The sequence below is a fragment of the Echiichthys vipera genome (genome assembly GCF_963691815.1).
Source record: "Echiichthys vipera genome assembly, chromosome: 11".
NCBI lineage: Eukaryota > Metazoa > Chordata > Actinopteri > Perciformes > Trachinidae > Echiichthys > Echiichthys vipera.
In genome coordinates this window covers 11,136,596-11,208,684 of record NC_139836.1, presented here as the reverse complement: position 1 = coordinate 11,208,684, position 72,089 = coordinate 11,136,596, and the positions used below count along the sequence as shown (strand labels likewise).

General features: G+C 43.5%; 1 protein-coding gene across 2 annotated transcripts; it reads left to right on the top strand.

Annotated features, from left to right (window-relative positions):
• The first annotated feature begins 21,529 nt into the window (after nt 1–21,529).
• Nucleotides 21,530–61,288, top strand: fgfr2 (fibroblast growth factor receptor 2). 2 transcript variants are annotated; one of them, XM_083923003.1, is made up of 18 exons: nt 21,530–22,192; nt 24,247–24,502; nt 31,560–31,817; nt 32,161–32,235; nt 37,141–37,310; nt 39,185–39,308; nt 43,758–43,948; nt 45,152–45,296; nt 47,070–47,263; nt 48,044–48,183; nt 50,778–50,899; nt 51,702–51,812; nt 52,582–52,772; nt 53,447–53,569; nt 54,731–54,801; nt 57,365–57,502; nt 58,131–58,236; nt 59,607–61,288. In XM_083923003.1, exons 2-18 carry the CDS (start codon nt 24,322–24,324, stop codon nt 59,769–59,771), a joined length of 2,505 nt encoding a protein of 834 aa, XP_083779129.1. In that variant the 5' UTR covers nt 21,530–22,192; nt 24,247–24,321; the 3' UTR covers nt 59,772–61,288. The 2 variants fall into 2 exon arrangements, with proteins under 2 accessions (XP_083779129.1, XP_083779130.1); XM_083923004.1 differs by lacking the exon at nt 45,152–45,296 and adding an exon at nt 44,250–44,388.
• Nucleotides 61,289–72,089: the final 10,801 nt, after the last annotated feature.

The following is a 72,089-nucleotide window of genomic DNA, read 5'->3' as shown; positions in this document are numbered from 1 at the left end:
ACTACAGTATATACAGTGTATATATATATAAAGTAGTTTGCCATATAATACCATATCATTTTCTGTACTTCTGATACTTAAAGTACATTTTGCTGATAATATTTCTGCACTTTTACTCAAATAGGATTAATGCAGGATCTTTGCTTGTGAGGGAGTGTTTTTACTCAGAGGTATTTGTACTGTGGATGTGAGCATGTGAGGTTAAACTATAACTGAAAACAAGCTTTGTAGAACAAAAGCTGTATGCTAATTCATCATTATCAATTCATTGTGTGCCTGTAAAGGTGAACCAGGGTGCACAGGCATGAGAAGAGAGCCCCTCTGCTCTGAAAAGCGCTGCTGTGTCGGCATGGAGGCACAGACAATGACTTCAGGGAGATAAATGTTCTTGTCATATAAAACTCCCTCTGTGGTGTTAATGCTTCTCTCCCTACAGGTCTTTACCACATTAATGTCTCTCTTCTGTTTACACCCTCCATTGTCTTTACTCCTGCTCCTCTGGCACAGTCTTGTGCATCTCTTTTTCTCGGAGGCAGTCACACATATTCCCACTGGCATTAGAATACTAATGTGTCAGGGTGAATAGAGTAGTGCTTTCGGGCGGCGGTGGGAGTCAACCCACCTCTCAATATGTGCGCTGTCTCTTCTGGGGAATCTAAATCTTCTTTTGATAACTCTCACCCTGCTGCTCCTTCTGCCTCAATCTTATTTAACTCCACCACGGAAACGTCCTTCTCCCTGTCGCCTGCCCCCTCTAGTTTCTATTGGGTATGGAAAATATATTTCCAGAATTTTAGAAAAAGGTAAAGGTGAGAGTCGGGATCAACGTCAACCCCCTTCCTAAACTTCTCTGCCTCTCATTCTTGGCACATCAGAGCCAGTGCAGCCAATATTTGCACAGCTTTAAATCTTTGCCTGTTGAATGCTGCTGTTGTTGCTCGTGGAGGGGAGCGCTTGGCATCGTCACGGCAACCTGCTGGGTCTGAGGGGGAGCTGGCCCGTGGACGAGAACAGAAAAATGTCTGTATAATTAAGATTATAAATATGCTTACATTTATGGCCTACGCAGGCTAAATAACTCCAGCGGGGTGAGTGAAGTCGTAGCAGCTTAATATATCCTTTTTTGACACTGTTTTTCTTTTCTTTGTCGTTAATTGGGCTTTTCTTGATGGAGGTGTCACGGTAGACAGCATGCCAGTATGCATTTGCTGTGGAAATTGCATGTACATTCCTATGAAATTGCTATGATTACCTTAAACGCAAGAGGCTAAAATTCCACCAAAAGATGCACCTCAGCATTTCACTTTCCCCCTTTACTCACACCTCGTTTCATGCTCTAAATGCAGCTTGTCCTCAAATCTAACCAATAAAGAGTACAATCTTTACCCCTAATACTCCATAATATCTTAATAGGCCATTTCCCACTAGTAACAATTATTTTAATGATTAGGTTTCAGCCAAGGACCTGTGATTTGTCCAAATTTCACAATTACAAATGTGAAAGTGGCTGCAGAGGTTTTTGTTTTACATAATTCATCCGCAAATCATGGCCCATATACTAATATTTTAGTTATATTGATGTGAACAGCCTCTAAACCTACAAAAATATCTAAATCCCCAGCAGATCATTTGCAGAACTGTATGTTCAACCCCCGAAGTGTTATACAGCTGTACAGCATCACCCCCCTTTTCTCCTCATCTCCCCCAGTTAGAGAATCCTCCACACATGAGCAGCCATTCCTGATTAGCCACACATTCAAGAAATGTCAGAAATGTTTCATGCGCCTTGTCTCGCTTCAACTGGTGCAGTCAGATGTCTGTACAGGACTGATAAAGGCTGTGGACCGGGAGCTAAGGGTTCAGAGGGGAGGTGCTGCGTGCCATGGGGCCACTATTTGGTTTAGAAGATGAACCCTCAGCCTGCGTATACTCCCCTCTATGTTTCCAGGATTATGTGGAAAGAGAAACTAATGTCTTTCTCTGGGAAATGTGATGACAGAACTCTCAGCCTGTGGGACCAAAAACGCTTAAGTGAACAAATTTAAATTTTCTGCCAAAAAGTGGGCACATGCCAACAAAATGTCTGGCTGGAGACAACAGTGGGAGAAGGTGTGGCTGCTGGTGGAGCTGCCATGTGTGGATGGATGGATGAGGAAAGGGGGATGGATGGGGCAGTGGAGCACAATGCATTTCCAAAAAGGTGTAGAAGCATTTTGGACTGTATATGACTATCTTTATGATATCATTTGGTATAAGTGGTGTGTGTTCATAGCTGCAACTGTAATATGACACCACCATTATGAGTACATTTTAATATTATTATTCCAAGTTGCTCCAAAATAAATGCATTCAGGGATTTTGTAAGTCTAAGTGTACCCTCAAATACACTCCAGAGAATGATGTGAAACTATGCAAATCTATTTAAAATGCCAAGTGCTCTGAGTTCAGGTAACAGCCAATGCATCAATATAAACCACAATTGTATTACATACTTTGGTTGATGTGGCTTGCTTGGACAGTGTACGCAGAGAGAGATGTCTGGGTTTTGAGTTTGTGGTCCCTACATGGCGCCCGTAAATCGAACCAAATAAGGACCCTGGCCAGATATCATGCTCACTGCAAATGCTGGAGCCTCTGAGCCATACAACGGAGATAGAAGGAGAGATTCACTGATCCCAGAAATCCCCTGTGGCATGCAGCCTGGCCTGCTCTCATTCAGCCGCTGTGGCCGCTGGATTGGGGCCCATCAGTGGCTCGCAGAGCTGATCAGTCTCACAGAACTACAAACTGTTCCACACTACTGGCGTTGTTGAATGTGCGTGAGTGTGCAGGCTTAAAGTGCTCTATGCAGGTTTATTGCTGACTTTGCTGTTGCATGAACAGGGATTCTCCGACTATTCCTTCATACCAACGCTCATCCATGTCAAAAACAGTTGGGATTTCTATGTCTTTTTTTTTAAGAACGATTTTTTTTTTTAATTTCATGCATTCTACCATGAGGTTTGCTTCCAATCTCTTCCAACATAACTTATATAATACCTAGTATACTATCCTTATACTTAACCGCCATGAAACTGTTTTATTCTGGGGAGGAGAAGGAGGGGCCAACTCTGGATGCTCTGAAAAGAGAAAGGTGCTAAAACAAAGCGTTTTAGACAAAGGGTGTATACAGGTACAGACAATAAGAAAAATAATGTGTTTTTTGAACATTAAAGCATGTAAACATGTTCTAGTAGAAAACCAAAATACAAGTATGAGCATAATATGTCCCCTTTAGATAAAAATATTTCACCTCTCTTTTCTTTGACTATAACTTAGGTGTCCATGTTTAATAGGTCACTGCTTAACAAAGACAGCATGGACCAAAGTCTCTTTCAGCAGTGACTCAAAGGATGCTTGCTCGGGTCAGCATATGAGGCCACGGCGAAGAAAGTTGTTGGCAGAGGGGATTTCTCAGAAAATATCCCCTCCGCTGGTTAGCAAGCCACAAATCCCTGCTTTTGCCAGAGGACTCTGCTGAATGTGCAAGAAAAAACATGGGGTAGCAGATGAGAAAAGGGGAAGAAAACAGTGGGCTGCTTTACAAATTAAATTCAGATTCTGTATATATGATTTTTATGTCTGAAATGAAAAAAAGGAAAAGATGAAAAATGGAGAGAAATAAACATCATCGGGCTGGCCGGGCCTCTTGTTTCATTTGGCGAATTGAGGCACAGTACCATTACAGCCCAGTCATTACCCAGGAATCCAGAGTTAGGGAACAGAAAATCAGGCCTCTCCTGCCTCTTTCTCTTCCTCTCTTCATATCGTTCACTCAATTTCTCTCACCCTATACATCCTATACCTTTTTGTCTTTTCTGTCTCTCATTGTCTGCTTTCGTTGTCATCTTACTCATTTCTCTCTGGTTTGCTCCTCTATCCTCTGTTCCCCCGAGGGCATTTTCAAGGCAGTTCTAATTCACTAACAAGCATCTGAAAAAACCCCAACATGCTGCATAGAGGGACTACTTCAGCCTGTTTGGGGCTTAGAATAAGACTGCTGTTGGCTTGAGCTAAGTGCACCACTTTAAAAAAAACACCACATAATTTGGGTTTAGTGTTTACGAGGCATTCCGGCAGCCAATACGTTAATATGAATAATAATATATAACAAAAACCTGATCTGCAAAGCTGCGGGAAAGGAAGTGTTTTGGGCTTTGGTCACGCTAGTAGTGTTATTCTTCATGAAATGGGTTATTTTCTGGTGGGAATGAGGAGCCTCAGTGTGAGCCCACGTCGGTCTGTGGCCTCTAGGTTTTACTGTTCAGTAAACAGAGCAGGGAAGAAGATGGTCTACGCCACACATGTAGGGAACCCAAGAAACTTCAGCGCTGGAATCAAAAACGTCTGTGCAGGAAAGCTTTCGAAGCCTGGTGCCAGCTTCACCACACAGGATACAGCAGCTAGAAGAGAGGAGGGAGGGAGGGAGGGAGGGAGGAGAGGAGAGGAACGTCGGGTAAGGAAACAAAGTTGAGAAGTGGGTGAAAGTAAATGGGTCTTTTGTGCTGTAAAGACGTACAAAAAAAAACAGGAAGATTTTGTGTTTTAAATCTGTTTTTTTTTATCAAGACAAAAATAATGATGAAAACAATTGGTGTCACTGGTTATACAGACAGATGGAGTGAGATGCACAGAGACAAAGACAGAAACAGTCATGCATGACCTGCATTATCTCTGGTCAACACTGTGGAACCAGGTTGTCGTCTCTGTGGAAATTACCATCACAAACTAGACACTTAAACACGCTCTCATTCGCAGGGAAAGACATATTCATTATCCTTTTAAGATAACACCCCATGATACCCCAAAATAAGTTTTTTCTTGCCATGGTGTGCGTGTGTGTTTTCGAGGCTGCCCTCTCAGATTATCTCATCTTCTGACAGAAGTCCCTCCCATTAGTTTCCTCTTAATTCTTCTTCATTTCTTTAGAGCATCTGACTCCAGACAGGGTGAGCTGAGTTTTTGGCCTGCTAAGGCGACTTTCCATCACAGTGATGTGTGTCTGGAGACAAGACAAGGCCTCTGCTGGCTGGGATACCACCCCCAGCTCTCAATGTTGGAGAGAGATCTGCAGCCGGGGTACCTGCATGGTGTAGGGTGCAAACCTGGACAGATGGAGAGAAATAGAGCATTTTAGTAACTGTATATTTTTGGGAACAAGGTAAGATTGAAAAAGCAGCAGGCACACAGTTCTCAATAAAACAGTGGACACACTCTTCCCTGGACCTGGAAATTATACTTTTGTAACCTAACCATGACATCAACAAAAGTGTGAGCTGCAGCTGTCACAAACTTTTTTTTGTCTTCACTGTTACAGGAAGACATTACCAGCCCAATCAAAACTACACACAGTATTGAAAACGTTATTTTTTATTGGGGTTTAAAAGTCCCATATTGTAAAAAGTTTTTTGATTATAAAGCAGATCGAGGTGCTATTTAAATACACTTAAAGAGACAACGTTTCAGACAGGGGGTGAATACAGGCATATTCAGAAAGAGAAAAAAAAATTGTTTTTTAAACATTAAAGCATGTGTTCTAGAAACCCAAAAATGCCCGCAAGAACCTGAAAATGAGCATAATATGGGACTTTTAATACAGCTCAGTTGGATGCAAATCGACAGCCTATAGTTGCATAGAGCCAAGTTGCATGAAAATGTTCCCTACAGTCTGATGAAAACTTTCTTTACAGCTGAATTTTTGAATCAATTGTCCACTTTATCCTTGAATAAGGTGATGAGTTAAAATTAAGTTAAAATGTAATATGGATGGAGAAAAATGGTAAGTTAAAGGGTTGAGAAGTGGCCCTCAGGCAGATAAAAAATATAAAATATAGAAAGGAAGGATAAAAGACAAAGATGGGTAATTAAAGTCAATAATTTGCTCAATTCCTGAACTGGACCTCTCAAATCACCAAAACTCCTGAAGAGTTTGGTCAATAGCATATGAATGGGGATTAATCTTTCCTTTGAGTCATTACTGAAAATGAGAAAACTTTTTCATCCAACTTACTGAAAAGTAAAATAAAATGAAAACACATCAGAGCCTCATACTCAGGAGCTAAATTGTTACCAAACACTAAATATCCTGTGATGTTGCAGGACACGGGGCTGTGCTCCGAGCCTCCTGCCAGGAGCATCTGTGTCATTGTGCCAGGGGGGAGGGTGGCATCAGTGTCAGTCTTTTCACACCACCCAACATCCCTTGTTGGCAGATTTAGCATGGTGCATTCTTCCTTTTCAAAGAGTCTGGAGGGCCATAGGAAAAGACAGAAAGAGACCCTGTTCATGACGGGACGAGGTGGAGTCACTGGGCACTGTGCCTACTATCTCCTCCCCCACTGGTGGACTGACAACGGGCAAAAGTGTGAGGCTGAAGCTTTTATTGGTCATATTAGTGAGTGGCAGGCCCAGACTGAATGATATTTAATGTGTGTGGGATTTTGCGGGGGGAGGATGTAGTTGGGGTGGGCGTTGAGCGTGTGGGGTGACAGGGCTTGTCAGTCAGAGGGGCTGACAGACAGGCAGGAGGGCTATGGGAATGGGTGACAGAGGCCATTCGAGGCCTTCATGGGCTAACTTGGGGCCCTTTTATGGGTTTATCAAACCGCTGACCCCCCATCACCCTGTGCACAGGAAACGCTCTGGCAGATGAATGGAGAGATCATGTCAATGACGAGGATGGGGGCCTGGGACAAGAGACTGGACCAGGGGGTGGGGGTGGGGCGACTACGACGAGTCATGTGGCGATGATGATGAGCAAGGGGGTATTGTGGGTGAACTTGGTTGGTGGGGATTGAGATTCAGAGAGAAGGATAATGCTCATCCCTCTCTCACTTAACCTCTAAAATGTGACTTGGATAGAGAGGGGGATCAATACCCCTCTTATGTCTTGTTAGCTTAGCTTAGCTTAGCACAAAGAGTGGAAACAGAGGAAACAACGAGCCAGGCTCTGTCCAAAGATAACAAAATCTTCTCCTCTAGGTTGGAAAACAAATAAGTCTATTTCTCAGCATGTCAAGCTATTATTTCAAACTCCTCTTGGAGATTAAATGACACAAAAAAATAAATGTTCCTTCTCCTGAGACAATCGAGTCACTTTTGCATTGCAGTCAGATTCTGAGCTTAAGGTAAACTGTGTTAGTCTATTGTGATCCCCTTGAAACAGTCTTTTGTCGTTTCTCTCTCTCTGCCCCAGTATTGATAAACAGATCATGTAGCATTGCAGCAGTGAAGCGAGCAGTCGCAGACGGATCAGCTCGATGATAGAGAAGGATGGCAAAAAGTTAGCAAGAGGGAGGGGGAGATATGACAAAACAAGTGGAGCGAATAAGAGCATTTTGAAGAGTATCAGAAAAGTATGTGATACAAAAATAACACATAACCTCAAATGTGGGTCTGTGCTTGTCAGATGAAATCATCAGCAATACTGGGCAAAGAGCCTAATCTGAATCTGCCTTAATGGTTCAGCCCTCCAAAGATCTGTATACTGTCAATCCACTTTTTACATACGCTTTTATGCTGCTTTTTATCAACCTTTCATGTGGGAATTATTCAAAACATATCTCACCCTGAGACAGATATGTGAAAGAATACCATTAGGAGTGGAGCTGAACATCAATCTCCCGTTCAAAGCGTGTGGAGCCGAACACATTTATATGAATCTGACCTGTGACCTCTGTAACTGAGTTTAAGGGCAGTGAAAGTGAGCCGCCCTGGCTCTCCCTGTGTGTGTGTGTGTGTGTGTGTGTGTGTGTGTGTGTGTGTGTGTGTGTGTGTGTGTGTGTGTGTGTGTGTGTGTGTGTGTGTGCACGTGTGTGTGTGTGTGTGTGTGTGTGTGTGTGTGTCTGGGTTGGTTTGGTTCAAGCTGGGCTGTCTGGATTTAAGGCCAGGGCCCCTGTACGCTGCGTCTGTGTGTCTGGGTTCGGGTGTCCTCCTCTATCCAGGCTGGCTTATTTATGACTTGAGCCGGGCCCGGTCCAACAGCCAGAGACAGAGAGGAGAGGAGGGCTCAAGTGGCACATAACCACGGTGCATTCCTATGCGCACAAAACCTGACTGAAACACATTTGCATAACACATACACAGACACACTCCAGATAAGGAGATCATATCAGAAACTTTGAGTGCTAGGCTGTAGAGTGGGCCACTTTCCCTTCATCTACATATTAAATTCTGCAAAATAAATATTATATGTATTTAATTTATATATATATGTAGCACCACGGCCTACTTTATAATAAAAAAATACAGTACCTTTAAGACAATAACAAAATTGATACAACGTTTTGAACCAACTAGATCATTAAAGCCTACCTGGGGCTTGAGGTTTTCACTCATGTAAGCAGGCCTACTGACTACAAAACACATTTTTATTTACCACCAGTGCCTGATGAAGGAGAGGGAGTGTTGCACAATATCTGCTGTATATCATACTCTTACAGTGTGCTTTAATTTTTTTTGATCAATCATAGCAGAGAGAATCAATTATGTGACGTCTGGTCCAAACTGCATGACGCCCGACATTGCTTCCATTTCCTGCCCCATTTCAGTTGACCTTTGAAAGGTTGATATGGAACATTTTAAGCTTTAGTGCTTTATATTAGACTGTAGATGCTCAATCTCAGTTTGACTGTGTGTTCTTGCTTATACATCAAAGTCCTGCTTCTTTTCTTACCTTTAAGGTACTGAGGCCTCTCTATAGTCAGCTTGGATTAGAGAGGATAAGTTCAAAATCTGTGGATCCACATGAAGGCCCTAACTGCTCTTATGCATTTTTTTTTCTTTCTTCCTTCCCTGCTGTCTTTTCACCTTTTCCCTCCATATGTAAAAGCTCAGCCATATCTTACATCACTGCTCAGTAATCTCTGTGTCAGTGAACTCTTACATACCATAGGGGTTGTATGTGGTTGGACATCTCAGCAACAAAACTGAAGCTGTCGCTGCTGACTTTACTGTGGTGGATATGTGAAACAGAAGGGACGGGCGAGAGTGTGCTTCACTGCACCTCCCTGTTTTGTTTTTTTCAAATTCGCTTCCTTTTTTGTGGTTAAATGCCGCGGAAAATCTGGCAAAGCAGAGGTGGATGTTTTCCCCGAAGCAGAGTGCGGATGGAGAACATTCCAGGGGAAAGCTGTGTAAATCCCTCCATTGATTTGGTGCGAAACCCTCCTGACCTCTGGAATACATTAGCAGATTAGCCATGGAGGCCATGTGCACACAGCTCTCTTAGCTCAGCCGCCAGCCTATTCAGACTTCATGCCAGCAGCACTCTGCCCATGGCCCCCCAAACACACAGCCTGGATACCAGGGGCAGATGGGCCCACACCAGCTCTTATATTCTCAAAGCCTAAATTACAACTCTGTGTGTATGTCCATAATGTATTCACTTGGAGTTACGGGCATTTTTGCTGTATATATGTCTGGAGAGATGCAGTATGCTGCTGGCATTATCACTGAATTTGAAGTGGAAAGCTTTTAAACTTCTTTATTAACTTCAAATACTCTGTAACCTTTAATTTCTTGTGTCAGGTTCCCTTTTATAATGATTTACAAATTGATTGCTGCTGCATTACATTTTACAGTCTGGCTTAACAACAAAAAGACACAGGGAAACTGTCTGAGATCAATTTCATGAAAATGTAGAGAGAACACTGACTGTGTTCTTAATGAGATTACTGGTGCAAAAAAGTGGATCTTTACACTAAAATACAGTATGTCTTTTTGTCTTAGCTGATTTATCTTGTTTATACTTCTTAACTGCTTCAATTTACAGTGTGTGTGTGTGTGTGTGTGTGTGTGTGTGTGTGTGTGTGTGTGTGTGTGTGTGTGTGTGTGCGTGTGTGTGTGTGTGGGATGGGACATCTGTGGTGTTTTGGGGCTGTCTTTAGTAGCACCTCGTAGCTTGCAATAACAAATTCCAAATAAATGCTTCATCCCATCCAGCTTGAAACACCAGTGTGTTTCTGTGTTTGAAGGTGAGACACATGTGCTTGTATGCATGTAGGAAAGATTATGTTTTAATGCAGATTTTTAGGATTCTTAAAGCTGAAAACATACAAAGAAGGCTTTAAATTAATGAGCAGAGAGAAAAGTGCTTCTTCTGTCCTGTTGTCCTGAACAATACACTGGTCATATTAACTTAACCAGGCCTTGATTGTGAATCTGGCGGCCAACATTTCCATTGTATTACAACCTTCGGACATGTGCTTTTCATAACATTGTACGCTCATATAAAAGCTAACAGAGTGTTAATGGATTGAGCAAGTGGCCATTGACCTGGTATTGTGCATATGTGTGTTTGGTTGCATGCGTCTTGTTTGGGGTGAGGGGTGGTGCTCTAGGTCAGGGGAACAGGCATCATGGTCACAGGCTACAAGGCCCATCAGGACCCCTGTGCCCCCCTCAGAGGGGACACATGGCCCGACACCCCCTGACAGACCCCAACAACATAGACAGGCAGTTTACCCACCAGCCAAGCAGCCTGACGCCCAGATGGTGGCTCCATCTTCTAGCGTGAGGCAGAAGAAATGAAATCAACTCATCTGTCATCAGTGTGTTCTCTGTTTGTTTTCTCTGAAGACGGAGTGATTTACTGATCTCTGGGAATAATTAAGATTTTAATAAAGATATGGCCCGTTCTACTGCACTCAACTCAGCTCTACTCTACTGCCCCCTTCATTCACACCAGCCTCTTTGACTATTCTTTCTAACACTACTCTACTCTACTCTACTCTACTCTACTCTGCTCTACTCTACTCTACTCTACTCTACTCTACTCTGCTCTACTCTACTCTACTCTACTCTGCTCTGCTCTGCTCTACTCTACTCTACTCTACTCTACTCTACTCTACTCTGCTCTACTCTACTCTACTCTACTCTACTCTACTCTACTCTACTCTGCTCTACTCTACTCTGCTCTGCTCTGCTCTACTCTACTCTACTCTACTCTACTCTACTCTACTCTACTCTGCTCTACTCTACTCTACCTTACTCTACTCTACTCTACTCTACTCTACTCTACTCTACTTTACTCTACTCTACTCTACTCTACTTTACTCTACTCTACTCTACTCTACCCTACTCTACTCTACTCTACTCTACTCTACTCTACTCTACTCTACACTACTCTACTCTACTCTGCTCTACTCTACTCTATTCTACTCTACTCTGCTCTACTCTACTCTACCTTACTCTACTCTACTCTACTCTACTCTACTCTACTCTACTCTACTCTATTCTGCTCTACTCTACTCTACTCTACTCTACTCTACTCTGCTCTACTCTGCTCTACTCTGCTCTACTGTACTATACGCTCCTGCTCTCTACCCTGCCCTGAACATACACAACACACACACATACAAACGGGCACACAGATGCTGGTTTACATGTCTGACGGGCCACATAACAAGAACAGTAACCACAAAGCTAAACATCCTCTCTGTTCGATATCATTGTGTTCAGCTGACAGTCACTAACTGACCACAAGGAAAATGTTACAGATGGGATAATTTGCTCGTATGAATTTCTGTGCTTTTGCAATGGAGTAAACAAGTTCCCCGTCTAGACTGGCTGGGGGCTGTGATGGTCGAACACAGAGGACATCCAATGAAATGCACATGGCACACATGCCACCACCATGGGGACGATGTTAACCATTGAATGAGTTATCACTTCTAAACATAATTTCTGTCACATTGTTGGTGAACAACATTTTGAAATTTACAAAGAATCCAATAAAAAAATCAAAGAGCTTTAAAATGCATCTTAAAAACATGTTTTTTAAAATTCAAAGGTTGAGGACTTCTCCACTCTCTATTTGCACTTCTAGACATAGCCTGGTTTGTCATGCCGTGTGTGAATGAATTCCTTCTGTTTCCCTGAAAGAGTTTCCCGCCCTCGAGCTCTCTACACCCTGGTTAATGTTCACACAGTGATTGATTTGGCTCTTCGGAGTAATGCTAGATAAACAACAAGTGATCAGTACTATTAGCACATCAAGCCTCAGAAGTTGCTGCACTCTGCGAGAGAACAATTTGGCTCCCCCGTTGGAAAGCAAAACAGAAAGCCCAAAGGTGCCATGTTTTCACGCCATCTTTGATTTATGCCTTGTCTTCAGCTGAACCTAGGGTTATGTTCCTTTCTTCACTTTCTCGCTCTCTTTTCTCCCAGCCTTCCCTCCTCCCTCCTATTCCCATTTCATTCCTATTTCTCTACTTATTTGTATTCTTCCCTTTGCTCCTATTTCCCTCAATTTCCCTCCCTGGCTTTTGTGCCTACCTTTTAAGTACTTAGGGTCTCTCAGGGAAAGAAAATGCTCTTCAAACTTGTACGAAACCTCAAACTATGCGCTACATTTGAGAAGGGGTGTGAAACTTAAACTCCCCCCTCTCACACTACCTCTGTCTTTTTTCTATGCTTCACGGTCAGAGGTCATCAGCCTACTATTCCTCACACTATCAACCCCTCTGACAGAACCATATTGATTGTCAGCCTCATGTGCCTTTTGGAAAAGCAATATATGAGTTGTGTTTATTTACCCCCAGCAGCACCGCAGCAGGTCGTCAGAATGTGGAAGGAAATATGAAAATAGTTATGAACAAATGACATGATAATGGGTTTATATACACAACAATACCTTCCCCTTTGGTCCTTTCCTTCTAGTCTTTCTATTTTATGCCTTCTTTCTATTCTTTTTGTCCCCTCGGAAATGTCCCCGTCTGCCTCCACTCTTCCTCCAACTCTCTAACCCCCCCAGTTTTCTGTGCGGGATCATGGGTAGCGTGTAGCATGGCCAGTTGTTTGTTGTCACTGTGAATTACGGTGACATACTAAAGGAGTGACAGTTCGTGCTGGGTAGGGAGAGAGAGGCTGGGCCGAGGTTGAGATGGGTGTTTGTGTGTGTTTTGGAGCGGGGGAGCTTTCTCCTGCAGCTTTACCCAAGCTTAGCTGTGCAGCCAGGGGAAGAGACAGGGGAGTGGTGTTCAGTGTGAACATCAGGATTCTCAGGGATCACTTTACAAAGGTGTGTCTCCTTGACTTTCACTCTTACAGTAATTACAAGCTGAGGTTTTCCCACACTGTTGTGCTGCACTGGTTGTAGACTTAAATACAGCAAACACTCCAATTCCACATGATGATAGATTACGTGTGCCTTTTCCAGGCAGTTACAAGAATACATCCATTCTGTTGCAGGTTGTTTATATTTACCTTTAAACATACAGTAGGTAATACCAACCAGTTAATTATTAATGTACCAGGAGATTATTGTTTAAAACCCCTTGATTTAGATCATATTAAGTCTGATCAAATCTGGGTACATCATTATAGTTATATGTTATATATTTTCACATGTGTGTGCTATTAAAGAGACTAAAATCCTAACTCAATGTTACCACTTCCTACTGACACATTCTTTGTTTTCTGTGTGTTATCTATAAGTTGTAGATAAGTTGTAACTAATGCGGCTTAATTAATAATCCTGAAATTGTTTAATTTCATTTCAACAGTATAATTCCAGAATCTATGGCTAATTAGAAAGTGTCATTAATAAATGTTTATTCCAAAGCTATAGTCAGCCAAATGTACAGTTGTAAACTCTAACTTTCAACTGTAGTTATTATTTAAGTAAATTATTTCTTCAGTTATAACTGCAGCTAGAAATTATTTTCCAGAGGCTAAGTGGTGCAGGAGGGATCTTCCTGATTAATTAAGCTAAAAAGATAATGGAAATTATAATGAAAGAGCATATACAATAGCTAAAGTTTATTTATTTATTTTTCAATCTTGCAACCCAAAAGTTGTCTTTGAAATGTTAATCTTATTGTTAATCTATACGGCATTATTGACCATTAAAGCTGGTGGAGGCACTTTATTTTTGGAATTATTGGGAAATAAATCTACAAGAATCTTTCATCATCATTTTAATTCAAGTGTTCTGAGAGATAACTAGACTGCTGCTTCTTTTGGCTCTGTTTTCAAGGCTTAGAAAATCTAACCTGTGACGGGAGACAATCACAGGTAATTTCAGAGAGAGAGGGAGCATTCCTTTTGGGTCAGGAACAAGACAGAGTAAACCCCTTATACAGAATACCTCATTAGAAAGTGGAAAAACAAAAATAAATCAAATCGTTTACTGAGGAACATTTTATTACATCTCAACTCCCAGATGGATTTCTGTGCTTCTCTGTACTTTTCAACACAAACCACATTAAGAATTCCATCCTTCTCTGCTAAAATGCTGCACTGTTGGAACAGTTCTGCATGTTGGCCATGTCCCATTTTTCCAGAGTGATTTGATCTTGATTGATGGAATATGCACTACCAGGGCACCCGAAGTGCTTTGAAAGGAAGTGTAGCATTCAGCTTGATTAATTTATTTGTACGTTGCACTTTTTCCAACGAGAATGAGTGAAGAGTGCATTAGTTGACACATGTTCAGGCAGACACGTCTGTTTACATGAAGAGAGCAGTCTTTTCCTGGCAAGTCTCCAAGGTTGGCGTAGGTATAATCCTTTATATAAATGAATTAGTCAATAGGTCTCTTGTCTTGGGGGACATTTAGTTCTGCAGAGGAGTCGAGGTATATCTAGGTGCCTTCATAAGTACTTGGTTATTTTATAGGAGTTTCTAATCTGCCCTGCTTAACACTGCTCAGAGTTTCTGCCATTGCCGTGAGCAAGAGAGCGGAAGAAATAGAAATGGGTTGATGCTGAGAGAAGGGTTCTTCAAGGGATGCCGTTGCTCAACAGCGTGATTAGGACTTGCAACTGCAGAACAATGTGCTAGACAACAATGTAAATCTGTCAGTCTGCTGCGGAGGTGGGCATGCTGCAACCTGAAGCCTTGATTCAAGCCAGCTTGCTCACAGTCGCTCCTCTGTTGCTGAGTACGGGAAACTGTGTAAACAGTGGGGAAAATAGTGTGCACAAATGCATGGTTTGGTAGTGCACTATTTTTGAGTGTTGTGGAACTGTTGAGTTATTTGTCAGGATGTAGGGTGTAGAGATGTTTAAGACATATACTGTATATATATGTCACTTTACTTGTCTTTGTCTATCTATCTCTCTGGATGTACTGCAGAAGCAGCTTGAGGGGGTCAAAGGTCAGGGCCCTGGTGAGGAGGTGGCTCCCCAGGAGACCGCTCAGCTCAAATTAGGCCTCAGATTGGCGTTCACGGTCAAAATAGTTAACCTCAGCTCACCTCATCGTCTCTTAAGAAAACATATGCTTTGCCTCAATGCCTTAGTTGCATTTCAACAAACTGTGTCAACCATGCATGGGCATACATGCTTTACCATGAAGGACCACTGACATATATATATATATATATATATATATATATATATATATATATATATATATATATATATATTTATATATATAAAGCTCCTGGATGAACAGTTTCTTTCGAATATTACCACAGAGTAGGACGAGAATAATTAGGAACTCGGAAGTTGTAAGATGTGACTAAAAGGACAGAATAAAACATGAATAAGCAATATTGTTTACTGCACCCATAACTTACTATTTCTCGTGCTCTTGCCCCTGGTCAGAGCAGTAAGTAGGGACACAGAAAAACAATAAACAGTGTTAAATGTGGGAGCGGGGAATAGAAAACAGTACCAAGTCAAGGTCAAGTCTATAACTGCCGCCCTGCAGAGTGATTTAAATGCTGTGGCCAGGGGGCTTGTCCAATAGCAGCTCAGCATTTGTGACTTAGGGTGGGATGGTAGAGGTGTTGAGAGCCTTGGTGGTAATGACTTGCTGATGACATCATGACATAGAGCAGAGTCTTTTCTCTACCCCGGGGTTAAAGGTCAGACAGCCCATTCACTGACCCTGTGATTTATTCCCTGGGCCTCAGTCACAATGAAAGCTATGTGTATGCTGGGAATGCATGGCTTTCTCTGAGGTGGGCACTGCAGAGAGACACTAAACACTCTTGGTTTGTTTCTTCAGCCCTCTTTAGTCCCCGCTTTATCACTGCCTGCGACAAAGAATGTTCTCTAAAGATCAGCCAGATGACAGGCTGTGCTCATCTTCAAATGGCGTGAAGACTCTCAATAGAAAACACCTGCTCTCAAAATGCAGTGAAAGTCTTTCAGAGACCCCACTGCCTTAAAAGAGGATTCATGAGGACATCCTCAGAGATAGCATCAGTTCTCTTCATAGCAGGGGATAGTGTTGCTGGGAAGAGAGAGATTATAGGTACTATGAAGCACACATTCTGTGAGTTGTCACTCAGAGCTACTGCTGGTTCTTGGGAACAGTTTGGCTCTGAACACCATGTAATGTTTAACCTGACTTCCTGCTACTCCGGGCAGAGGAACTGCAGGGATCACTGCAGTCAGGGCTAATGTCTAACTCTATCAGACAACAGGGAAGGAGGCTGCAAATTATATATATTTAAACAAGTTCATAAAATGTATTTAATTTGTGAGAGTAAGTCTCACTTCTTGCTAACTGAGATGAGAGATGAGAAGATCAATACCTCTTTCCTATTTGTACGTTCAATATGAAGCTAAATTCAGCAACTGGTTAGCTTAGCACAAAGACAGCAAGGAAACACTTAGCTGTCCAGTGATAGCAAAATATGCCTACCTGCATGCAAATGTACATTTCCTAGTATGGTGAAGGCATGACACGCCCTAATCTGATTTACTGTTTACTAACTTGATATCTTGTTTTATCTACTGGCACGCTTATGCTAGGTTTTAGGATTTTCATTATTACATAATTGTCACGTGAGACCACCATGTTTGCTCAGAAAAAGTGACAAAGGTTAATTTGAGGACATTTCATGGTTATTGTTACTCGATAACAGCTAAGAAAAGAACAAACAGCACAAGGAGCATATCTAGGAAGAAAGCTATTTGTTAAATTAAAAAAAATACTACCAAAGACTTGATAGCAACACAAGGACTAACTCAATATCTTTTCTGTCTGTCTGAACTAATGAATCTCTGGCTTTGCGAGGATGTCAGCTTTTTTTTAATTAGGAGTATTAGTGCCAGTCAGGTGGGAGGGGAAGCAGAAGTTTTGATCAGGTGTTACTGCAACACTGCAGCACACCCCATGTTTCTGCTTCTTGTGCTGCTGTTTCCCATTGTAGCTTGAGAGAGCTGAAGCTACCAAACTCCCTATTTCAAGCTGAAAACATCAACTTCACCCATTCCTTCTTTCGCTCCCCAGGCTTTCAGCTTAGCTCCACTGCAAGCTCAATCTGCAGGCATCCCAGCTATTTCAAACACTCTGGAGTACTGAGGTGGAAACATGCAAGGAATCTGCATGATTGACCCTCCACTCCCCCTCCATCCACTCCCTCTATCCCTGCCCTCTGTTACCTGCTGAGGGGGAGGAGAGGACGGCAGAGGAACAGGTTATTACGGCGTATCAGTGACAGTGAGGAGGAAGACCCGCTGACTTATGGAGTGATGCCTCCTGAGCTAAAAGCCAAGGGACTCTGCTGTGTGGGATGGTTTATGTTGCGCAGAGTAGGGGGGTTCAGCAGTAAGAGCTGGCCTCCTAGATGGAGGAGATACCCAGAGTGCCTACATGATGAGGATAAGAGGTTTCTCTCAGAATACTTTGCCATGCCTGCCCCCACCTCTCTAACCGAACACCTCCTTTGGCACTTTTTGTCAGGGTCCGCTTACATCGCCACATGGCTACAGAGAAGCTACAGTATATGGTTCAAATTAGACCCAGAGGCGTGCTTCTACTTCCTCCTTCTCTCTCCAATCTTCCCCATCCCCCCACCACACACAGCTCTATGCATTTGTTTCATATTTTGCACAGGATATGACTCAACCACGTTTGTTGTTTTAATTATATAGTGTCAGTGATATATTGGGAAAAAAGGAGGAGTCTCTCTAGGATTTGGCATCGTGAAGTTACAATAACATATCACTGCCATTCATGATTAACAGCAGCACCCTCAAGGAAGAAGAAAGAAAGCTCTTCCAAAGGAGAACAAGTTGGGTTTGTCCTCCCCTTACAGTGAATGGATTGTCTATGTGTCACTGCAGTAAAAAAACACACTTTATAATGGTCGATTGCCTCCAATAGAGGCGTACACCACAATCATTGTGTGTTATCACTAATATTGCACTGTTGGGATTTGAGAAGACATGTTGTGATGACTGCAGCTGCTTAAAATAGACTTGTCTGAGACATGACCCACAATAGAAGAGTAGCTGAAAAAGTTAGAAACACCATCATGACACCAAAATAAGGAACAACACCACGAGTCTACAGCCATTCTTGTGGCTCTGTGAGGACGTCATTAAGATGCATCATCTGGGCACCACCATTGTCTTTACAAAAGTTCATGGCAATTCATCCAATAGTTGATGAGATATTTTGGTCCAGACCACCGGTTGGTATGTCGACCAACAAACCTTTCCATCCACAGAGAACTTTAAACGAGCTGTCAGGACTTCTGTACAGTTGTGATGTCACAACTTCACTATATAGAGGTGGAAAGTGCCACAACAGTGTCGTTGCGGTCATTCCACAGCTGCAATGACGATGCAGAGACGCTGAGAGCACAGATGCAGAATACCCGGAAACGGTGACCCATCAAAGCAGACTGGGCTTTTTCAGTCTCGGGGCTTAAAGAGACAGGTGCTTAAGCGTTTCAGAGAACTACAAGCCTCTGAGGCAACGTGAGGGCCAGCGGCTAGCTGTCACTCAAGAGGCCACGCCCCTAATTATTCATAAACTTTAACCTCCAATAAAATAAAAACTAGCCTGTACACAAAAATTCACCAAGTGTTGTCATGGTGATTTGACCTAAACATACAGAGTAGAATGTTTTTTTGTACCAGGCCTTAAAGAGGTTTAATTATGCTCTGAAAACTGCCTATTTAACATGGGGGTCAATGAGAAAATGCTCTATTGTGAAGCCACTCGACAAAATGCAATTTTCGGCACTTCCGTATTGGATCGAACAGGAAGTCGCTGTGGTGGGGGCTTGGTTATAACTCCGTGGCTGTGGGTTTTGACCTGGAAATAGAATAAACCAGGAAGCATCAGTGCCGAAAACAATGTGAAAAAAACAACAACAATAGAGCATTACCTTTAAACCGAGGGAGGCAAGTAACATCACTACCAAGAACCCCCGGTTTCTGTAATAATTCTGTCCAAAAGTCGGCTGCTCGGGATTTGGACAAAGGCGAACCGGAAAAAAATCTATATTCCGACCAGCTGTATGTTGGCAGAGAGCCACCTACTGTAGAGGTAGAGTTACTCCCGTTATTTCCCCATTCAACCCCCTGTCATGTATACGTGAAGAAATTCAATAATCTGATTATTCCCTTAACCGGGGTAAGACCATTTTCGGGTTACTGATGTGCATGTAAACGCACTGACTTAAATGAGTCGCACTAGAGCATGATTGGCTTCCAAACTTGTTGTGATGTCACAAAATCATCAGATGAGCTCAGAGAAACTTTCTATCCTTAGCAGATGAATGTCAAAACAACCTTCCAGTGCCTGCATCATTCTGCACGGTGAAGCACAGACATCCAAGTGAAGTAACAATAAGCAAAACACATTTAGGAGTGTAGGGGGACTTTAATGTGACCCAATTAGCCCATCCATGGACAAAGGGAGGTAACGGCAAGTTGTTAATTAGCTCTCTTCAACAGCATCTCAGATTTGCATAGCAGCAGGAGGCACGCTTAATGACCACTGAGTAGCTCAGCCATCACTCACAGCTCCAATGGTCACAGCAATAAGAGGTATTCCCACCATTTACACAATGTTATTGGAGGACTTCTCCAATAAGCTGCCCTCCTGATGATTTCTATCAACAATGACAATTAATCAATATGTTCATCTAAGATGCTGATGGTAAGCTATTAGTTTGTCACTTTCTTTTCCTCTCACTCTGCTTCGTAATTCCAAACACTGTGGCTGCTGGTGCAGGAGGGATTAAGGAAGAAAGAGGACTGAAGAAAAGATTGGAGATGAAGAGGAACAATGACAGGTTGACGGATACCACAGCGCAAGGGCATTGAGTCCATCCAGTTCTCAGTCAAAAGGCCCATGAGACTGCTTGATGAGGTTCCTTTCAAATGTGGGATGCCTGAGCACTGGAAAATAAATTGGGCAATTGTAAATAGACTTATGTAGTAGGAGGAAAGAGACACACGGAGAGGGAGAAACAGTAGGGGGTATTTTGTGCCACTCTTGAAAAATGAGTCAAATTCTCCTTCCTCACCTCTTTATTTCTGCCCAACCTGTCAGCTCCACTGTTAACTGATGGCTTTACTGGTGGAGGCAGAGATGGGTGAGGAGAGAAAAACTGATGTAGAACTCTCCATTCACAGGTCAAACCTTTGCCTCAGATAAAAAAAAAGCCTTGTTAGTGCCTATTTTCAAAATGAAAGGAAGAGTTTCCCCGCCCTTGTTTAAAAAAAGATGGCTTCAGCAGTGGAAGTGAGACAGAAATAAAAAATAAAGAACGTCTGTGGAGATTAGAGTCTTCCACCCTCCCCTGTGTCTCTTTCAGAGCACTTGAATGCCTGAACCAATGCAGGAGACAGCATGAAGCAGTGGGGGGCGAGCTGCAGGGGGCCAGCCTTCAGTCTCTCTCTTGGTACAGATCTGTTCATATGAAGAAAAGTTATGAACTTTAATTATTCCAAATTCTGCAATAATGCACAGTACCATAGGAAAACAACATTCTATCTGCCTCTTTACTTCTTTTTTCTTTTCCTTGTTGTTTGCTTGTGATCACGTGTGTAAAACGAACCTGCAGAGAACCTTTAACCTGTAGAAAAAGTGTATTCCATCAATGTGTGTAAGTCACTCTTTATCAAAACATTTATGCTCCCTAATGCCAAGGCATTATCCTGTATTAAATACAAATAATAAACTGTTGCCATTTTTATGCCATTGTGACTCAAATCATGACATTTTCTCAGACCCAGATATGCTTCTAATGCATTTCCACATGCATATTTTATATATAAGAAAGACACATTTCCCTTTACATCTACCCTTCTTGTAAAAGTGAGTGGCAGGTGACAAATACAGCCACCAGTTATAGGGCTTGTCCAAGTGTCCTTGAGCAAGACAGGAGCCCAGCTCATACAGCATCTCTGTGGTAGAAAGTAACAAAGTAGTTCCTCAAGTTGGATCACTTGGGTATTGTCATTTTATGCAGCTTTATGATTTAACATAAAAAAAATGGTAATACAAGCAGGCTACCGCAAAAATGTAGGCTACTTGAATAAGTTTCTTTCCACCACTGAACACTTCTTCCACTGTATGGAGGCTTTGTGCGCCTGTGTGTTTCATGCGCGTCTCCTCCCGCACATGTCATACCACAGCCACTGAGGGGCGTTGTTACTGCGGTCTGACAGCTCCTCGCATTGGACCCAGTCTGAGCAAGTTGAGCGCAGGGCAGGCAGGCAGGCAGGCAGCGCTGCAGTTTGATGGGCGGAGGAAGGCAGGGCCCAAAGGCACTGCGGCCAGGAAGCGACTCGAATTACACTGGGGGTGCTTGGGGGGGATGACACCCACTGGAGTGAAGGAGGAGGGCAGTGTGTGGAGACGTAAGGAGGAGAAAAAAACCTAGTAAACCTGACAAAGCGTCTGAGAAACAGTGCGAGGACTGTCGGACGGAAGAAGAGAAAGAGACCCCAAAGACGCTCCTTACAGCAGGGGGAACGCACACTGATGGATTTTATGACATTTTGCATCGGACACCTATCCTCTTGTACCGTTTAATGCCCGTTCCACCTCCTTAGTAGCTGCAAACTTTCTATTTAGTTGACAAGTGCGCTGCTCGGGAACACTGGACATGTTTTGCGCCCTAGAAGAAACTTGGTGACGGGGAGGAAAGTTTCGGAGGGACAGCGGTGTGGTTTTGCCAAGCTGTTTATGAAGGATAATGCGCGTTAACTCGGATTTCTTTGCATGGCATTGGACTACGCTGCCAGTCGGGTGTGGAATATATCCTCTGATCTGAGTTGATGCCGGTTGATTGTGGAATAGTAAGCTGAAAAAAAAGGCAGCGCCTCGCAGATTCTTTTTGGTGCATTGTGGAGTTGGAGACATTCCTCCCTCTGGATTCAGCTCATGCTCTCTCCTCCCTTATCTGTGCATGCCAAAACAGAGATCTCCACGATTTTATTCCTCCCTGGTAAGTATTTGCTGTTTATGTCCAAAGCTTTCTCACAATCTCATCCGTCAAGATTTCCACTGTCACGAGAAATAGACCGTGGTTGCACGTATGCTTTGCTTTTTGTCTCGGGTTTGCACTCATTTTTTTTCTAGACGGCTGAATGAAAAAAGTCTTTGAAAGTTGAATTTACAGTTTTCTAAACAAGAATTCATGTTTGAGACTTTTCTGTAAATGATGCAAAGTTTGACATCTTCTTAAATCCAACAAAAACAATACAAATACTACTATATGTATATGTTATTGTCTACCACCCGTCGTCAAAGTGAAGTCACTGAAATACATTCTTGTTTATTTCAGAAGACGAGCACCTTGCATCATCACGTCAGGGCCCATTAACAAGTGTCCTGGTTATTTATTACTTTGCTTAATTTTCTACATTGCATTTATGGTGCCAATTATCCCGTGACCGCAGTTGTTTTTTCACTGCTTGGTGCCGGAGCCCTAAATCACTGAGCAGCTCCAAATGAGCCCCCATTGTGGAAAAAGCCAACTGATTTGAATTTCAATAGGAATTCAGTCATTGCCAAGAAATGTCATTCAAAGCCCGGTATAAATGAAGACTGTGGTCATGTATGGAGCAAAGTCCCTCATGGGTCCAAATGTCATCTCGTCAGCAACATGCTAAAAAAGGTTTTTTTTTAATGAGCAGCACATTATATCATTCCTACAAAGCATTTTGTCTTTAGTTGTGTGTCTTTTTAGATTTGTTTTGATCAGATTTTGTCTTTTTACCCATTCAGTTCTTCGAGTGTGGTTCTATTTGATAGCTGCAGAATAAGCCAGTGTTTCGTTTTTGTTGGTTATTTATTTCGTTTTTATTGTACTCTACACACTTTTAAATGATTTAAAGGAATGGAGTTTTCTGGGTAATTCTGTTCAAGACAGCGGTCAGCTCAGTGGTCGATTGCTGCACTGACCATTAGTAATTCATACCTCTAAGCTGTATCTATGCAGAATGATTCGCCTTGATTGTAAAATCAAAGCTTTGCTCATCTCTAATAAAGATAGATAAATCAAGATGAACGTTTTCATGGCTGCCCCTCTAAAAGTAGAACTACTTGTGTCTTTTCGGGTAAAAACCAATCGATACATCCAGCTGGGACAGAAGGAGCGCATGGAAGCGTGACTTCTGCAAACCTCCAGAGACACTTCAGCATGGTTGGACCGCATATGTCTGGCTAAACCGATCGGTGTGTCTGTGTGTGTGTCTGTGTGTGTGTCTGTCTGTGTGTGTGTGTGTCCAATATTGCCATTTTGCATTTCATTTAAAGCCTTGCTCGTTTCATAATCAATTCACTCAAATGCAATAAGAGTCTTGATACAATTAACACCCGGGCAACAGGTTTAGCGCATCTGTTGCATACTATGTCCAACAAAATGAAATCGGTGCCACAATGCCTGATAACGCTGTCCACCCTGTGGCCAGGGATATTTTCAAACCATAGAACAGATCTTATTCATAATTAAGTGGTAAAAAAATAGAAGCAGTGTGGTAAAATTTTTTTGTGTGAAATTGCATTTTAATAACCTTGTTAAAAGGCTGATCTTTGAGCTGTATTGCTGTAGTGTGACTCAGGGAGACATCAAACTGGTTTGACTGGGCACTTTACAGAGCTCTTAATTGGTTACTCTAATACATATTTCAATGCTATAATTATAGATGAGAGGTAAAGATGGATGCAGGTTGGTTGTGTGTTGACTGCTGGTGCCTCACAGCTCTGGTATGTCTGTGGCATGGCTTGTTTGACAGCATTTTGAAACACCGTGTCTCTATTGCTTTCTCTCTCCTCATTGTTCAGTCGCACTTTGTTAAAAATAAAAGTAAGGAGGAAAAATGGTGCAGAAACAAGCTCTTTGAAATAATTCCACAATAACAAAATTAAATTGTTTCCCCCCTTCTCTCCGCCTTTGTGTTCACTCTTCTTCTACCCCTTCAATCATCACTCCGCCACCACCTTCCCCTGAACCTTCTCTCTCCATCTCTCTGTATTTTTCTCTCATTCTCCTCTCAGCCCAGGTGATTGGTTAAATTCCACTGAGTGACAGACCGACCCGGCAGCAGTTGATGGTTGGGCGGACCCCCTCAGATGGGATCAGTGTCCAGGGGGAGGTGGAGAAGGGGGGTATGGGGAGCGCTTGCCCCCACTAACGGGATGGCCTCTTGGACCTGGCTGATGGCCGCTGTCCTGCTGTCCCTACTGACCGTCAGCGTGGCCCGGCCGCCCCTCACCGCCACCAAGGAGGAGGAGGCCACTCTGGAACCTGAAGGTAAGCAGCGGGGTTGGGCTGGAACAGAAAAGAAGACTGTTTGTTTGCTTTGTTTTTAGAGGGCAGGTGTAGATCTGTCAAGTTTGACTTGACTCAGTGTTTTGGTTGTTTCCTATCCTTTCCTCAGAATTCCTCTCCTCGTTTCGCTTAAACGTTAATGGATTAGAATCCACGATTGGCCTCCAGGTTAATTGTTTCATCCATTTGAAGTAGTTAGATGTTTCCTTTGACACTTACAAGTTAGGATTAGAAATTTCTTGCAGGGGAAATGTTTTTTGGCTGCAGTATTATCGTCATTAATGTCTAACAAGTATTACGAACGGAGTTCATGTAAGATTTTTGGGGGAGTAAAATAAGTGAAAGGGAAACAACTCACCTTAGCATGGCGAGCCTGTTGTTTTCCTCACTGTGAGGCATGTGATTCACACTTTTTTGTATTATTTCCCTTGCCGATGTCTGTGGTAGTTCAGGGTATACTCAAGTGTTAAAGGCAGGTTTCAGACCCTGTGTGGGAGGAGGGGGGAAGGCTATGAAGGAGGGTGGGTCAGTGTTTATGCTGGCATTTCTCTCCTGCCCTACTTGCCTGGAAAGAAGCACAAAGTTTCTCTGAATCACGATTGCCCACGCTCCGTTTTCTGTAAACGTTTGTGAATTAAAATGTTTTTCATTGGCAAAAAAAGAACTTCTGAGGAATCTTTTGTTAGGCCTTTTTTTGTGTGGTCTTTTTTATTTTTTATTTTCCTTTGAGGCTTCTCTATTTTCTGTCTCCAGTCTGGTCAGAGACTAGCTAATTAGAGTTGTTGTGATGGATGGCAACTCACATTCCAAAGCCTTTTGTTCCAGGGCTTTAATCAGCATGCTAATTGTAAGTTGGGCCAACAACAGAGCATCACTTTTTTTAAGCCACCTCCCCCATTTCTCTCTCTCCCTCTCTCGCTCTACTACACACACACACACACACACACCCACACCCACACCCACACCCAAACACACACACACACACACACACACACACACACACACACACACACACACACACACACACACACACACACACACACACACACACACACACACACACACATACACATACACATACACACACACACACACACACACTCTATACCTTGCTTTGCCCTTTTCCCCAGAGGTCAGGTATCTACCTAGATGAGAGGCTGCCGGAGCTCTCCTCTCCTACAGTCTCATGTTTTTGTTGTTCTGTCACAGACTGTTTGGCTCCAAGCCTGTGGGTTCAGAGCCCCACATGGCCCGGATGCTACGCTACATGGCCACAGAGAGGACAGAGAGAGTTCTTCAGAGTTATACAATCCTCCGGGAAAGGTCTAAGAGGATTTGTGCATATTTGACTTCTCCTTTAGATGGAGAGATTACAGAGCACCGGGCTGCGGTGAAGTCATGTGACTGGAGATTAAGTGGCTAGACCTGGAGGTCACATGATGAGGGGATCAACGGGGAACAGAGAACCTGGCCTCTTTATCTGATCCCAAGTCAGTTTCCCTGCTGCACATGGCAAACTTTGATTGTAGAACCCCAGCTGTGTGTGATTGAACCTGTGCGTTCACTGCTCCTGATGGGCTGCGCTGGTGTCACCTGTAGGGCGTAGATGTCAGGGAGACAGATTGGCTGGTCTCGTCTTCTACACCCACCCCTCTTTCTGCCCTGCAGCCTGGGTCACACCGCTGCCTGTGTGTGGGAGCAGTAATTGCTGTAGATTCATCAGATTGCATATCAATGTTGTCTCTATAGAGCCCACGCCTGCACCTTTGGTGGCCTTGCTAGTTTGTTTACCTGTGGCTGCTGTAACAGTAGAAGTAGAGTGAGCGCGCTTGTTAAGGCCTCCACAACAGACCTATTGTTATCCCTGTAACCACTTCAGTATCTATGGGAGTGTTTACCATGTCCAGGTCCTCTCTGCTTGCACAGTGATTAAAATACTCTGACTGAGCTGAATAAAAATGGTACCACACAAGGTATGTGTGTTTAACATTCTCTGCTCTCTGGTCTGTTCAGGCCCCTCTTTGCATGTAACATGAAATAAATGTGGCACCAGGCGCATTTGAACAAAGGCTTAATGTGAGTGCAGCTGACAAAAGTCAGCTCTGAAATGCTCCGAGCAGCAAGGAGGCAAACCTTTAAAAGAGTTATGTGGTTAAATAAATAAAGGCTACATTATGTCTGAAGTCATAAAAGAAAGGATGCATGCTTGTCAAGTTTTATTTCTTGAAGGATGTCTTGGCTCAGTGGGAACATAATTGCTCTTTTGGTACATTTCTGTATGTATTTGCTGCCTGATTTTCTACTCTTAATCAAGTTTTCACCGACACGCTGTGCCTTATTTAATAAGATACACATACAGATACAGTATTTAACACAACAACAGCCATGATAATTATAGAATGCTAATTAAGATCATAGTTTTCAGTGGACTGCTGGTAGTTTTATGTGAAGGTGAGAGATGTAAAGAAGTCGCAGGCGTATCTGTAACACTGTGCTATCTCCACAGTAGGAGCAGGGTGGTAAAAGTATAAAAGAGTCAGCTGGTGTGTGTGTGTGTGTGACTTTGGAGATGGCAATGGAACTGAACTCTAAACAAACGTGTGTCGGGCAGTGGTGTGACCGGGAGGAGCGAATATACAGCCTTCACACAATGACTTTTATTAGCCTGCCGTTGGCCGGTGTTAATCTTGAAGGTTTGAGTGTGTTGGTGGTTGTATTTTTTGTGTGTGTGTGTGTGTGTGTGTGTGTGTGTGTTGTATTTACCTGATGTGCCAGAAAATACCTGCCACTCCAGCGCTCGATCTCACACCTGTGTGATAAGAGGCTGGGAAGAGCTGCTACCTGTGCCTCAGGTCTCAGTAGACTGTCCGGTGTACGGCAGGAGGCAGAGAGGAAAGTGAGCCAGCATGGATAGAGTGTATGATGAGAGGAGGAAAAACACTGACAAACACTGATTAAAATATAATATACAGTATGTAGTTTAAAAAACTAGACTCTGGCACAAAAATAATGATGCAATTTCCTAAATAGTTGTGGTGCTTAGGATGATGAATTCTTTTTTTGATGTTGTACACGGCTCTGAACCTCCTGTGAACTCACTTTTTGCCCCTTATAATGCAAATGTGTACATTAGAGCTAAAACAATAATAATCTGTTCTATTTTTCAAGTAAGGAATAGTTTTAAAAAATGATTCCAGCTTCTTCAATGTGAGAATTTGCTGCTGTTTTTTTTTTTTTATTGTTAATCCCTGGAAGTCGTGTAGGAAGTAGAGGGGAAACTCTTCTCTGAGGGTCACCAGAGCTTCAACCTCAGAAGATTTTTAGATAAGGGTAGCCAGTGGGTTAAAAGGGGTCGGATGGGGTTCGGGGTATGCCTTGATGAGGGGTGAAGGGGTGAACCAACTGGAGGGGCTGTTACCATGGACGCCAGCAGGAGCCAGTTCATTGAGCTGCCTCCTTTGTCATAATAAAAAAAAGCTAAGGAGGGATTTAAATGTGAAAAGACACTGACATCAGAAAAGAGGGAGACACAAAAAAGGGGAGAAAAGTCCTGGGATTTGACTGCGTGAGGAGGATACAGAGGCAAGAGGAGAGGAAGAAAGGAGGGATAAGAAGGGCAGCAGAGATAATGTGATTTGGTTGTGTGTGTGTGTGTGTGTATGTGTGTGTGTGTGTGTGTGCGTGCATGTCTGCATCCATGCTGCGTATGTGCCTTTGAGATGGCAGTCATTACATTTAGTTCGCCTGTCCTGATGTGTAGAACACAACAGGGAGGAGAAGTGAGGACAGATATGCAGCTGAATCTCCCTCTCTGCAGAGGTATATTCATCAGATCATATACCTATCTTAAACTCCGCCACACCACTTTGCCAACATCCCAGAAAGAAAGACATATGGGCAAGTAGACGTCAAGGAGACGTTGTCGGTGGGAATTGCTTGCTGCATTTTGTCGCAGACATTGAGGCTGCAAGACTAATTATTGTCAGCCAAGACGGTGCGAATGAGGATGAAGTGATGGCGAGGAGTGGTCAGCCCGATTCTGTCACACCTGTAATAGCTGTCAGAGAAAGAGAGAAATGTGTTTACAAATGGAGGTGTGCTTCAGGAGAGAAGAGGCAAAATGATAGTGATGATGGAGGGAGGGGAGGGGAGGGGAACGCAGGGAAAAAAGCTGTTTTATAGAAATCGAGCAAAAGTGTGAGTGGGTGTGTGTGTGTGTGTGTGAGCTACAGATAGGCTCCCGCCCCCTCCTGTGGTGCAGAGGAGGACGAAACTTTGCAGAGATGAAAAATCTGCAGTGAAGTGTTTCAACTCCTCAACTCAGCATGCATCCCTGGACCCTTGTAAACTCATCAAGTGGAGCAAGGTGTGTGTGTGTGTGAGTGTGTCTCTGGGCCTGTATCTCCTGGTGTGCCTGATGCATGCATTTAATAAAGTGCAAACCATGGTGCAAGCTCTGTATCATCATTTTCTCAGCGTGTACAAGGGTTCTTTAGGTAGTTGCTGCATTCACTGTGTGTGTGTGTGTCTGTGTGTGTCTGTGTGTGTCTGTGTGTGTGTGTGTGTGTGTGTATGTGTGTGTGTGTGTGTTTTATGTGACACAGGTTCCCATGAACAATCGGGCATGCTGGAGGTGTCAACAGGTTTGGGAAGGGTCAGGGTTAGGTCAGCAGGGTCAGCGAGGTAGGAGCAGGGAGTGGAGACGTGTGTGTGTGTGTGTGTGGGGGGGGGGGGGGGTGCAAGGCTGAAAGGAAGGTAAAAGAGGGAAAATTAAGGAGCAGGAGCAGCAGGGGGAGGAGCTGATGGAGGGGGACAGATGGAGATAAGAAAATGATGAAGGCAGAAGTAACACGTGCATGCTTACTTTAGTCAGATGCACCATTTGGAGAGATTCCTTGTAACCCCCCCCCCCCCCCCACGTCTCCATCTTCCACAGACTCTGCGTTGTAGTTTAAGACAAGATTTATGAGTATGATCTTTTTATGAAGCATCTCAATGACCTCCCTTTCTCTTCAATGTGCTGACAAACAGTGCAGTCGGTGTGTGTGTGTGTGTGTGTGTGTGTGTGTGTGTGTAAGCTCCAGGTGTTGTGTTGCTACGTCAGCCTCATTGCGGGGCCTACCATCTTGAAACTGTCCATACTCGCTTCCCAGCAGATATTTTGTTACCTTGTAGTAACGAGTTACGACATCTCTAAGCCTCTAAAATCCTAAATTGAACAGTACAGAAAAAAACTGAAGCCAGTAATAATATCAAAGTAACGGCAGTGGCTCCCAGTGTGGAAAACCATGTCGTAAAAGGTAGTGAAGACAGCTCCCATCAATCAGTGCAGGAGCTCCACCTCTTATCAGACCACACACTTAGTCCTGGGTGGGGAAGGAGGGGTTAATTATTATTATCTCCGGATCGAAGGAAATGGGGAGAGAAAAAAAAGACAATACAGGAACTGTACCTGTGTGTGTGTCTACTTGCCCAGGGGGAATGTTTAGAGCCTTGCACACATACCTTAACTGCTGACTTGTGGCGGAGTGACTTTCCCTTCCTGTCGAGGCTAGAGTGTGTGTGTATGCATTTCATTTAACACACACGTAGGGCACATAAAGGGCGTGGAATGTTGTTGAAAAGGTGTATTGAGGTACAGGAAAGGCTGGGAGTGCCACTGGCTCTATAATTACACCTATCAGCCTTCAGTCATATGAAATATACCTCCATCGCTGACTTTTTAGTATGCCCCCCCCCCCAGTCTCTTTTAAATCCCTCTTTTATGCCCTTTTCCTTCAGTTCCCTCTGAAGAAAAAACACAAACACACAGTTCTGGACATTTTTGCACTGCAATAAAAACAACTTGGAATTTCCTCCAGTTTTTTTCTCATTGTGGATGGTTGCAAAGATACAGGCGTTTGAGCTGAGCGAGTGAGCCAACGAATGCATGAATGCGTGTGTGTGTTAAAATGGTGACTGAATCGGCTTCAGTATATACTGTATGGCAGAAGCCGGGATGGATTTCAGGCAGGTTTCCCCTCTTTTGCTCAACATTCAGTCACAGTCTAGAGTTAATGCATAAAATCCGTCCTGATGTGGAAGTGCAGTCGAAGCTACGGACTCACCGAATTCCCTTTTATATACCGGACATTCACCTCGTTCTCCCCGTGATGTTGTACAAGTCAGAGGACACGATGTACACACATGCACTCACAGGCAGACTTGGATTTAGTCCCAGAAGTGAAGGTTTTATGCACTTTGGAGTAGACAGGAGTCTCTTGCTCTCTGCTTTGGCCGGTACATCCCATGCAGTGGTTGTAGATCCTCCATGGCCGTGTTATGAAAGAGAATGAAGAAGACAGATTGAAAACAGGGGAGTCAGGCTACAGCCAGGTCAAGGTTTTCGAAGCCTAGGCGCAGAGTCAAAACCAAAGGAATGCCAAAAAAAGAGAGCGCACCCCCCACCCCCTCTTCTCCCTTCCCTTGCCTGACAACTGCTTCCACCCCAGGTCTTTCTGGCTGCTTTTCTTTTCTGATGGACATACGTTGTGGGGTTTTATCACCTTTTTTAGGCTGCAGAGATCAGTCTGCACTGCTCCTGCTCACCTACACATTGGCTGCTTGGCACCTATACTAAAAGGGACGGGTGGTGATGGGTGATGTGATGTTCAATTCTCACCTGATCTCAAAGCATCGACCGTTTGTTCTCTACACATGCTGCTATGGCCGTTACTGCATGAATCTATAAAAGCCAGTCACGCTGCACACTTCATAACAGAAATGTGATATTTTCTAAAGGCTCCATTTAAATTGACCGACTGGGAGTTCGTGGTAACATGTTGGTGTGATGTTTGTTTTGGGTTTTTTTTGGGCCTTTTTCTGTATTGCTCCTCCTGCATAAGTTGATTTAAGTGCATCCATTGGGGGTTATATGGTGTTTTTGTTTCTTACACTGGCTTGTTTCTTCCTCTCCCACCTCTCTTTCCTCCTTCTTCTGCACCCTCTTCCTCTTCCAATCTGTCCTTTGCCCCCTTCAACACCCCCATTCGCTCCGCAGAGGCATCAAACAAATACCAAATTTCTAAGCCCACGGTGTGCTCAGTGCACCCGGGGGAGTTGCTGAAGCTGAGCTGCCCTCTGCCGCCAACGGGGACCATCACCTGGACCAAAGACGGCAGCTCTCTGGGCACCAACAACCGCACGGTGATAGAGCAGGAGGTGCTGCAGATCCGTGATGCCACGCCCAAGGATTCAGGCCTGTACACCTGCACCAGCATGGGCAAAGACACGGTCTGCTTCATAGTGAATGTCACAGGTGAGTCAGGGAAGAGACAGGTCAGGATGGGACAGGGAGTTTGGAGATTTAAGGTTGGACTGCAGAGTCCAGGAAGTGGCCATGGAGCAGATATAATCAGGCATTACCAGCCTGAATTTTGTTCTTCCTGAATGGCTCTAGGCTTTTGTGTGTGTGTATGTGTGCACAACTACAGTAGCATACAAAAAATTTATCAAAAAAGTGCCCCGATCTGGCATTTTCTTTACAATGTTGTGTGTGTAAAGTTGCGAGAAACTGACTGCATGAACATTTTTGCATGCGTTACTGTACGTGTGTATGCGGGTTGCGAAAGGGTGGCAGTAACCGTGGTTACTCTGTGCAGATGCCATCTCATCGGGGGATGATGAGGACGATACAGAGCGATCGGAGGACACTGGGGCGGACGGAGAGCAGATAAGTGAGTATGGGTGGAACGAAAAGGGGGATGAAAGAGTTTATGATGCGCTACCCTTCCTCAGCAACTCCCATATATTAGGCACACTTGAGCAAGACACATTTAGCAAGAGTAGAAGCCTGTTGGTGCACTGATCTGACCCTGTTGTCTCTCCACTATCACTCCACTATCACTGTGAAATGTTTTTTTTTTATAGTGACCTCAACCCTCACTGCCCCTAGCAGGAGAATTGGGAAATGAAAGCAAAGAAAAGTAAAGTAAAGTAAAGTAAAGAAAAAGTGTAAAGATAAAGTTTAAAGAAGAGATGCGGATATGTCTCACAGAAGATGCAAATTTTGGACATGGCAAAAAACAACAAGAAAAACAACACTTTTAGTAGCATATTTCCCCATATCCATCCATCTCCACCCTGGAGAGGATGCCAGTCTATCGAAGGGCACATAGAGACAAACAGAGACAGACAACCATTCACACTCACATTCACACCTACGGGCAATTTAGAGTCATCAATTAACCTAACACGTGCATGTCTTCGGACTGTGGGAGGAAGCCGGAGAACCCAGAGAGAACCCACGCAGACACGGGGAGAACATGCAAACTCCACACAGAAGGATTTTTACCAGGAACCCTCTTGCTGTGAGGCGACCACCTGCTAACCACCACTTCACCGTGCCGCCCATCTTTCCCCATCTCTCCCCATATCTCCCCATATTATATGGAGCCATGCCCTGTTCTAAAACAATATTGAGCTGTCCCTAACAGCATGTCAAAACTTAAATCTGGAATGCTGATTTTGATAGCTAAACACGTACAAACACTTGATCCCTAAGTGAAATATCTACTTTGTCTGTGTTTATTAGCACGGTTCAGACTGTGTGATAATGACTAAGGCAAGAGAGATCCGGATGAGACAGCTGTTATCAATGCCAAAAGTCATATCATCTCTGCCCTGCGCCCATGTCTTTGCTATTCTATACCTTAGCATTCCTGTCTAAGCCTAAACTGTGACGTTTTGGAGTGTGTGTGTGTGTGTGTGCGTGTGTGTGTGCGTGTGTGCGTGTGTGCGTGTGTGCGTGTGTGTGTGTGTGTGCGTGTGTGCGTGTGTGTGTGTGTGTGTGTGTGTGTGTGTGTGTGTGTGTGTGTGTGTGTGTGTGTGTGTGTGTGTGTGTGTGTGTGTGTGTGTGTGTGTGTGTGTGTGTGTGTGTGTGTGTGTGTGTGTGTGTGTGTGTGTGTGTGTGTGTGTGTGTGTGTGTGTGTGTGTGTGTGTGTGTGTGTGTCTCCAGGGAATACAGAGATTCCTGACATTCCTTTAGTGTCCCTCAGGTAGTCAGGCCTCATGGAGCCAGCCAGCCTGCCAGTCAGCTGGGCTCATCCATTATGAAAGACAGCCCATCTGGACCCAATTACGCACCTGATGTGTGTGTGTGTGTGTGTGTGTGTGAAAAGAGAAAGTTTTTACCCAAGTTTATCTTTGCGTTGATGAGTATGTGGGGCAGTAATGCAGTTAGCCATGTGCACATATGCATGCGTTCACGACACATACGCTCACTAATGTAAAGATGAGGGCTTCCACATCTTGTTAAAATTCTCCACATGCATTGCGCCTCACTGTGAGTCCTCCTCCTCCACTTTTGGGCTGACTGAAATTGCCTGAAATCCATTAAATATGGGGGAAAAGGGGGGAACTCAGCAGGAAAAAAATGGGGGAGAGGGAAAAGATCCAACCATTCTGGTGGTAATAAGCTGCTTGAAAACAAAGGGAAAGCTGTTCTGGCAGTACAGTTGCATTTTCTCACTGTGTGTTTCTGAAAATTCAAAACCGAGATTATTATTAAAAGAAAGGGGGAAGAAGAGGAGAGGGAAAATGCACGAGAGGGGAGGGGGGAGTGGTGGGCTTTGTGGGTGTTGTTGGACCAGTACCAGCACTTCTCTGAGCATGGCGTGGAGCCTCGGCTGAGGCGCTGAGGAGGACTGGAGTGAGGGAGGAGGGGAACGAGAGCGGGGATTGCGCGGTATAGCTTTATATTTGTGGCTTTTCTTTTTTTTCTTTTTCTGGAGCACTCCGAATGGATTGGGCATCAGGCCACTGCAAAACAGAGCATTTTGATTTGACTTTGTATGTAGAAGATTGAACGATGAAAGCCAGTCCAGAGTGTTTGTCCATCGTCAGATGTGGGTGGTGTTATTGGAGGAGACATGGAAGAACCTTGACAGGGATCCGTGAGGGAAGATATGTTTAGGGAACGGGTGAGGGTGAGGGGGTGGAGAAGGATAACACTGATGTCATGATGAAGTTAAAGAGGCATGTGGAGCTTAGCTTACTGCGCTTAGTCTCTGTCCTGTTGACGTATTTGCTCATTATTGTTTATGTCATCATTCATCGCCTTCGTGCCTCCCCCAGTGAAAGCTGCACAGCAAGGTTTTCATGGAAGAATAGATTGCACCAGCATAATTAAAGTCTCAAAGTTAAGACTGAAATATAAAGCTTGCAGCTAAAGCACTCGTGCACGGCCCAAAGAAAACAGGTTTTATACTGGTAATGAATAAATATTAGATCTTCACTAATGTCCTGTTGTATGCTGTCAAGGGTACTGAAGTGAAAACATCTATTCAAAAAATTAAACTGTATTTGAATGTATTTGACTTTAATTCAAAAATAAAGTCATAGTATGTTGAAAAAAAAGAAAGAAAAATGTTATTATATGATGACGATGAAGTCAGAATTTCTGTTTTATGGAAATAAAGTTGCATGGTTACAAGTAAAAAGTTTTGACAAAAACATTTTAAAGGCCCTGGAAAACCTATTCACTCAATTGGTTTCTTACAAACGGTAATGGCTCCTTCATGGACATGACATTTTCTGCCAAAGTTTGAACAGTTTTGGCTGTTTCACAAGAGTGATTTCAGTAGTTTTATTTTGTCTGAGCTCAACTCAGTTGTTTGATGTGTGTGGGACTCAAATGGAAAAAAGTTAATGTCACATTATTTTGTAAACCAATCAGCATTTAGAAATTCTTGATTTTAAATTTTTCACTAAAAACATTTTTTTGTCATTTGTTGGTGGAGAACATTCTCCTTCTCCTAAATTCTTTGGATTAGCTAAATAATGTATTGGCACAAAGCTGAAAACAAGGGCGTTTCTCATAGGAGAGGACCAATACTCTTTCTGTAGTCTCAAACTTGTTTCCCCCAACAGTGACCCTCAGTTGCGTTGTTCAGCTTGCATGCATGGTAAAGAGGAGGATATTGCAGCTTAATGAGAAATCATTTCAACGTTGAAATACTACTTTGGGTGACCGATGGATTTAGCTCTCCGGAACTTAGAGAGGAATATGACTCATAGCGCAGGAGTTCGATAACCTCAGTTCACCCCGGGCCAGCTTAGGATAAACAGCCGTGAGTGGGGATCCGGATGCACAGGGCTTTGGGGGAGGCGGGGGATCCTGGAGTCCACAGCAGTTGGGCCAGCGAGAGTTTGGCTTCATCTGGAGAGAGGTCTGGGGGTCGTCTTGTTTGAAGTGCTGCCCCTCCGGACGGAGAGCATGGGAAACAGCGCCACTCACCTTTCATGTCCTAACCTCATCTTCCAACCCGGCTGCCAGTTCGGGGTCAGAGGTCGTTACGGAGAGAGACAGCCTCGCAATGGGCCAGTCTCCACCTAATCTCTCTGTCTGAACGGATGGTGGTGACAGGGAGAGTGAATGAAAAGAAATGTAGGGGACTGAGTGAGAGGTGAAGATGCAGGAGGAGAAGCACAGATAGTGAGAGTGAGAAAGAAGGAGAAGAAAGGGGAATGACTAATTATAGTTTGAGCACTTAGTGTATGCATCCATTCAGGAAGGAAGAGCCCTGTTTACTGACTTTACTATCCAAGTATGTGAAACTTTTCCGGTTGTGCGTGCCACAGAAAATGATGGGAGGTGTCTGATAGTATGCCGATTGGACAGGCTGGAAAGAGAGTGGAGGGAATATTCTCCCGGGATGTAAACTTATATTTGAGGGTCATACTAAAGTCAGTGGCGGTCTTATCTGTGGGTATTCCCTCTGTTGCTTGTACTCCTGCTGTATGTAGAGGAAGTGATGGTGTGGAAGATTTGGTTGTTGTTTGACTTAGAGTTTTTCTTTCCCTCTGAGCCCCATCTGCTTAGGCAATCACACTCCCAGGTGCAGAGAGAAAGGGCGGGTGGAGGGCTCGGAGGAAAATCCAGCTGACTGAGAGCATAAATTGGGAGAAAATAGGGAACCGCAGTATGGACAAAACACAAGGAAAGTGACAGATTTCAGTAGGAGAAATGGTAACACTTGGCCATTGATAAATTCTGGACAAAAGTGTGCGTTGAGAACTCTGAAATCCTTCGTTAAACGTGTCAGTCATTTTATCCCCTGATAATGATTTAGAAACGGTGATAAGCATCCTTGACTCTGCCGTCCATATCTAGCCAAGTGACAGGCAGATAAACAGGAGAGCTATGGTAATTGGAGGAAGTGGAGGGAGAAAAAAGCTGGTAAGTGGAATGAGATGAAATTGAATGTGATGGTCTAGTTACCCTCTTGGCAACGCCCAGGCACATTCTACCCTCAGAGCTGATGTTTTTCCCCCTTCTGCAACACCCTGCAGAGCCTGCAGGGAAAGTGTGTGTTTTTATTTAACTGTGTGAGTGTGGAGCTCTGAGTTGTGTTATGCAAACGGCAGCTCAGTCAGTGTTGGCAAGGAGGAGGACGAGGAGGGGGGGGGGGGGGGGGGGTCTCTGGGAGTGTTAGGAATGGTTCAGGTTTGGCTCCTCTGCAGTCACGCTTCCATGTATATCTGTCTTAGCCAGTCCAAGGTCCTGCAGCCAAACTGTTAATGCTGAGGACATGATTAGGAAATCTCACCCTGACTGAACACCAACTGTTTTCTGGTTGTAGGCGCTCCGTATTGGACCTCGTCAGCAAAGATGGAGAAGAAACTGCATGCGGTGCCAGCTGCCAACACAGTCAAGTTCCGCTGTGCTGCAGGAGGCAACCCCCGGCCTAAGCTGCGCTGGCTTAAAAACAGCAGGCCTTTCCGCCAAGAGGACCGCATGGGAGGGTATAAGGTAGGATAAACAGTAATACATCATACTTTTTATTACAAATGTCAACTCACTGCCTTCTCTTGCTTTTTTACTGCTTTCTGTGCTCGAGCACTTCTGGCCGTTTGGCAAATGTATTTACAAAGGACGTCAAGCCTCCTTTTTCCAATCATTCTCCGGCTCTCCTTTCACCCCTTTTCCACCCTTCACTGGAGAGACGGGAGGAGAGTAGACAGAGGAAACGAGGGCAGGGTTTCTGGTGTGAAATTGGAATTGCTCATCCGTGCGCCTCCTCTCACCAGGATGCTTTGCAGAGCCTCTCACTGTAACTCGAAATGGTTCTTTACCCCCAACAATTAGAAACTTAATCCCGGGACTTAAGGGTTAAATGCCCCCAGACAGTAACGTATAGAGAAGGTAGGTAGCGTCAGGGTTGAATTCAGTTGAGAATGCTGAGGTAACTCAATCAGGGAGAACAGGTCCCACTGGCTTTGGTAGAATGTGATTCTAGCATTCTGTTGTTATGAAATGTGATTTACAAACACCATTGCGGAGCTGGTTAAAGTTTAAACTGAAGGGTATGGGCTGTGTAGCTAGACATGCACTGCATCAGTGCATGTTCTAATACTTGGCAGGAGGACCATAATTATGATATGTATGTATGATGTTATTTCATAAATGAGTATGACTTTCTATACTATGCTTCCTTGTGAAACTGTCTCTCGCCCTAGTCCCGTATTGGGAATTTAACAGTGTGAGTTGATTTATATGTGCTGGAAATACCTGATTCTGTATGTCATGGGAAAGTAAACCTAATGTGGTTGTGTTTTATTTCCTCCCTTTACAAAAAAGATCCTGAAATCAGCTACAAGGAGTCTTAATGTGAAGAATTCCTCCCCTGTGACGGAGTCTATTTGTACTGCAGTTTAGTTATTTTGCTCCTGAATTCCTCCCTGTCTCTCTAAACAAATACCATTTACTGTATATGCTAGATCTGTACTGATAAGAGTGGAATAACAGTTCAATCAGACAGTTATAAAAATGACTTTATGAAAAGATCCAGTGGTGCTGAACGAGTCCTTGGTTCCTGGTTAATGACTGAAGGTTTATGAGGAAACACATCTCCCTGCCAGGAAAGTTTAGGAGCTGATTATGTTGGTGTAGCTGCTAACGTTGTTACAGCGTAGGCAAAAAAAGAAAACAGCCACGACGTGACGGAAATGATGCAGTCAGGCTGTCAGATCCACCGCGGGCAGCTCCTTTCTCTCTTTTTGTCAACAAATATCGGACAAAAGCCGTACCTGAGCCCAGCCCTGTAGCATAATCTCTCCATTGTGTGAATTGGCCTGCACAAGCAGCAGCTACAGTCTGACTTCAGCGTGCAGACGGAAACACTATTGTTAACTCACACCTGTGGATTCCACACAGGGGTGAGACTATTTTTGCAAATAAATTATGAATAACTGTGTGTTTGAAACGGCTTACACTCGCAGGGTGGGGTTTAACACCTGAAATAACAGACTGACACAAAGGGATGATTTATCAACTCTGTCAATGGTATCCTATTCCGTTTTATCCACTTGCGTCCCCAAACATCTGAAGGCAAAATTTTTAAAAATAAATTAAGATTTTTTTTTTCCAGCAGTTGATGTTATTTGCAGAAATAAAGGAAATATTCTGATGTTCTAGAGTCATTCTGGTGGAATCAATCTGTCATCAGCCTTAATATTGTTTTCCACCTCTCGTCTTTCAGTCTTCCAACCAAATCCCCTCCCCTTTTTTTTACTTCATCTTTCTCACTATTAATGTCACCTGCATTTCTCTGCATGTGCATGTTTATTGCAGTGTGCATCACTGTGTTTGTTTAACAAGAAACCCCTGCCTTTTTTCGTACCAAGGTGCGTAGCCAGCACTGGACCCTGATCATGGAGAGCGTGGTACCATCGGATAAGGGCAACTACACCTGTCTGGTGGAGAATGAGTTTGGAGCCATCAATCACACCTACACCCTGGACGTAGTAGGTCAGTACCATGATACAAGACACAGGCAGTACACCTGTGAGGTTAACAAAGGTGGAGTGGAGGGATGGAAGGAGAGGTGGAGGTGGAGGAAAGTGAGGCAAGCGTAAAGAGTTCTCACAGAGAGAATAGTGTCTGTGTGTGTGTGTGTGTGTGTGTGCTGTTTGATTGCCCGGCCCAGGTGCACTCAGGATGGTGCAGGTCAAGGAGCGCTGCCAAATGTGTGGATATATAATTTGGCTCTTATATTATATATATATATATATATATATATATATATATATATATATATATATACAGTATATATATATTGTAGTTTTATAAGAAATTGTACTTGTTTTAATCTTAGTCATATTTATTTCTAAAGGTTGATTTAAATGACCAAAGCAAAAGCTTTTCACTTGGATTTCTTTTTATTTAAGACATATTCCCACAGAAAACTGCTGACAGTGAAGTCTGTGAAATACCTTGAAATAGTTTCTGGAAAAAACACAGATTGTTGTCAACTTTTTAAATGCAATTTTCCACGATCTAAGCCCCCATGCCTTGGCTAATAAAACAGAAACGATCTGCAAGGCTCAATACCACAATAGGTAAGTGGAAAGATATGTTTTTGTGTGTTTTGGATGAACTGACCCTTTAAGGTCAGCTAAGGTATGATGGAGACTAAAACCGTTTGAGGATGATCGTTTAGTGTCTGGACACAGAGTGCTGGCCTCAGCGCAATTACAGCGAGTTCAGACCCAACTCAGTCAACCCCTCACTATGACCTTTGGAGCACAGAAAGCAAAGAGTGTTTTTCTGCTCAGTTTGCAGAATCAATAGACAGTGGGGACAACAAGGGGGGTGGGACAAAGATAGTAGATCAACGTGTGTTTGTGTGAGACCGTAGAGCAACTTTGATTTTAGGTTGATGCTCTCCTTTGGCCTTACTCGAACCCCAATACAAGCAATCAGTACACATCAAAGTTTATCTGACACAGTTATTCTTCCAAAGACTGGTCAATAATCCACAGATAACCTGGACACACATGCAGCCGCAACACTTTGATTTTCTGGTGTGTATGTAGACTTGTTCTCTCACTGTCACCATTGTCCTGAGCAGACCTACTGTAATTGCACACTTCTGTTTTTATTAGTCTCCATGGTAATAAGGAAAATTATTTTCATTATATCAGATGGAGATTGAATACTTGAGGGTTTTGCAAAATGGGGCACATGCACACAAACACGTGAAGGTCCACACATGCACTAGCATGCTCCCCAACTCTGGCCCCCTGCTCGGCTCCCCTCTGCAGTTAGCTAAAGCTCTCCTTCAGACTGCATATTTCTGGTTTTTGTTCTGTTTTATTGCAGAGCAGTAAACCCCCTCTACGTCTGGCTCCACAGCCACTGCCCCCTGCAACCTCTTGCTTCATTTTCCTCTATTATAGTGGGGTGGACAGAGGGATGAGAGGGGGAGAAAGAGAAAAGGAGGGGAAACAGAGACAGAAAACGCTGTTCTTATCAGTCTCCTTTTTTACCCAATTGACCTACAGGATCAGCTATTAAAACCAAGAGGAACAAGCCCTTTCTGGTTCAAACTGGCCTCTGGAGAAAGGGCCGCAGTGGGACATCCACCAGCAGACACACATGACAAGTACACACAAATGAGGAGTCAAAACAGACGTCGGCTCTTTCAATCAGAACTGTGGCGCCCAGTGGCCATGCGGCAGGTTGTTGGTACCCCATGCCATCCTGTACCATGCCGGGCTCTCTTCTTGTGCCTCTATCCCTCCCTGACCCTTAGGGCCCTGTGTGCCAAGTCGCCAGGTTACCCAGAGTTCACCGGTCTCGCATGGGACACCATGGAATGCCCCTGGTTCATCTCCACACGCTTCTTTCTGCCTCTATCCCACCGCCGCTGCCATCAAATTTCTCCACTAATGACTAAATTGACAAATGGATTCAGTTTTGAAACGGCTCACTACATACTTGCCACAGCAAAACATAAAAAAGAACAGCAGGGTCTGCTCTTTCATTTCATTTGACACATTCAGTGGTGGAAGAAGTATTCAGATCCTTTACTTAAAGTTTCCATGTTATGCCCATTTTTCAGGTTCATACTATTTTGTGTTTCTACTAAAACTTGTTTACGTGCTTTAATGTTAAAAAAAAACAACAACTTTTTTTTTACTGTGTCTGAATATACCTGTATTCACCCTCAGACTGAAACACTCCGTTCAAGTGCCTTTCTCTTTAAGACCCCCTCCCGAAAAAGCCCAGTCTGCTCTGATTGGTCAGGATATATACTACGTATATACTGCTTGAGGTGGAGTTAGTTTCAACTACTTTATATACAGTTAGCTAGTTTAGTCCAGTGGTTCCCAAGCCCAACCGAGGGGTCAGGCCCCTCCAAAGGTAAACAAAATATATCTGAGGGGTTGTGAGAAGATTAATGGGGGAGGAAAGAAGAAAAACAAAGTTCTGACACAAATCTGTTTTTATTTTTTTTTGGAGATTTCTCTAATATTTGCTTTTTGGTGAATAATTGGATAATTTGACCTCTTTAAAAACTGAGGTTATTGAAACCATTTAAGTTCAATGGCGTCACAAACCAAAATGAACTAGTAACTCTAGAAGGCATAAAGTAGCAAATGAAGTACAAGTAGCTAAATCCTGTGCTTAAGCTTGAGTAAGTGTACTTTGCTACATTCCGCCACCTGTTAGCTTTTTCTATCACCAGACGGACACGACGACATGGCTACGTTTTTTTAAATCCTTCTTTTACTATTTTGTTTCTCGTCATCCTTCATGTCTTTCCCTGCTTAAGTGGAGCTTTCTTGTGTGAGGTGGATGGGCCATAAATGAGCTTCTCTGCCCACAAACACAAACGTTTATTGTTTTGGGATTTCTCCATAATAATGATGTGGACTATTTTATCGCTCTACACACCCATTCTGTCATTCTGTCTGAATTGTTGGCTATGCAGCTCTAAATGCTAACATTTGGATGAGCCATAACGATGAATGTCTCATGCGCACTCGCTTGCTGCATGATTTTTTCCCCCTCCTTTTGGCTGTTTTAATAAACGTATAACATGCCAGACGGTGTTCTGTTTGGTTGGCTCTACAAAGATTTGGCGAAAGATTGATTTACGTCGATCACCTCTCTGGGGAGCGATCAGGAGGGTTAGAAAGCCTGTGAAAGATGGAGTAAAGATGGAGAGAAAATGGGGGGAAAGAAAGAGAGACAATAAACAAGGCGAGCCCTAGGAATGTGCAGGAAGGGGGGAGGGAGATGGGAAGGGAGGAAGGAGGGGTGGGAATCATCTGATCTGACAGATTTCAGAAGGATGGAGCAGGAAGACAGGCAGGCAGACAGACATATGGAAGAAGTCTCCTGCCTCCCTGTTTCTGCACTCTCCGTCTGTTGATTCCTTTCCTTCCCTTCCCTTCCCTTCACGCTGCTTATTCTCCCTTTTCTGGCCCTCCCTCTTTAACTCAGCCTCTACCCTTCATCACACAGCCTCACCCTCTGACCTACCCCCAACTCACACGCACAAACCACTTCACTGCACCTACCTTAGGGCTTTGTTTTGGAAAGGCAATGCAGCGCCCCAGGCTTAGTGATGTCATTTTGTGTGTATGTGTGTGTGTGTGTGTGTGAGGGCAGCGGGCGGTTGCTGTCAGTGTGGGGGTTGGTGGGCTCCTCCGTGTGGTTGTGAGGGCCGGGTGCTCTTTGAAAGGGGGCATTGTTCAACAGGTCTCGCTCTGTTTGGATTCGCAGGCCAAATGTTTGCTTGTAAAAGAATGCAGATAGCTGGAGATGTGGTAGTGCTATAGATGTGTTTCACTTTTTTCAAGACTGACACACATGTTTTGCTTAACCACACTACTCACATGCAATATATAGACCCTTCTTTATGGAAGTCCTCCTCCACCTGAGTTCATTATCTTTTAGTGATAAATGCCTTCACTTCCTTGTTTTGTTTGAAGCCTCTAAATGCTTCAGCGATAAGAAAGACGCAGCGCAGTCGTGGTTTTACTCATCAGGGTTGCTGGGAAATATTCACACTCACAGTACGGGATGTTCTGCTTTTGCAAAGATAAACTAGAGTAGATTAATCTTAAAGGTCCAATATAATGCTCATTTTCAGGTTCATACTTGTATTTTGTATGAACAGTATGAACATGTTTACATTACACATACAGAAGTCCTGACGGCTCATTTAAGGGCACAGTTTCTGAATTCAGGCTGTGTGCATTTCTCTGTGAATTGAGTACTGTGATACTTTCAGAGTATTTGCATAGCACCTCAAACTGCTTTACAATAAAAAAAAAGACATGGAAATTGACTTTTTTTTCTTTTTTACAATGTGGGACCTTTTAAGGGAAATACCAAGTTTTTCAACACATTTGTTTAATGAATGAACCAGCTTTCTAAAAGTAACAATTCCTTCTCTCTCATCAGAACGGTCTCCTCACCGGCCTATTCTCCAGGCTGGTCTCCCAGCCAACACCACTGTACATGTTGGGGAGGATGCCCGCTTCGTCTGCAAGGTCTACAGCGATGCCCAACCTCATATCCAGTGGCTGAAACACATCACTCAGAACGGCAGTCGCGTTGGCCCTGACGAACACCCCTACGTCCGAGTGTTAAAGGTACATTCCTCCTTAAGATTCTACCCTCTTGATTAGAGTCCTTCCCTATTTTCTTCTTCTTGTGTTTTGCCAGCGGTTGCAGGTGTTTCGAATGAATTCAGTAAGAATTAATCATTACATTTCCTCCCGTATTTATACTGATAGGTCTTTTCCATGCTGGCTCTTGGTGATTCCTGCTCTCACCTCTCCCCTGTAGATTCAAATACAGTAGCTGTAGTCACAATGTTTGCATGTCTGTCTCATTCATTCTGCCTATTTGTCTGATTTTACATGTCTAAGTATGTGTATGTGTGGATTGCAGCGTTCAGGCATTAACAGCTCAGACGTGGAAATACTCACCCTCACCAACGTGACGGAGGACGATGCTGGAGAATATATCTGTAAAGTCTCCAATTATATAGGCGATGCCAGCCAGTCGGGCTGGCTGACTGTCATCCCAGGTAACCCTCGAGACCTGACTCCACCTACCCTCCTTTCCCCCCATGGTGTGGTTTCCTGGGCTGTGTCCCTGACCTGCTGTGCTGTGGTGGTCCTGCTGGTGGTCTCTTGGTGGTCCTGGGGCTCACAGACCTTCTCTCCCCTAATGTTAGACCCTTGTATTTCAGCTGCTGAGACGTGTGCAGCCATGGAAGCACTGGTTGGACCTGCATACCTAGACACTGAAATTGTCACAGCTAGCACCTCACTTTGTCTTCTCTTACATTTTCTTTCTTGCAAGCTGTGTCAAGACAGTGTATGGTTGCAGCGCAGTGCTCTCCATGCTTTCTGTGTTTGTTTGTGCATGTGTCCAATCCAGTGTGTGGATTAGACAGGCTTCTATTAGCAGGTTCTGTTGGTGACGGGGACATTTTTGGGTTTTTTACTTTTGGTGTATTGGTTCTATTTTCTCATGTTTTGGTGGCTCACTGGGCTCTATCTGTGTCTGTGTTTATGAAGCCCCCCCTTCTTCACCCATGGAAACTCCCAACATCCTTTGCTCTAGATGGAACCTCAACGATGGACACCATCCAGCTCCTCTTATTTCTCTTTTGGTGTTTTGGGTCTCATATTTTTCTCTTTCTCTCTGTTCTCCCCTCGTCTTTCTCTGTGACTTGTACTCCCCATTTCCGTCCCCCTCCCCCCAATGCTCTTATCTTCGTCCCTCTCTTTCTTCTCCTCAACCATTCTCCCCTTTTCCGCTTCCTCCTCTTCTCCATCTCCCAGACCGCAGGTGTTAACACCACAGATAAGGAGATAGAAGTTCTCTACTTGCCCAATGTAACATATGAAGATGCTGGGGAGTATACGTGCTTGGCGGGTAATTCTATTGGGATCTCCTATCACACTGCTTGGTTGACGGTGCTTCCAGGTATATATACTCATATACTGTCCTCAGTGTTCTTTCTCTCACCCTTTTCCGAAACCTTTGGATTATGTCATTTCAATGACCTCTGTGGAAGGCAAGTCTTCCCCCCCTCGGAGTCCAAGGCACACAGCTCAAATATTAGATTACTGCGCTGAAGCAGCAGGGTCAACATCCAAGACAATGTAACGTAAGAGCAGGGAGCATATATTCTATAATATTATCTGGATTGGGGAGCTGTTGAAAGCTCAGTGCAGATAACGGGGTAGTTTGCAGACAACTTATTATAACTATGAGACGGAAGTGGAGCTCCCAGAGCAGCTCAAGTGTCTCCAGACTCCAAAAGGAGGGGAAGGTTTGTCGTTCGCCTTCTCTTTTTTCTTATGTTATATCTCTCTCCTGCACCTTGGGAAAACTCTTTTAGTGCTACATTTTGGTTCTAATCTGCATGCCAAATAAAGAATGTTTTTTTTGTTCTCCACCCCTTCCCTGGCTCTGATAATTGGCTTCTTTTAAGATCCTTATTTCTCCTCGGAATAAAGATCGAAAGGTAAAGCTCAACACTCGCTTCAAGTTGGCTTGACTTTCTCAATTATCAGGGCCAAACCGCTCTGCTTCTACACAGCGAATGACTCATGCATGTGGAAGTTTGTCGATTTGTGTGTTCTCATTTATCAACTCGTTTTATCCTATTTTTGTCCGTTGCTTTATGTCTGGCCTGTAATTATGCATATCAAAGGACTAAATATATAAAACTTACTGTCAGTATGTGCACAAGTTCACTCCAGGGCAGGCTAAACAGACAAATGTCTCCGCTCAAGTTCTAGCCAAAAGTAGGGTGGGCATTAAATGAGATCGATGAGAGTAGTTGACTGTCTGCAGCTCAGGCAGACAGACACCCGGTATCAACCCTCCCTTAATGTCGTAAGCAGACAATAGAATTATTTTGTCTGTAAACAATACAGCTTAATGATCACAGGCAACCATTTCCTCTGGGAGTAATATGTCATATTTATTGCCCTTTATGTGCTCTATCGGCGCTGATGGCGCCTTCGAGGCGGTGGCTTCTGTGCGTGCGCTGTAACTTTTGGACCAGCAGATACAAGGCAGACAGGAGAAAGGTTCCTACATGTAGCTTCACCTCCAGCTGGCTGGTTGGTTGGCTGTGCTGCACAAGGGCCTTGTTTGTGGTCTGGAGAGTTATGCATTATGGAACAGTCAATTTCTTTAGCACACACATGCACACACACTGTCACACAAACTCTGCCCATTTCCTCAACAGGAAGTTCAGGGAATATAAAACCACGAAGGACACCGCTCTCCCTTGTTTGCGATCTAAAGTGATCTGTATTGTTCCATCGTCCGTGGGTGTGTGTTTGTGCTCGCGTGTCTCCAACATTACCACAGAATGCGGACATATGCTGTCCTGGTTGTACTGACGGTCGAGAATCTTAAGCCCTGTTAAGCACATGCCTGTTAGTTTAAAAAAAACAGTAAGCATACTGGTACTCTAGGAAGAATAGCGAAAAAAGGATGCTACAAAATAATTTCTGTTTAATTTGTCTTCCTCTGTGATTAGATTTACGCATGAGTCATTTCCAGAGCATCCCTTTCAGTGTTTGTCTGTCTGATACCCATGTGTGTCTATTCAAATGGAGTATGTGACTGTCTGTCATCCATATGTGTGTGTCTGTGTGTATGTGTGAGAGAGAGTGATGAGTGAGAGTCTTCCTCTAACTTTCTTTCCCTGTCTCAATGCTCATCTTTTATTTTCCTCAGCTCTCGAGAAATCCCCAGGGCCGATTTCCCCAGACTATGTGGAGATTGCGATATACTGCACAGGCGTCTTTCTCATCGCCTGCATGGTGGGCATCGTCGTGGTTTGCCGCATGAAGAACACAGCAAAGAAACCTGATTTTGGGGGCCAACCGGCGGTCCACAAGCTGAGCAAACAGATTCCCCTGCGCCGCCAGGTAACAGAAAGTAGATAAAGAGTTCTAAAGGCATTTAACACCCCTAGAGGAGAAAAACACACACTGCAGAAATACAAAGTCAGACAAAAAACTTTATGAGACCAAAGCTGAAAAATGTAATAAAAGTTGCATGGTTGATACATTTTTAAAAAATACATAGAAACCCTAATTAGTTGGATTTTGTATATACAGAAAACTCACTCTATAGTATACACTGTTGCCGTATTTAAAAAAAATCTACCTCCAGCCTCATTTAAAAGGCATGCATTTCTGAGCAAGTTAGCACGGATGCCTGAAACTGCAGCCAGGGTCTTTTTTTTTCTCTTGTGTGAGCCATGCTTTTCCCTCAAGGGAAACAATAAGCTACACTCCAAAAGGTACAAAAAGTGTTGGATTACATTCTGCGGGGAGACTGATTCCTGTGTCAAGGTAAGGTTAGTGTGGAGAGAGGAGAGATGAGCCCTGGGGACAGTGGCGAGGTTGAATGATCCACACACATTCATCAAAATTACTGTTGTTGCTCACTTCTTAATGATCATTGAAATGTAATATCTGCCTTTGAGACAGACTCTACTGTAATGTTAAAACATTAAGCCTGGAAATGAAGTGATATAATTATATTAATGTGCTATACTTACCAACATTTCTGGTAATTTCAATAAAAGTTCCAGTCAATAATGCATATACACATTCACTTTGACTCCTCTAGTGATGCCTTGGAGCTTTATCTGACTTGTGAACCCAGACTCAGGTGATCAGCCAATCTTTCTACTCCTGTAGGTGTCTGCAGACTCAAGCTCTTCCATGAACTCTAGTACGCCGCTGGTACGCATCACAACACGGCGGAGTTCTGCGCACGATGAGCCGATCCCTGAGTATGACCTTCCCGAGGATCCACGCTGGGAGTTTTCCCGAGACAGGTGAGGGCTGTCTGCTGCTGCTACATGATCACTTGCTTTCTTGTCCTGTGACGTCGTTTTGCATCGGAAACAAGTGAAATTTTCTTTAAGGAAATATGAATTTGTGATTCTGCTGGTTTCAGTGCTCATACAGATTGATGTTTTGCATTAAAAATAGTAATTATGGAGCTAGTCCTAATTGCAAGTTTTACCATTTTACAAAATGCAAAATACATAATTATGCAAATCTCATTCAGCCCCTGCATTAAGCATTAAAAAGCCTTTAATACGGATCTGCTTTGCAGTGCCACTTTTAATCCAAAAGGGGTATACATAATAACACTCCAGTTTCCAGGCCTGCATACAGTACCTGTTTAAAAGTATGCATGACAACTTGTATCTCTACCCGCTTAGTGTTTGACCTCAATGCCAATACAACTATCTGTGGGTAACAGGGCGCATTACAGATGCAAATAACATTAAGATTACTACATAATGAGCATCTGTCTGATTGCATCAGGGCTGCTAAATGATCAGATAACTATTGTTTTAGGTGAATAATGCTATTAACATTGATAGACAGCAGGCAACAGTGACTAACTGCTGAATAATGATTTTGGTGCCTGAGATAAAGGCTACTGATTCATCTGTTGGGGCTGCAGTAAAATGACCAGAACTTGGCACTCTGCCCCATCATTACGACTGCTGCTGCTGCGTCACTCTCTCATTCACACGTAGTCACACACATGCTTCTGATGATAAGGAATGAAGCGATGCTAATTACTGGTTAGAACTTAAGCTTTCATCTGCATGTTTTGGCTAGGAGGGTTTGCTCGGTTTCATACCAGAGGAATTAGCACTGCTGAGGTTTTGATTTGTCACAGTTTCAGCGGCCGGTGATAAGCTTTCGTGTGGATTTAATAGAAGCAAAGGTTAGAGCAGTTTAATACCCACTTGAGGCCTCTGGGTTTGAAAGACAAGGGAAAATCCCATACTATAAACATGAAGGCGTGTCTTTTGTTAAAATGGTTGTAAAAAGCTGTAAAAAGTTGCTTGGATCATAAATTTGATCATCACTCATTAGTGAAAAACATTTCTGATATAAAGTTAGACTGTGTGCATGCAGAATAGCATCTTGGGAAAACGTTTTTAATTCCAATTGATCAAACTGCGGAATTGGATGTTTTGTGTAGCCTGAAAAATCTCTTTGTGCCTCTCTGTTTGAGTCTTTATTCCTCGCCTGTCATCCCAGTGCCTGAAGAATCATGTTAGAAGGCTGAGGAATGCTAACGTTTGCGGTTTGCGTGTAGGAAAAATAACATTGATTATGTGTGGCTGGATGGACAGAATGGTTGCCATTGAGCGTGGCCAGTGTGTGGACAGAAAGGGGATTGTGTTACTATGGCAGGGCGCCGGCCTCAGGCCCTAGGCTTTGCAGCATGCAGTGTGAGTGTTTACATAGCCGGGACACTGGGCCTTAGGGGTGGGGCTGCACCTGTCAATCAAATGAAAATGCACCAAGGTACACTGCTAGTTCAGGGGTCATTTAGGTGCTGAGGCTCTGATGGATAGTTGTGAAAGAGTGTGTGTGAGTATAATTTCCTCACTTTATGAATCATTGTACAAACTGTTGACATAAAGTTTAAAGGGGACATATTATGCTCATTTTTAGGTTCATACTTGATTTTAAGTTTCTGCTAGAACATGTTTACATGCTTTAATGTTAAAAAACACGCTCCGTTTTAGTGTCTGTCTCTTTAAGCCCCCCTTCCGAAAAAGTCCTGTCTAGTCCAGTTCCAGGTCTGCCAAATCTGCGTTCTCGATGTCTCAGCACCATCATTGCAACCAAGGAAAGACTAGAACGGCACTGTAGCAGCATTTTCTACCTATGTATAGTATAGTTGTGACATAAAAACCGTACAGAAGTCCTGACAGTTTGTTTGAAGGAACATACAGGCTGAACATGTTGATAACTTTGCAGTATTTATATAGCACCTTGATCGGCGTTATAATAAAAAAAGACATCTCATCTTTTTACAATATGGGATATTTAACACACCAGTGATTGTGTCATGGCTTACAATAAAATAGTGCTTAAATTTCCATCTGGTTATGTTGTCAGGCCTACCTATATGGCAACACAAAGCCAGCTTTCCATCCGTCACAGGCTAATGTGTCAGGGCTAAGCTAAGCCCTGTGTAATGACTTGTAAAGAGTGTATATTGGAACATGCCAAGGCAGGGTAAACAGTTTAGAAATTAGTGCCTCTCCTTGGCTTTATCAGGTGATTATCATTGCCATGTCTGCCTTCCTACCTACTGCGCTGGCACGGGCTGCAGTCACCACGCCAATAAAGCACTCACACAGACACAATCTGATTGAAACAGAGAGAGCGATCTAGTTTAAAAAAACACAGGGTGAGGTTGAGACACTGGCTTGGTGCCTGGTTTCAATACCTCTCTTACTCTATCTAACCTACTTATTTCTGCACAGGGAGTGAATCAATGCCACAGTCAGGTCAAATTGATGAGTTTCACTTTGTGTTTCAGCAGCCAAACAGCCACCTGCCTGTTTGTCATGTTTCCCCTTTTGTGTTTGCTGTCTTGTGGCTACAGGCTGACCCTGGGCAAACCCCTAGGTGAAGGCTGCTTCGGCCAGGTTGTAATGGCAGAGGCCCTGGGCATCGATAAGGACAAACCCAAGGAGGCCTTAACTGTCGCTGTCAAGATGCTGAAAGGTGAGTAGGTCTCCTTCCGCTGCACAATCACAGTAAACGTCTGACTTGTACTTCAAATCAGACCACTGGGATAAGACTTACACTGCTTCATTATGTCTTGTGGGCAACCTGAGTACATGTTAGTGATTTATGCTCCAGCGAGGGTTCAGCAGAGGTGCAAGGCGGAGCCTGGGGCTGTCATTATTATTCGTTATTGGTGGTCGCTGAGTGACGGCTAGGGGGAGGTGGGTTATGAAGGTAAGGGTTAGGGGCGGTCACATACCTGACCCCAGGGCAGCAGCTGGCTGGAGCTCAGTCAGCACCCATACAAAGGGGCAAGTCACACTGGCAGCACTGCTATGATTAATGAAGGGGGGGGGGGGGTAGATCGGGTACAGCACCAGGCTGTTGGACCAGCCTTGACAATTGGAAGCTGCTATTTAAAACAACTCCAGGTAAGGTAAGGGTGCAGAAGAATGCAGGCAATGCCCTTCTGATTGTCTGGATACCTCTACTGGCTCAATCAGCCCTGTGAAAAAAGGAGCCTGTGCAGCAGATAATGAATCCAGATTGAACGTCTTTAATTCCTCCTCCTCCCTTCCCCTGACACTGAAAGGATGCCTCTGTAGTCTGTGTGAGGAGCTTCCCTCACTGCAGTAATTTAAGCCCACATTGTCTGTCAGCCACACTTAATCAGAAGCACCTACAAGACAAGGTGTTGTCTCACAGGGCAGATACCGAGTCAAAGGGTTAAAGGGAAGACAGGACTAGGCTGTGTTTGTTTTGCCCTGACAACCTTCATTCCAACTTCTTCTGTTCCTAGATGACGCCACTGAGAAAGACCTGTCTGACCTGGTGTCAGAGATGGAAATGATGAAGATGATCGGCAAACATAAGAACATCATTAATCTTTTGGGGGCCTGTACACAAGAAGGTGAGTAGGAGGAAACACCTGAGGGTTTGACTAATACCTCATCATAAGTAAAAGGGCGAAACTTAGATACGACTTGGCAACAGGTGATATTTGTAGTCCGCTCAACTCATTGAAGCCTAGAGTCAGAAAGCTAAGCAATATTCAAAGTCAATAACAATGTGTACGGTTGACAAACAGTGAATATACTGTAATTTGGCAGTATGTTTAACAACAAGACAAGCTAGCTATCCAACCATGTCATTGTCCCCAAATCAATATTGTGGCCTACCTGTTAGTTATCCTTGATAATGGATACCTCGTCGGGCATTATCCCTTATGTGCAATGCTCTACTAAAGGTTGCTGCACGCTTCAAACGAATTCATAAAATATGTCATCAGACCACATCAGACAGATAGTGTAGGACAAGGTGCTTGAAGCCATTTGTATGTCATACGGAGATGTTGGATTTTAATTGGATGTGAAGAGTGGATGAGGCTGTGCACTCTGAGAAAGTTGTTTTCCACAAAGCTATTCATGAAGGTCAGTGGAGCTGTGATTGAGTGAACAATCTGAAGAAATATTATGCACACCTTTTCAGTCCCTGCAAAAAAATGTCCAAAACAAATTACCTTGAATCCAGCATCAAATTTAACATTCAAACGAGATGTATACCTCTTCTCTTTTGTATTCCATTAAAAATTCTCTCTGAATTTTGTTCATTGTCACTTTCATTTTTGGAATCATTTATGAACTGTTCAAGTGGTAATGTGGGTCTTTTCTCTGCTGCAGGCCCTCTTTATGTGATAGTGGAGTACGCCTCCAAAGGCAACCTGAGGGAGTACCTCCGAGCCCGCCGGCCACCCGGCATGGAGTACTCCTATGACATCGCCCGTGTGTCAGACGAACAGCTTACTTTCAAAGATCTGGTCTCCTGCACTTATCAAGTGGCACGGGGCATGGAGTACCTAGCATCACAGAAGGTAAGGACACAAACAAATGCCATAGGTCATGTTCTCACATCAATCAACTGCTGGCTGCCTAGATAGATCCCAGCACAAGTGCACAGAGCATTTGATGTGCTATATCCAAGAAGGTTTTACATAGGGAAGTACGTCACTGTGGGAATATGGTCTCCTAAAAACACTTCGCTGACCCCCCCTGCCCAATCCCTGCATTGTCTCTCATCCCACGACAAAAGCCCTTCTGTGTACACGAACTGCAAGGTTTTCACAATGGGGGTACGGCCATGTTGCCAAACGCAGCCTCACGCTCCCTCTCACTGTTGGAATGTGACAGAGCGCACTGTCTCACACACCCATGTACATGCTTGCACATGCGCGCTGATGCACTGAAACAACTCCGACCATATATGTGCTAAAGTATGTGAGGAATCCTTACTTATCCAGACATGTTCATGCTGCTGCAGTCATTGTGGCGTCACATTATGCAGTCAAGTGCTACCGCTGTGCTGGAGATTTCTGGATGATTACATGCACCACAAACATCTTAACACTGTTCCAAATTAAGTATACACCTGTTTCAGAGTTGATTTATTTATGGAATGAGGTAACTCTCTTATTCTTCTTTTCCCCTCACTTTTTCCACTCTGTGACCTCTCCTTTTCTCTCCACCCTTCTCACTCTGTCCATCCCAGTGTATACACAGAGACCTGGCAGCCAGAAACGTCCTGGTCACGGAGAGCAACGTCATGAAGATCGCTGACTTCGGCTTGGCCAGGGACGTCCATAACATCGACTACTATAAAAAGACGACCAATGTGAGTCATTAACCTGCACCCCACACATCGAGGTAGTGGAATAGTTTGGAGAGTGTGGGGTTAGTTAGTTCGTCACTCTCTTTTTTTCTAATTCTCTCCCTTCCCTCATCTTTCTATTCCGCTCTTTCCCTTGGCTGGTGTCTTGGCAGAAGCTGCAGGTTCCCAGGCAGCCTGTGAATGTAGTGCTTCTAGAGACTCTGCCTTGTTTATCCCTCAGTCTCTTGTTCCTTTAGTTCCATAGACACTTATACAATTAGCCAGAAAGAGAGACAGAGTGAGAGTGGAGAGGGGAGTGGTTTAAACATAATTGACATTTCCATAGTGGCCCAGTGGTGTCTTTTCTTTCCCACCGCAGAGCAGCATTGCCTGCACATCCTCATTTAGTATGCATGGATGGCTTTTCATCGCATGTACAATCATGCTGAGAACTAGCTGACAACAACAACAACAACAATATGAAATTATGTTGATGGTAATGATGATTAGTACAATGACGGCAGCGACAATGATCACTTACATAAAACTGAGCTAGACAAAGCCATCATTGTGAGGACACATTTGTTTTTTTGTTTTTTATTTATTTATTTTCAACATGATGTACTATTTACAGTAGCCGTATTATTGTTGAATAACCATCAATTATCCTGTGAAAATGTATTTATTGTAGGTGCACAATAAGAGTTTTTATGTAAAGAAAAAAACTAGGCTTGTTGCCCAATAGGATTTAAAGAAGCTGAATGATTTCTTTTATAAGAGCTTATTTGGGTGTTATCCCTCCATTTAGTGATCCAGAGTGTCTAATGAAATTGTTCTTGCCATTAGCCTACCACACATATATCAACCAAGGTCGCCTTGTCAGCTATGCTTAGCTTTCCAGCCAGGGTTTTAATGCCACAAGGAGATAAACTCTCTCCTTTATCTGTGACCCTGTTTATCAGCTCTATTGCTTTAACAATGTAAACGTTCCTCTGGGAAATCCTCCCAGACAGTCACTCTAGTGCCTTATTCCCCAGGCTGCTTTCCCGTATCGGCCTTTTCAAGAGTAATGAGATCTCCCAGCAGTGAATGAATTCAAACATGCTTATCAGGCTAGAAATGAAGAAATCCAGGGATGGGTTGTGTGTAGATTTTTTTTGACCTCTCACCTGTTTGCATCCTCAGGGTCGTCTCCCGGTAAAATGGATGGCTCCAGAGGCGCTGTTCGACCGGGTCTACACACACCAGAGTGATGTGTAAGTATTTAACACACTGTTTATGTGTCCCACAATGACATGGTATAAAATCAATTTAATCGCTGATGCAAATATAATAAAAACACAGTATCGCTGCTGTTTAAAATTTAATTTGAAGCTCAGCTGTTGGCCTTCTGCCTGCGATCAGATTCAGAGGGTTGTTTTTCAGCAAGTGGATGAGGTGTTTTGGTGCAGCGCTGGTGAGTGTAAGTTGGGGGGTGGCTGCCTATAAGGGGCCAGCACTGGCCGGTCTGTGGCAAAAGTGAGGATTTCACGCTAGACTTGTAGCCAATGCCGTGTTACTAATCTGACCAGCTTCAAAGGGCCCTGGAAGGAACCCACCAGCGCCTCCTCCCCCACCGACTTACCCCTCTCTCCTCCGGCTTGGCTCGGAAGTCTCCCCTCCTTTTGGGCCTCCACACAGGTCTAAACGCAACAATGCTGCAGCCCTCCAGCCCTCCATCCAGTGCGAGCCTCATCCTTCTACACCCTCCTCCTTTAACCCCCTGCCATCCCCTCTTCACTCTCCTCTCCTCATTCAGCAACACTTTGAACATGTGGCTCATCGTTTTGGAGCTGTTCCATGATCAAAATAATCTCTCCTTCCTCTTCCTTTCACCCCGTCATTCTTATTTTCATTCATCTGGGATGTGAATTGCTGACCCGCCTCTGTCTCTGTCTTTTTCTTTTTAAGTTCAAGAGTACTCATTCTAAAAACAGAACAAAGGAAGAGCGTCCCTCTCTTTTTGGTGTTTGAGTCTTATGTGTTCTGACAGTGTTCTTTGAAGTTTCTGCTCTAGACAATGGCGGCAGAAAGTGTATGTGGCAATTAGATAAATGCCTTTGCATGCTGACCCCAGGGGAAAGGAGATTTTGTGTGTGTCTATGAGTCATACACCAGTAGCACACTAAACATAGCGCTCATCCAGTTAAGCACTTGGATAGAGGATCCCTCTACTGTCCATGTTTGTGTGTGTACATAAATAAAATGTGTACATACACATTATGCCCTTCATGTTCCATGGCGCAGCACCAATCAATAACCTGGGGGAGTACAGGGGGCTAAATGGGAGGTGCAGGCATGACGTGGCCACTGTACTCCTTTCTAACAGCTCACTGCTAATTATGTTTCATCATTCAATTTTAGTAATTGGCTTTTTCACATAGTGCATGAAGGGAGAAGGAAGATGAGGAGAGGTGTTGGGGAGGTACAGGGCGGTGGGCTCACGCTCTAACATCACCAGAAGCGTAGGCGATCTATACATGACATCAGATTAAATGAATACATGAATTCCAATGAAACCCGTCCCTTGCTGTTTTGACAGATGGGCCCGTGGGACTCAGCTCTGGCTGGCTTAGGTTAGGGTAAAGAGTTGTGGCTCAAGCTGACCAGGTTAAAACAAATAAAAATAAATTTCTTCCTTAAACTGAAGCTCCTATAGCCCGTTTCAGAGCCTTGAATCTTCATATTAGGATCAGATCCACTGATGTATGTACATACTGTATATTGACTGGTTTTCTGACATTTGTATGCATGTTGCTTTCAGTCTGTATCGAAAGCGTACAAGCTTACTGCTTGAGGTATAAATGTAAATGGGATTTCAATACGACTCCAGAATATGAACCATGCCAATACAGAGTTTTATATTGATCAGTAGTTTATGCATCTAGTTGGCTGGAATACACAAGTACACTCTATTAGGGCCACATGCCAGGTCAGCTAAAGTGACCCGAACCATGTTGATGTGCGTGTTTATTTGGTGAGTCATGGTGGACTGCACAGAGCAACAGGTTGACAAGCACAGAGAAACGGTTACAAAGCAGCACAGAAAGGAAAGATGAGTGTGTCAACAAGTGGAGAGGTACAACACAGTGATAGGAGGAGATAACAAATCCAGGGCTGGTTGTGTAAACAGATGGGGGAGCTGATAAATGCCCCGACCTGCCTGTCCATGCCTTCTTGCCTGGTTGGACCACTAACGTGGCCTGTGGCTGCCCCAATGCGTACACGCAGATTAGCGTTTGTGTGTCTGTGTGTTTATAATGTGGCCTTTGTGTGGACATGAATCAAGCATGCTGTCAGTGCAAGCGTGATTCATTTGGGACACTGTGGATCCACACTCTCTAATATAAACATGCAGCGTGACAGTGATGGAAAGCAGCAGCGTGGAATCACTGATATTAACGACGAAGACACAGGATGAGGAAGTAGTTAATGGTTAATAGTCACTAGCCATCTCTGGGCCTCTCCCTCCTCCTCCCTCCTGTCTGCTGTGGGTGGTCCACTGTTTGTTTTGGTGTGGTGTGACTTGACAATGCCAGCCTCTGTGACCGGCCAGCCGGGGCACAAAAGCCATCATTGAGATCAGCATCAGAGTGGCACTGGGAGCGGGTTCGTGCCACAAGCCGCCGGATGGCAGAAAGAGGGCATTGACAGTACTGCGATCACACTGTTGAAGTTGTTTCCAAACTTTGGCCAAGTTTTTCTTTAGAGGAAAGTAACACTCCTTGGACCGGATGATAATTAATAAATATACATAAATGTGTTTTTCTCTCTTACCAGCTGGTCATTTGGGGTGCTGATGTGGGAGATCTTCACCCTAGGGGGCTCCCCCTACCCTGGCATCCCTGTTGAAGAGCTCTTCAAGTTGCTCAAAGAGGGACATCGCATGGACAAGCCTGGCAACTGCACCAATGAGCTGTAAGAGTCTTAAATTTACATCAACCCAAAAAACACACAAGCTCATTACACCCAGAGTCCAATGCCATCCCAGTCCTCATCAGATCCATGACTCTGGGGCTCTGTATCCACTCTGTCGGGCCTCTGCACAGCTGTGACTGGCTGCTATTAGTGTCCTCATTCACAATTAGTCCTCTGCAGTCAGAGGACAATGGCACAGCTCTGCTATGGTGCCATACTCAGAGGGTTGATGGAGAACAAAGTAGAGACAGATACAATGGCAGTGCATGACACACACACACACACACACACACACACACACACACACACACACACACACACACACACACACACACCCACACACACACACACACAATGATCAAAATCACCTCTGTTAGTGAAATGAGATGGTTTCAGAGACCACCTGCTGTTTTGATTTAGTCTTTGACATGGAGATCCGAGTCCAGAGGCATAAATCATTCAGCTGGCACATTTTGAAACTTGAATACAATGTAGATGAGGAGTGGCACAGCTTGAGTGTGGACAGGCTTAATAATGCTGACAGCACTTCCCTGAATTACTCTGTTCTCTCTGCCTCAATCCTCTCTTCTGTTTGAGTAAATAGGTACTACTTTTTTCCCTCTCTCAGGTACATGATGATGAAAGACTGCTGGCACGCCATCTCATCCCACAGACCCACCTTCAAGCAGCTAGTAGAGGATCTGGATCGCATCCTCACCCTCAACACCAACGAGGTGAGTGCAGTTCTCTCATTCTCATAGCTGCTGGTTTCAGGGTGGTTAGAAATCATGCTATATAAACCCTAAAAGTCTGGTATTTCACAACAATAAAATAGAATATGATACATTCCTACACACAGTAACATGTTTCTCAGTCCAAACTAAATCACACTCCTTAGGAGCATTAGCATCCATGTTGCTGTCATGAGGCCTAAATGGTGGCCGAAAAAATTGCCGGATGATTTGATCCAGGCCCAACAGCGCCGCTACGGCGCAGTGAAGTTACCCAATCATCACATTCATGCCTGAATCCCTGCGATGGGCTGCATTTCTTTCCATTCCCCTTCTTGTCTTGTGTGATATCCGAGAGCAGGCCTGAAAAGAGGCCGTCGATGGAAAGCTGTCAAGACTCGTCTGCTCTTGGAGCTGGAACTTTATGAATTTATGCCAAACAAGCCCAACTTTGAGTTTGAACTTTTGAAATGTAATAAAGCGCCTTTTCCTGGCCTTTTTTCCCCCTCCTCCTTTCCCTCTACCCCAAACCGCTGGCAGATGTGGAGGTCTTTAGTAATGCGAGCCTTCTAGTGTTGAGCTGGGAAAATGGAAGCCAGTGCTCATTTTCTAGAAAACCCCAAGAACTCTTCCTCCTCACAACTAGTCCCAATAACAGCCATGAAAGATAAGCAGGAGGAGAAAAAAGGGTGCCTGAGCCGACATGAAAGACACAAACAACCTCACAGCAATGGGACCAATCAAAGATTAATAACAGGATTTTTCCGGGTTTCATATTCCCTCGTCTTCATTTTTTGGGGGTGAGCTTTGTTCTAGCCATCTTATAGTGTTCATGTTGGGTGTTTCAGATGTCAGATTAGTTTGGACGGAACTGATATGTAAAGATGCTGTAGAGCCACATCTCTGCCCTAGTTCTCTGGTCCAAACAGATCCTCTCTTCCCCACCATCCCAACCACATGTAACCGTTTTGTAGTGGACCAAAACTGTGACTAGGCTGACCTTGCTATTTTCAAGCTCCGCTGGACCCGCCAGCAGTCCAACATTGAATTTAATAGCTATTATTAATGCAAATATTTTCATACAGTATCCAGTTTAAGATTATTTTTTCTGTTCTGTTCCATAAATCTTTCCATGGTGGTTTGGTATGGTTTAGATAAACATTAAAATGAAGGTGATACTCTCTCTGCCTCCTCTGGAAAGCCCCCAGTCTTGTTGACTGGATTTCAGCACTATATTTATGTTCTCCAATTTGCGCTCCTTTTTTTTTGCCTCCTATTCCTTCGAAGCGTCTTTCCCTTTTGTAACATATGAGCTTCTGTCTGTGTGTAAATCATCTCACCCAGCCCTCTCTTTCCTGTGCCTGTGTCTCCAGGAGTATCTGGACCTGTGTGCCCCAGCAGAGCAGTATTCCCCCAGCTTCCCTGACACTCGCAGCTCCTGCTCCTCCGGTGACGACTCTGTGTTTTCCCACGATCCCTTACCGGATGAGCCCTGCCTCCCCAAGTACCAGCACATTAATGGAAACGTCAAAACATGAGCCCCCACCCACCCACCCTCTCTACCCCAGTTTTGCCCTGACCCAGTCATACCCCTTGACGTCCCAAAACACCAAGTAGAACAGACATCCTCCCAACCTCCTGCCCCACCCCATCATCCCTCTGGCTCCCGGTGGACTAATGGACCCAGATGGGACTGGGCTGGTGGCAGCGCTGCTGTCACACTCTCATACTGCCATGCACACACTACGTGCTCACATGAGGTCTTAGAGGAGAGGACAGGGACCCTACACAAGCAGTTTTTTACTGACTGAATTAATTGGTGTTCCCTTGGGCACCCTCCTCTGCCTCTCCCTTCATATAAACACACAGACTTTTCAGTTAGGTTCTCATGTTTGTGCCCGGAAAATTCTGTTTTACAATAGACAACGTTACTTGTTTGGTGATCCAATTCCAGTGGCTGGCATTCCAAGACTTTTATTTGCTCCTGGAGGAATGTATGGACCGATGTGAACTTAAAAACACAAGGGACTAGAAGACGATGAAGAATAGGAAAAGGACTAAGACACAGAGCTTCAACTAACAAAACAGAGGAATAGAAGGAGAGCCCATATAGAAACTGCTCTCCTGTTTATTTTGTAATATTGATGCATTTCTTTTTCAGTTCTCTTGATAAACCTTCCCAATTATTCTGGAGAGAATACACAGTATAATGTAAAGTGCTGGGTATATTTGTAAATATATTCAAAAATGTATAAATATATATTATATATTTACAATGAATTATTTTTTTGTATGGACTCCGAAATAACCCCAATCCTCCCCACCCTACTTTGAGTTTGAGGCAGGTATTCTAACAGGTTATGTGTCCTATATTTCTCTTCACACACACTCACACTTACAGACACGGATACACACTTTAATATACATAAACACCTGTTTTACTCTCACTCAGTAACACAGTTGAGTATTGGCTTTCAGGGACTGAGGTAGCATGTTAATTTATTGACCTATGTTTTGAAATGAATCAAAAAAGTCTGGAAAAAAAGAACAAAAAGAATATGGCAGAATGATGCTGATAATACATAAATAATCCATTAAGTTTATGGTAATTTAAATGATCTTTCAGCAGTAACAGAAAAAAGAAGCTATTTTAGTGGGGTTGAAAGATCCAAGTTTTGTAAGTTTTATATATGATTGTGAATATTAAGTTAAATTTAAAAAACTGTACATTTTATAGTCAGCTAATCCCTTTCTTATGTAGATGTTGATGCCATTTCTATCCAGTCATTTGACTCTTTCATAGCTTTGCTTTAGGAAACGAGATTGATTTCTGGATATTTATATATATGATTGACAGAGAAAGATTTTGGAAACTAGCAATCCGCTCCCTCACTTAGACAAAATATAGACTCCAAATTTACTTGACAGAATTGAAAGCTGAAAAACAAAGTATTAAATCATTCAAGTGTTTTTTGTCTTTTTCTACTGGACCAACTTTAAGATGTTCTTTTGCAAGTGTCCATGCCACATTTGCGAAATAAAAGATGGAAAAATATATTTGTGTCCTAATCTCTGACTTTGTTGGCTGTTAATTATGTGCATTTTTGCAGCAAATTAGTTTTCTCTTTCTAAGTTGGAAGAAGAATGTGTTATCTTTACACTGCACATTCCTCTGAGCTAGATGATTTAGCTGTCATTACTAAGTTATGTTCTCAGTGCTTTTTAGGAGAAAGTATTTTTCTTGTCTGCTTTGATTCTTTACTTATAATGTGAAGAGAGGGAACGTCCACCATATCTGCTATTAATTCAGAGAAACTACAACTCTAGGGGCTCAGTAAGTGGATAGAGGACATTTTTCTGTATTTCAGACTAGTTCTCATTCCCAAGTCTTCAACACCAAACTTATTTTTATTGTTTGTGAGCCAAACATACAAGTTAAATGTCCTTTTCCGACCTCCTTTTCCGATACATCGCAGCACTTGGCGTATGATACCAAAACACAAGCACAAGCGTTCAGCTAACTCCAGTTTAAACCCATTGGCCGATCGATTTTGGATACCTGATTTGTTCTACACATATGCGTAGATGGTTGAGGTTAGGCATTGACCTCGAATGTTTATGGTCAGGTGTTTTTAATTGGGTTTCCAGTACGGATCCGATAGTGACCATGAACACTGTCCATGGTTATATTAGACGCTCAGAGCAACTGCTCCTGAAGTCAGGTGATATAGTATTAAGAGCGACAGAGTCTGCATAGGGAAGGTCGGCGTGTCAAACAAACACTTGACTTTCAACCAGGAGAGAGTTTGTGTCCTGTGAAACCAAACTTTTGTGACTTGTATGTATGTATCTTAAGTTATGTAGCAAACATATTTATTTTTAACCCAAATCAGGATCTTTTCCTAGACCTAACGAGGTTGTTTTGTTTGAATTCCCAACACGAACCACATGTTTTAAACTGTGGCACATTGAGCATCATCGTTTGACACATTGGGCTACCTAATGCATTAAAAAGTGTCCATATGTCACGAGTTGGGAATGAGAACAGGTTGTTTATTCTTATATGAAGCATCATTTTACATAAAACTCTCTAGTTGTCCTGATAGACTCAAGCTTCATGCAAATCAACTAAGCTCAGCACAAACACAGAATAAATGTGATCAAGTTAGATAGGCTACTGAATTTATGTGATTGTCCGAGGGCATTTTGTCAATGAACAGTGAACTCATCATTATCATGATAGTGTGGCTCTGTGGCTCGATCTGTCTGACTTTGATCAGACAAAGAGTCTTTGTTATCCTCATGGCAGACTAATAGGTGCTCTGATTGAGCTGACTGATGTCCCCTTTTTCTCTTATCACAACAGATTTAGTTCTACATAATGGGTAATTGATTTATTTGATTTGATGTAAGTTGATCTATGAGCGAGGGTAAGTGATAGTGGCAGCTGTAAATGTGGTCGTACAATCTACAGTCATGCTAGCATTTTAAGCTAGCTGACAACCACCAACTATGTTCTCCATCTAAGTTTCGTGTGTTAGCACGTTTGTCAATTTGTTAATTAGCACTATTCACAAGAACAGGGGCTGATGCCATTAGTCTTGAAGTTAGGTTACAAATAGTTCTGCAAATATGTAAATGTTGAGTTATCACAAACAGTATTGCAATTCATTTCATTTCATTGGATAAGTAGCCTAAGACATGTGACCACCTGCTTGTGGTGATAGATAAAAAAGTCACCTATCACCAAAGTCAGGGTTCATGGACTGGGCACCAAGAATGTTTGTACAATGTTGAAAATTTTAAGTGATCGACAAACTGACCGACCGGCTGACAAAAATACATTGAAGGTTAGAGCTTGCTGTGAAATAATTGTTGAATAGATAGTAACAAATAATAATCTGAAAGTCAAACATTTATGCTTATAGAATACACTGAAACCGGCCAACCAATAGTACTTGGCAAGGTGAGTATTAAGTTTTTAAAAAGTGCTTTTACATAAATCTTGATACCCTCTATTGCCAGGTTTCAACTTGTACTGAATAAACACACCCATACACACACACACACACACACACACACACACACACACACACACACACACACACACACACACACACACACACACACACACACACACACACACACACACACACACACACACACACACACACACACACACACACACACACACCAGTTCCAGGTCTTCTTCCATTAGACGTGTCCCCTCATGTCTCCGGAACCTGAAAAGGGATTGGAGGGAAAAGTCAGTCAGAAAACATTCCACTTTTTCCATAGAATAAGGGGGAGAAAGCAGCTATAGCCCTGGAGGATTGGAGGAGGATTGAAAAGAAAGAGTGGCAGGATAAACCACAGCCCAATACACCCTCATTAAAGGGGGGGGGGAGGCAGCCGGTTATCCACACTAGCTATTGCACACTTTTATCAGAACGGCTGTCTATTGTGCTGTAGGCAGATGACACACACACAGGGAGCAAGGAAGGGTAAACTCCAGGGAGACCAAATAGAGGATTAGTTTGTTCCATCTTGACAATATGCCCTCTGAGCTGCAATTGCATTTATGTGAGACAAATACACTTTATCTGATGTGATGCAATGGGTCCGAGCAAAGATAGCTATTTCAAGTTCTGTTTACATATTGATTATGATGTAGGGGTAAATAACGAAATGGGTTACCTATGACCTCAGTCATCAGTCAGTGACCATGTGACGGCAACAACTGATATATAACACACAACTAAGTGAGGCCTTAATTTATATGCTGAACAGTTATAATAACATAACTTTATCGTAACTTTTATGGATAATAAAAATGAATACTGTTATTTTGCAGCACAGGATTGCTGTAATATATTAATGTTGTCCCAATGTTGTTTTTGCCCCTTCAAAAATGCCCCAAGGACTCATGGAGGGGTGACACTTTCTTGCCCCCCTCTTATAAACACAACCCACCATGCTCAGTCAAATCCCTAAATGAGTTTTTCATTTGGAGGGGTTTTTACTCCATGGTTTCCTAATGCCCTCAAGATTAACCCAGTGACCCTCAAATATTAGCTTTGACTGACTTTAGGGAGATGGGCCAGTAGCTGGAGGACACAATAGGGACACTTTCTTCAGTATGTGATCAGCTTTTTGCTCAAGAAACGTTTGACAGATTAGTCAGAGGCCTGACATTTTGGTGGTAAAAGCGAGATCCTGCTGTTTTCTTCCTGTCCTTCCTCGTCCTCCTATAAGTCCTTGGTCCTGGCCCTGTCCTCCCTTGCTGTAGCCATCTGGTGGGGCCTGGTGTGTTTGCACAAGGCTCGGTCCTCTGGAATGTCAACATGAGGCTTTGTGTGAAGCCAGAGGAGCCCACATCCACTGGAGATAAGACCCCACCAACCTCAGGAGAGGAGGGGTCAGAGGGTCGAGGGGCGGTGGGCGTAGTTAGAGAGTGACTTTAAGTTGAACAAAGCTACCAAGTGAATGCTATACCCATGGCTTAACCCTGAATCTAACTCCCCTCACCAAACTCCAGCTTTGCCTGATGAGTGAGGCTGTTGCAAGGGAACCGAAATCTAATTTCTGGGTTGAAGACATCTGTGCCCCTCAACCTCCCACCCCACAGTATAATCGTATTATTTTATTTCCTGCGTTTGAAGCATATATTTCTCTAAACTCCTTGCCATTGACCAATGGAGTCTGAGTATGCATCTGTCACGGCAATACTCCTCAACCTACCATTTGCATTGAGAAGCAGATAATGAATGGTTCATCGCTAGGTCAGTGCTCATGAGAGGGAGGGGTCTACTTGTGTTTGATTAAGGGCTTGCAAGGCAACATGTCTGGTTCTGCATGGAAGGATAAACAAGTCGAGTGTGTGTTTGTGTGTGGGATTGTTGTGCATGTGAGTGACGATGTGTGTGGTTTGTTGCCCCGTGGGATCATCTAAACATCCACTAATGGCGCAATTGTGTCTGAGCAATTGTAATTCACAGATTCCACTTCTAGTTAGTTTATATGCTGACTTTGCTATGTCTAGAGGTCTGAGGTAACAGCTCTTGGAGTGTAATCAGTGGAAATAGAAGAGCTGAAACTAAATTGTTTAAAGGAAGATAACAGGGTGGAATGGGCAGAAGTCAAGAACTTACATCTTTGAGCAGAGTTTAGACTGCTTTTGTTTGTCGTCCAAGCAGGAGACAGGGGAGTAATCTTCCCCATTTAATAGTGTTTAGTCAGATTTAAGTAGGTTAATTGTTGCACACTCTAGGAAATAGAGCTCTATGCACACAGAATTTCAAGTTGCAAAATGATGTTGCAGTCTCAACTAGTGAGGTTTGCTACATTGGGCTAATGTGACATGTTTTACAGCTCTGGGTGTGTTCTATAAATGAGCTTAGTCATAATGTTCCCTGCCCAGTTATGCCAATCAAAACAATAACCCATCGGTCAGCCCTATTCCCCCGTGTCTTGTCTTGCAGTGATGATGTCACGGGTGACATCAAAAGCCATAAACCATGATGCACGCTAATGTTGTCCTGCCAAGTTGTTTTTTTCAAATGGCAAGATTTTTTATTTTCTACACAAACAAAATGCCTCATGGAATACAGAAATATTTGGACAAAGTTGTGTTTTATACAAAACTGACCTTACAAGCGCAATTTAATATTGTACTTTTAGTTAGAGACGATTAATAAAAAAAGAGTAGTCAAATGTAACGTAGGGAAAGTTGAGCCTAAAACACAGGCTCCCACATTTCCCACAATGCAACTAGTAGTTTCTATCGTTCATGCCTGGTAAACTCCAACATCTTGCAAATCTTCATGAGTGTGTAACACAGGCTTTCCATTAAACATCTGCAGTCTCCAGTCCTGACTGAGGTACCCAGGTGAGTACATTTCTCCGACTTTAGAAAGTTCCTTCAGACCTTAAGATCTCCAGACCTCTCTCTGAAGACATTATACAGCTGTTTTTTTACTAAACTACACCAAAATGCATACATGTTATTCCTATGGTCTAAGATAGTCCAAGATCATTAGTAAACAACAACTCTTTCCCAAATCGAAAAACTAGAGTGCTAAAACTTAAATGTGTAATGTCATCAAGCATGAAGTACCAGAGGAAAACATTTTCTGTTTCACAGCTGACCACACTACAATAGAATAAAGCTAATTTGGGTATACAAATAGAAAACAAATGTATACTGATAGAAAAACAATCATTCATTGTCTCTGGAACAGACGTTATACCTGATGACATCACAAGTTTGAGACTTACTTTTCTTGTTTCTGGCTTTGAGAGAGAAGCTCATCCTCATCTCATCTTCATCTTCAACCGCTTGTCCCTGTCGGGGTCACGGGGGTCTGGAGCCGATCCCAGCTGACATCGGGCGTGAGGCAGGGTACACCCTGGACAGGACGCCAGTCTATCGCAGGGCACATAGAGACGAACAGAGACAGACAACCATACACACCTAAGGGCAATTCTTCCTGTTTAAATTGGCAGAGTTCTCTTCTAATTAGAAAAAACTGTCAGTTACTGGGATTCAGATTCAACATTTTGTGGTTTTAAAATGAGTTATTTTCTTACTCAACAAAGATAGTGGTTTATTTCTTGGCACCATTTATATTCACATAGAGTGGGCTTTATCTCCCAAAATGAGTTATTTATGTTACTGTGTTTTATCTGTTCTTCTCTTCGCTGACAGCTGTGTTTGCAGGGACATGTGACCAAGCCAGAGTCACAGCAGAGAGTCTCAGTTTATTTACATTATTATGTTCCTTGCAGTCATTGTAGTAATCACATGTTATATGTGTCTGAAAAAAAGGAGATAATAGCAAATAACTAAATTTAATCAACAGTTCTTCCTGCATGCAAGTTCAGCTGAACTGAGCGCAGTATATTACTGAGAGGAGGACAGAAAGGTGGCTGTAAGTGCTTTGTAGACAGTAAAGAGTCTGTTGCCTCCTCTGACCTCTGTCAGGAGACAGGATGGATGGAGATATATGGAAATGTACACGGAGGACAGTTAACCACTCCCACACTGTTACTGTCATGAGTAAACACAGGCCCAGGCCAATAAAAAAAAAAGGCTTGTTAAAAACAAAAAAAGTGCCCATAAATGATGTTTAATTGAAATTGTGCAGGAGGGCAGTTCATCTGAGCTATGGCTCCCAGGAGTCCACACATATACACAAACTGGTGCAGGGGGAAGGGGAGCAGGGGGAGAAAGAACAGGAAGAGGAAGAAGGGAGGTTAGGATTGATTGAAAAGGGAGGTTAGGATTGTTTTGGTCTCCAGAAGTGAAAGCAGAAGAGATAATCGTCAAAAAGCATTATTCAGAGCCATAACTGCTTCCTTAGCAGGCATTAAAATGTTAATATTTAACCTCTAGTCATACTGAACACAATGAATTTCCTGGCATGCCACGATGTTCTCCTAACATTTCTAGGTTTGAGCAACGTTATGCGTATTGAATACAATTTTCCACTAGAGTAAGGAGTAAAGTTGATGCATGCTCAGCTGCAAATGTTGGCGCCTACCTTTGTCAAGTGGACTGTTTTCACAATTTAAAAGACGAATGATCACCATGACAATGCCATGGTGACAGACAGTAAATCACATGGGAAATAAATCACCACCAGACCCTCCTCCCCTTTTCACCTGCATCACTCTTTCCAGTTAACAAGGAGTTCACTGTTTCCCTGAATGCCAACACAGCTCATTTCCCTTCACCCCCCTTTTACTCAATTTGTCAATTTCAAATATGCTTTCAACATTTTGTTGGTTCTTTCTCTGCCTGTGTTTGCGTCTCCCTACTTTTCCCCCACTCACTCTTTTTTTCCTGGTCAATCACACACCCCTCCTAACCCCTCTCTGACTTGAATGGCTCGAGTGATTGTGTGCTGCTGAAAGTTTGGCGGCAGGTAAAGGGAAACTTTGCTCTCCCTTCCCCATTCTGTACAGTAAGGAGGTCATTAAATAAAAGTGTGCAGTGAGTGACGTGCCTCTATACTTGCCTACCTGCACAGAAACAACAAGAGCCCGCTCTGTCCTGCCCAGGCAAGACGGGATAATTATAGCTCCCAACTTAATCACTTACCTCAAAGCTTTTTAGGCCTACAGCTTCTTGCCTCTTTGCCTCGATTTCTCTTTTCAGGTTTGCCACCACCTGCCAACAGTAAAGTGTCGCAAAGTTGCAACATCATGAATAGTTTTTTAATTCAGAGACAATTATGTTTATGGGCAGAGTGCAGCGTTTGTTGCAGTTCATACATGCACACATAGGGGCTAACAGTTCAAGGTGTGCTGCAAGCTTAAACTTAGTTTTGGGTTCACTTGCAGGTTAGCATCCATCTCCTCTAAGCTTGACACATTTGCTCATTCCTCAACCTGTTTGTTTGGGCTCTTGAGTGAGTTAAATCTGCTGCAGTAAGCCTCACCCTGTGTGCTGAATCAATAGGATGCTGATCAATAATACATTGATGCTGTGCTTCTACCTCAGCAGCACATTAATGATGTCAGCCTATAAACTGATTGAAGGTCCTATACTCTAAAAAGGGAAATTTTCACGTCTTTTTTTCCCCATAACATATTCTCATTAACACGTTTGTAGGGAATCGCACGGAAAGTTATGCACACAAATTTTGTAAATGCTGCACGAAAAAATACGGTGACCGACCAGAAGTATAAAAGCCGCCGCCAGGCCGGGAGTGGTTTGCAACAACGGACAAAAAAAAAAAAATGTTACGTGAAGATTTTAGCCAACAAAAGGTGATGTTAGGGTTAGGCATGAAAGCCACTTGGTTAGGATTAGAAATTTGGCGGTGGTTGGCCGGAAGTTGGCAGCTAAGAGAACAGCCAACACCCAGGAACCGAACCCTGCTCCCCAGGTGAAAGGCCTGTGTTTTAGGACCCATCCACCACGTCAACCTACCACCATATGTAGCGACTCGCTGTTTTGTACTAGGGCACATGCTATAAATACATTGCATACACACGCAATAAATATGTGAAACACACAAATTACTGCACATTACATTTCGTTGTCCTATTGCTAAAACTGCATGACCACCCTGCTTTTTTTATTTTAATAAAGCAGGTCGAAAATACCGTGATAGTGTCAAAATGCTCAATCCACAGAGAAATGCACACAAACTCTGACTTTTAACAAGTCGTCAGGATTTCTGTATGGTTGTCACAACTATCCTATATAATACACACATCATACACTTAAAAAGAGCAGTGAGTTACAGTGTCGTTACAGTCATTCCACGGCAGCAATGACGGTGCAGAGACAGACAGAAGTTGAAATCACAGAAACGCTGACCAATCAGAGCAGACCTGCAAATTAGCATAATATGGCACCTTTAAAGGCTGTCTGGTCTTCTCCATCTGTCCCAGCTGGGAACATATGAATCCGTAAGTTGAACCTCAGCCCATTTCTGCTATGAATACCCTCCCTCCCAGGCTCCATGAGGTGGCTGGCCCCTGGCTGGGCAGTGTCTGTGTGTGTGTGTGTGTATGTGTGTGTGTGTGTGTGTGTGTGTGTGTGTGTGGGGGGGGGCTGAAAAGGTGCTTTGTGCTGGTTGAGAAGGGCCCTAGGCTTTAGCCTGTCAGAGGTTGTGGTTCTAGGCCAGCAGCCAGGCCTTCAGACCCTCTAGCTGGCAGAGGCTAAACGACCATCTGGAGTGACGGGCCCTTCCTGAACTGCTCTGTGAGCAGCATAGAGCAAGGCATGGGCTGAGATGGTTCGGCTAGGCTGAGACACACCACAGAGGCCTGCAAAAATAAACCATTGGTGCTTCGTTTAAATTCCTTGGCTCCGGAGCCTTAACTCTGAAGATCATTCCCATGGGGGAGTAACAGAGTGGCCTCACACTGAATAGCTGAGTACAGAGCAAAACGACTTTAATAAGAACCTCTCTGCATATACCTTAAAACCAAATCCATGAATGTGATCTGGCTTGTTGATGATTGTAGTGGATGATTATGATGATGATAATGATGTTTGAATTGCACTTTTCAGGTTGCATTTGGCCCGTGTAGAACGCCATACCATTTGATGAATAGAAAGAAAAAAGGAATGAGTGGTGTGAGATGAGTCACTATCATCAAAAGTGATTTATTATGTTTATGGAAGTCCATGCCCTGGCTGTCATCAGGAGAGGCAAGTGGGAATGATCAGCGCACTATGTGGTGCTGCAAACACAATTAAGTAAAGAGGCAGAGACAGGCAGACTCCTGGGTCGCCCAGTTCTTTCATGGGGTGTGTTTACATTTTAGATCCAGACCTATAGAGTGCAGGAGAAGTATGTCTGAAGATGGAATGAAAAGTGTGGCAGAGTGAGTGGCCTGGCACTCAGACGCTGATTTGGTCTGTGGAGTGCATATGCTGTAGAGCTCAATGCTGTGTTTAAGCCACACTGCTACACATGAGAGGAAATCAAAGTTTTCCCTTTCAACTGGAAAGCGAGATAATTCATGGTACATTTAGTTTGAGGGACAAAAATGTGAAACATATTGTGTTGGGTGTTTTATTGGGGCAAGTTTCTGATCTTCCCTATCCCCCAACTCCTGCAACAGAATAAAATTCCTTTCTGGAGCTGGCCCAAGCCAAGCAAATTATGGACCAAAATCTTTTTATATGAACCTCTGTCACGCAAAAAACATTACTAAGCCCCATCTCTAGCTTTCCTTCTCCTGGAATGGGCCCTGTTTTATCCCATTCCCCTAAGTGAGGACATTATATTGAATCCTTGAGGCCTCTCTATTCAAAAGGGAGAGAATACAAACAAAAGAGCATATGCTCAGGCCCCGCAGAGACCACCACATCAAAACAAGCAAGACACATCGATAGGCCTGGATAATGTAGCCTGATGATTGATCAATACGTATATATAATATACTAAATATATTAAATGCATTCAGTGGCACTCATAATTTCTATTATTTTCACTGGAAAAAATTTGGCTATTGGAAATTCTGATTGGCTGGTTATTGAAAAAAGTTAATTTAGAACCCTGGTTATGGTCAGGGTCAGGGTTAGGGGTAGGGTTAGGGTCATAGCACCCTTTCTTGGAAAGTGGGGAACATCGGACCCTTTTTAAAAAAATGGGTGCTATGTTCCCCAGTCATATACAAAGTGGGAAACATAGGACACGGGGAACATAGGTACGCTCCCGTTTTGTTACTACAATTTAACATCTACTGGAGGAGGGTGGACGCAGCTGGTCTGGTGGAGGGATGGAGTAAGGCGGAGGGACTGTTAGACCCATCACTGTTGCTGACCACCAACCCACTGTTCAACTCATTTTCTGTAACCAGTGTAGCATGACAGCATGGTGGAATTAGCCAATTAGCTAGAAAGTTAGCAGAAGACAGGCTAGTAAGCAAGCTGGCAATAGCAACATGCTTTTATACACTGTGAAGAGTGCGGGGAAGAAGCAAGTTGTTAAATTTGACTCCTTTAGCAGCTGTCTCTCCATGCTTTTTGCCACAGGTCAAGTTAAATACAAAAGTGCATATGGAAGTTAGTCTGTTATAATGCCAATGGTACATATAAAGGAGGCCATCACTTTGACCATCCCCAAACTTTCTACTCATTCTACTTCTTGGGACTTACCTGGCTTTGCGGTGCACAGGATAGGTCTACTCCCCTGTGGTACCCCTTTGCTCATGGGGAATTGTTGGGTCTCTAGAAATTAGGCCTATTGTCTAAACTTGCTTAAAAGTGTTCTGAGATAACTTATGTTGTGATTTGGTGATTTATGAAATGGAAACAGACTAACGACTGGCATGTTTATCTATTTTCTGACTAGTCATGTTTCTTGCCTCATCCGACCTTTTTTCTTCAG

Coding starts and splice junctions, on each gene's coding strand:
- fgfr2 (XM_083923003.1), top strand. CDS start 24,322: ATGGGATCAGTGTCCAGGGGGAGGTGGAGAAGGGGGGTATGGGGAGCG. Junction 48,184..50,777: donor TGGGAGTTTTCCCGAGACAG/GTGAGGGCTGTC, acceptor TTGTGGCTACAG/GCTGACCCTGGGCAAACCCC. Junction 50,900..51,701: donor CGCTGTCAAGATGCTGAAAG/GTGAGTAGGTCT, acceptor TTCTGTTCCTAG/ATGACGCCACTGAGAAAGAC.